General features: G+C 51.4%; 2 protein-coding genes across 21 annotated transcripts in view; one reads left to right on the forward strand and one right to left on the reverse strand.

The window, feature by feature from the left end:
* Positions 1-10433: 10433 nt before the first annotated feature.
* LOC105488364 (kelch like family member 25) lies at positions 10434-46810 on the forward strand. Of its 6 annotated transcripts, none has more exons than XM_011752344.3 (4): positions 10435-10618; positions 34930-35010; positions 36289-38093; positions 45072-46809. In XM_011752344.3, the coding sequence occupies exon 3, from the start codon at positions 36300-36302 to the stop codon at positions 38067-38069; it is 1770 nt and encodes a 589-aa protein (XP_011750646.1). In that variant the 5' UTR covers positions 10435-10618; positions 34930-35010; positions 36289-36299; the 3' UTR covers positions 38070-38093; positions 45072-46809. The 6 variants fall into 6 exon arrangements, with proteins under 6 accessions (XP_011750649.1, XP_011750646.1, XP_011750647.1 ...); XM_011752343.3 differs by lacking the exon at positions 10435-10618 and adding an exon at positions 31292-34707; XM_011752347.3 differs by lacking the exon at positions 34930-35010 and having other exon boundaries at positions 10434-10618.
* Positions 46811-62709: 15899 nt separating this feature from the next.
* The window catches only part of LOC105488365 (A-kinase anchoring protein 13), a 356595-nt gene continuing 349221 nt past the window's right edge, over positions 62710-70083 (reverse strand). For 14 of the 15 annotated variants that reach the window (XM_011752355.3, XM_071100751.1, XM_011752360.3 and 11 more), the window contains 4 exons: positions 68078-68128; positions 66885-67334; positions 64607-64940; positions 62710-63513 (listed from right to left, as the gene is read on the reverse strand). In XM_011752355.3, the coding sequence (XP_011750657.2) occupies positions 63464-63513; positions 64607-64940; positions 66885-67334; positions 68078-68128 (885 nt within the window). In that variant the 3' untranslated portion in view covers positions 62710-63463. The remainder of the gene's footprint in view (positions 63514-64606; positions 64941-66884; positions 67335-68077; positions 68129-70083) is intronic. The other variant, XM_071100744.1, reaches the window with a different exon arrangement.

Raw genomic sequence — 70083 nt, forward strand, 5'->3', positions numbered from 1 at the left:
TTTATTTGACTCTATCGCATTCTTTGTTTTCTTTTTTCTTTCTTTCTTTCTTTTTTTTTTTTTTTTTTTGCAACGTTAGGCGTTATTTGTGCTGTTTTTAAGAACAAGGACTAGGATTTATTCACCTTTGTATCCCTTCTCTCTCTAGATCTACTCAACTCCCAGCATTGTGCCTAGAACATGTTGTGTACTTGATAGACATTTTGAAATCAACACATTAATGAACTAAGCCTGTGGTCTTTAAACAACCCCTAGATAACATCCCCAATTGGGTATGCATGGACTCATTTGAACATGGAACCAAATTCCACAGGGCTCACTGTCTATTTTTCTGGAGGAGCTTTTCTGGAACCAAGCCCAGGAATTTTCCAGTCCTGTCCTAGCTACATCTCCACAGCTTTCATGGATGCCAGGGAGGGGCCCCAAGGGGTAGAGGCCATCCCCTCTGCCATCAACAACTACCAAGGATTAGAATCCTAATGCGATAAGATTTTCAGGGGTGGTAAGTGAGAGGTTCTTACTCCTCCAGCTGGGGAGTTATCAGAGATGACATTGATAATAATAGTGACATTCACAGACAATAATTACAATTAATAGAGCACTTAGGAAAAGTAATCAAGGACTCTCCTCAGCAACTTACAAACATTCAGCTGTACTCACAGCTAGGATGCTTCCTAGCTAGGGTTTATTAGCCCCCAGTCTCTGCCATAGTGCTCTACACAGAATTTTTTTTTTTTTTTTTTTTTTTTTTTTTTTGAGACAGTTTCACTCTTGTTGCCCAGGATGTAGTGCAATGGCTCACTGCAACCTCTGCCTCCTGGGTTCAATTCTCCCGCCTCCCAAGTAGCTGGGATTACAGGTGCACACCACCACGCCCAGCTAATTTTTGTATTTTTAGTAGAGATGGGGTTTCACTAGATCAGCCTGTTGGTCAGGCTGGTCTAGAACTCCTGACCTCAGGTGATCTGCCTGCCTCGGCCTCCCAAAGCGCTGGGATTACAAGCGTGAGCCACTGCGCCCGACCTTACACAGAATGATTTTTTAAATCTAACCTTTTCAGAACCTTATGAAGTAGGAATTGTTATTATTCCCCTTTTACTGATGGGAAAATCGGGGCCTTGAGAGGTCAAATCAGCTGCCCATGGCACCCACCAGGTGACAGAGCCAGGATGCAAACTCACGTTGTTCTGGCTTTCTCCAAATGCCATTTCTTTCCTCTCTCACTCTCCCTCACTGTCTTCCTTTGTTCCTTCCTTCTGAACATTATTTTTTGATTATACAGAGAAACCCCGAATACATTTTTCTAAAACTCCAGATCATATGGATAAAGTACAAGCCTCCTTTATCCTTCTTCTTCCTCTAATTCATGCATAGAAATATATCATTTTAACTGATTTTTTGAGTTTCCAACTTGGTTTTTGAAATAATAATAATAATAATTATTATTATTAATTATTATTATTATTATTATTATTATTATTGAGATGGAGTCTTGCTCTGTTGCCCAGGCTGGAGTGCAGTAGCATAATCTCAACTCACTGCAACCTCTGCCTCCTGGGTTAATTCTCCTGCCTCAGCCTCCAGAGTAGCCAGGACTACAGGCGCCTGCCACCACGCCCGGCTAATTTTTTGTATTTTTAGCAGAGATGGGTTTTCACCATGTTAGCCAAGATGGTCTCGATCTCCTGACCTCGTGATCTGCCCACCTCAGCCTCCCAAAGTGCTGGGATTACAGGTGTGAGACACTGTGCCCAGACTTTGAATTGTTTTTTGAATAAACAATGGATTCCCATGGCTCAGAAATGAAACTAACAAGGTATCCTGTGGAGTCCACCTCTGCCCCATATTGCCCCTCCCCACTTACAGGCGGCTGCTGGGTTATTTCCTGAATGTCCTCCAGGGAATCTTCACTCACATACATGCATTTCCAAGAGTATTTTCTGAATTCTCCGACTTGGGGGCCAAAAGTTAGCACACTATACAAACTGTTTTGCATCTTCAACCGTTGTTTGTTAACCATTGTTCCCTGTTGTGTTTTTCCTCCTCATTTCTGGGAAGGAAAGGAGTAGGGCAGGCTGGGCCAGTGTTTCTAAATGGCAGCATTTGTTCTGACACCACTTATCTTCCTCCCTGCAGCTCCTTCCCCCACTTTTGGTTTTATTTATTTATTTATTTATTTATTTATTTATTTATTTATTTTGAGACAGAGTCTTGCTCTGTCACCCAGGCTGGAGTGCAGTGACCAGTGATGTGCTCTCGGCTTACTGCAATCTTCGCCGCCCTGGTTCAAGCAATTCTCCTGCCTCAGCCTCCTGAGTAGCCGAGATTACAGGTTCGTGCCACCATGCCTGGCTAATTTTTGTATTTTTAGTAGAGGCGGGATTTCACCATCTTGGTCAGATTGGTCTCAAACTCCTGACCTCAGGTAATCTGCCTGCCTCAGCCTCCCAAAATGCTGGCATTACAGGCGTGAGCCACCGTGCCTCACCCTTCCTCCTTTTTGGTAGCTCCCCTGCCACTGGTATCTCTGGCCAGGCCTTGGACACCTAAAGTTCCCCTTGGAGTTTCTGCACATGCCTGCTGCCCTATAGACCAGACTGGTCATACCCTTCATTCTTCCATGCCACCGTAGCACGCTAGTGCATGAGCATGAAACCACCTTTGCAAAAATCATAACAGAAAATTATGACAGCCAGGCGTGGTGGTTCATGCCTGTAATCCCAGCACTTTGGGAGGCCAAGGCAGGCGGATCACCTGAGGTCAAGAGTTCAAGACCGGCCTGGCCAAAATGGTGAAACCACATCTCTACTAAAAATGCAAAAATTAGCCAGACATGGTGGCACATGTCTGTAATCTCAGCTACTTGGGAGGCTGAGGCAAAAGAATCGCTTGAACCCAGGAGGCAGAGGTTGCAGTGAGCCAAGATCCTGCCGTTGCGCCCCAGCCTGGACGACAGAGCGAGACTCCGTCTCCAAAAAAAAGAAAGAAAGAAAGAAAATTATGACAATGAAAGACATCAGACCTAACTGACCCCATCTTGCTTCTAACCTGTAAACTGTCCTTGTTCATTCCTGGGCATAGGCCAAACTAGCTTTGGGAAGGAATTTAGTGTATGGTTTAAATACTAGCCCTTCCCAAAAGGCTAAACTCTTCTTGTAAAACAAATGAAACGCCACCACAAAGTCAAGATGAGAGGGGCTGGAATTCTAAATATTAACAGCCATCATTCCAGAGGTCATAAGATTTGCAACTTCCTCAATTACTCTCGAAGGTGACATCTCTCTTATGAACCTAAGATTGGCTTTTTGAGATGTCTTTTCAGGCTTTTGCATTTCTAACAACTGGATACCCCCACCTGGACCTGCCAACCAGTTTTGTGGCCCCCAACCAGGAACTGACTCAGCAGAAGAGAACAGCTTCGACTCCCTATGATTTTATCCCCTATACAACCAATTGGCACTCCCAATTCACTGGCCCCCTACCCACCAAATTATCCTTAAAAACTCTAATCCCTGAGTTTTCAAGGAAATTGATTTGAGTAATAATAAAACTCCAGTCTCCCGCACAGCTGGCTCTGCATGAATTACTCTTTTTCCATTGCAATTTCCCTGTCTTGATAAATTGGCTCTGTCTAGGCAGCAAGCAAGGTGAACATACTGGGCTGTTACAAGCATGTTTTCTATGTCAGACAAAGGTCTTCATGACGGCATTGACAGGGGTGTGGGAGGAAATAATTTAGAGAAAGGGGCTTCACGAAGACTGCTGAGTGACTGCAGCTTCTTTAGATAGAAGGAGTAGGCCGGGTGCAGTGACTCATGCCTGTAATCCCAGCACTTTGGGAGGCTAAGGCGGGCAGATCACTTGAGGTTAGGAGTTCGAGACCAGCCTGGCCAATATGGTGAAACCCTGTTTTTACTAAAAATACAAAAATTAGCCAGGCGTGGTGGCATGCGCCTGTAATCCTAACTACTCGGGAGGCTGAGGCAGGAGAATTGCTTGGGAGGCTGAGGCAGGAGAACCTGGGAGGTGGAGATTGCAGTGAGCCGAGATCACGCCACTGCACTCCAGCCTGGGCAATAGAGTGAGACTCTGTCTCAAAAAAAAAAAAAAAAAAAAAATGGAAGAAGCAGTGAGAGTCAGATTGCAGCAGGACAAGCCACAGACAAAACTTCTCAGACACCGGGTCAAAGAAGGAAGGAGCTTTATTCAGCCAGGAACTTCGGCAGACTTGCGTCTCAAAAGCCGAGCTCCCAAGTGAGCAATTCCTGTCCCTTTTGAGGGCTCACAACTCTAAGGGGGTGCACGTGACAGGGTTGTGATCAATTGAGCAAGCAGAGGGTACGTGACTGGGGGCTACATGCACCGGTAATCAGAACGGAACAGAACAGGACAGGGATTTTCACAACGCTTTTCTATACAATGTCTGGAATCTATAGATAACATAACTGCTTAGGTCAGGGGTCGATCTTTAACTACCAGGCCCAGGGCACGGCACCAGGCTCTCTGCCTGTGGATTTCATTTCTGCCATTTAGTTTTCACTTCTTCTTTCTTTGGAGGCAGAAATTGGGCATGACAATATGAGGGGTGGTCTTCTCCCTTAAGATGGCTTCTATCTCAGGCAGTCCCCACACTGCCGCCAGGTGAAAACACGACAGCTTCCTGCCTCCCGCAGTTGCTGTCCCTGCCAGACCCAGCCCTCCTGCTCCTTTGTGTGCCCAGGGCCAGCAGTGACTCACCAGTGACCTTAATCCTGGCTGCTCCCCCAGGAAGGCAACCACCGACACCTGGCTCCTCCCTTGGGAACTGACGCTGACAAAGCCACTTTTTGCCACTACCTTGCCCTGAGTGGGTTCCATCTTTGGGGTGCTAGATTAAAAATTGAAGACTTTATTGAATAGATCCAACACCAAGATCAGAATTTCCTAACTTTATGGTGGTGGACACTATCTCTGAAGCTACATTGAGTTTATTCTGAATTCACTGGATAAATATGTATGGAGAGCTTCCAGATCTGGAGATGAGGCCCTGCTCTCATGGGACTTATATTTTGGAAGAGGAGACAGCCAATCAAATCTCACTTCCCCAAATATAATTTATATCTGTGTATCTTATTGTCAATGCCCTCCATCAGAAACACCTGCAGTTGAACAACTTGAGCTTATTGTTCCGAGGGAGACCACACACGATGGGGTAACCATGGGCATCTCAGTACAGGAGCGTTAAGAAGAACCTATAGTAGAATTTGGGCTTCAGTTGGGTGGCTTTGGAGAGGACCCAAGGAAGTAGGGATTTGCTCTGCATCAGCTGCCCTCAGAAAGCAGGGATAAGTCTGGGATAGGTTATCTTATCCAAAAGGACAGCTGACTAGAGTGAGGTTAAAGCTAGAATTAACCAAGAGGCAGCAGTCATTCATAGCAGCCGGGAGAGGAGGATGTTTGACACTTTGGGGCTTGGACGATGTTAGTGCTTTGTCTGTGTTCGGACATGATGATGGAGTGGGCTTGTTTGTCTTGATCACTCATGGTCACAGAGTGCTCTTTTCTTTCTTTCTTTCTTTTTTTTTTTTTTAGATAGAGTCTTTCTCTTGTCACTCAGGCTGGAGTGCAATGGCGCAGTCTAGGCTCACTGCAAACTCCGCCTCATGGGTTCAAGTGATTCTCCTGCCTCAGCCTCCTGAGTAGCTAGGATTACAGGCGCCTGCCACCACGCCTGGTTAATTTTTTTATTTTTAGTAGAGATAGGGTTTCACCATGTTGGCCAGGCTACTCTTGAACTCCTGACCTCATGATCCACCTGCCTTGGCCTCCCAAAGTGCTGGGATTACAGGCGTAAGCCACCATGCCCGGCCACAGTGCTCTTTTCTGATGCTGATGGTCCATGACATTGTTTATGTTCAACAGGAGAGCACCAAGGCCTAGCTATGCATGTAGGCCAGCTCCTCCCTGCCAGGGGTTGCCTCTCTCTCTGTCTCTCTCTCTCTCTCTGTATGTGTATATACTTTCAAGTGGAAGTAAGTGCCTTGGAGATATGGACTAGAGTGAGGGACTGCCAGGAGTGGGGAATGTGGCTGCTCAGGGTGGTCAGGAAGGCCTAGGTGGCAAGGTGACACGTGAGTAGAAACTGGAAGGAATCAGGGGAGGGAACCGAGTGGCCCTCTGAGGGAGAGCAATCCTATAGAACAACAAGGGCAAGGCCCTGAGCAGGAGTGGGCTTGGCCTGTTTGAGATCTCGAAAAGGGATCAGTAGGTCTGCAGCAGAGCATGTCAGGGTCAGGAACAGGGAGGTGGGAGTTGACGTGTGAGGGTGGCCCAGGCCAGACCAGGGCAGGCTTATGGGCCAATGGTAAGACTTTGACCTTCACTCTGAGTGAGGTGGGAGCTACTGGTGGATTTCGAGGGGAAGACAGACATAGTGAGATTATCTTACAAGAAGATTCCCTGGCTGCTGTGTTGAGAACATATTCTATGGGAGCAGGGTGAAAGAGGGAGATGGTCTGGAGGCTGCTATACTGTCACAGAGGAGAGACAATGACAGTATCTCTAGACCAGCCTAGGGGTGGCAGTGGAAGTAGTTACTACTCAGACTCAACAGGGATTTCCTGATGGATTGATGCATGGTGTAGGAGAGAATGATGCCAAGTTTTATCTTACAAAACGAAAGACTGAGTTGTCCTTTCCTGAGATGGGGAAGCCCACAGGGAGAGCAGCCATAGGAGCTCAGTGGAGACAGATTGAGGGTAAGGCGCCCTAGACATGCACATAGAGATACCCAGTAAGCAGCTGCACCCATGGGCTTGGAGTTCATGGAGAAGGCGGGGTGGGAGCACAGCGTTGGCAGTTGCCAGTGCTTATATGAACGTAAGGCATGGGCCTGGATGAAATCACTTAGCGTGTGTAGGTAGGGAAGGGAATAGGTCTTCTTATCTCCCTATGCTCCCTACACTCGCTTCCTGGGCACTCCAATATTTGCAAGTCTGAGAAGTAAGAAGGAATCATCAGAGGAGACTGAAAAGAACATCTGAGGAGGTAGAAAGAAAACCAACAGGCCAGGCGAGGTGGCTCACACCTGTAATCCCAGCACTTTCAGAGGCCAAGGTGGGCGGATCACCAGAGGTCAGGAGTTTGAGACTAGCCTGACCAATATGGAGAAACCCTGTCTCTACTAAAAATACAGAATTAGCTTGGCGTGGTGGTGCAAGCCTGTAATCCCAGCTACTTGGGAGGCTGAGGCAAGAAAATCACTTGAACCCAGGAGGTGGAGGTTGCTGTGAGCTGAGATCACACCATTGCACTCCAGCCTGGGCAACAAGAGCGAAACTCCATCTTTAAAAAAAACAAAACCAAGAATTTGATCATCTATTAACAAATATATATTGAATTCTACACATCATCCCAGAATTTCTGAGACTTCAGATTCTGGGCCACCAGGAATACTAGCTAGATGGCAATGCTGGGAGGAAGGTATTGGTAAGGACTGTTGGTGGACAACAGGCAACTATTCTTCCCTCTTCCTTGTTAACAGAATCCTGGCTTTGAGGAGGCGATGTAATAACATAAAAGTCTACATTTCCCAGCTGCTCTTGCAGGTAGGAAAACTAAATTCTGTCCATAAACAAAAGTGTTATGTGGGACTTCTGCAGTCTACATAAATGGAGCTAATCAGGCTGGAAGACACACATCTGATGTTCTTCCACCATTTTTCCTTCCTACTGTCTGGGATATAGATGTTAGAGTTGGAGTCCTAGCAGCCATCTTGGACTACAGGACAACCTTGTAAACGGGAACCAAGCATTACAGATGAAGAATAAGAATACAGTAGCCTGTGTTTCTGACAACTGTGGAGTGGCCAACAAGGAATAGCTTGACTTTAGATTTCTTTTGCATAAGCAAGAAACTTCTATCTTGTTTCAGTCACAGCTAATTTGGGGTTTTCTGTCATATGCAGTAAAAACTAATTCTAACAGATATGAGATTTATTCATAGTATTTCAAAACTGTGTAGACAACTTTGGTGCAGCCCCAAGAGTTCTGAGACGAATTCATGGCCCTGCCCTCCCAGAACTCCTTGCACAGCAGGTGGACTAGGTAAGCAGGCCATTACAACACTGGCTGGTAAGGGCTGTGTTGACGGTAATGCTCCAGGGTCTGCAACAGATGGCAAGGCAAACTTCCTCTCCTCCTCTCATCTTCTTTCAAATTGTACCTAAATTCAATTAACTCCACACGTGTTCTTGGTCTGATTTTGTCCCATTGCTTATACTGTATTTGATTTTAATATATTCTAGTACCTAATTTAAGCCTTGGAGTTGAAGAGAGGAAAAATGATAATGTGGACCAGATTTTATTTGGTTGGCACTTATAATTTTACAGCGAACCTGCATAGAATAATAAGCAACAGTTATAAACTTGCCAAGAATCAATTATGCATGTGGAGCTTCATTCAACCAACAATTCTATAAACACTCTAGTGCTAGAAAATCGGCAGGATGATAAACTACAAATGTGATCTCTGTCATTTCCTTAATGAAGCAATTACTTTGATGCTAATGTGTCACAGTTGGTTCCTTCTGGTAGGTTCGCGGTCTCACTGACTTCAGGAATGAAGCTGCAGACTTTCACAGTGAGTGTTACAGCTCTTTGAGGTGGTGAGGACCAAAAGAGTGAGCAGCAGAAAGATTTATTGTGGACAGGGAAAGAACAAAGATCCCACAGCGCAGAAGGGGACCTGAGTGAGTTGCTGCTCCTGGCTGGGTGTGGCCAGCTTTTATTCCCTTATTTGTCCCCGCCCATGTCCTGCTGATTGGTCTATTTTACAGAGTGCTGATTGGTCCATTTTACAAACCTCTAGCTAGCCACAGAGTGCTGGTTGGTGCGTTTCTACAGAGCACTGATTCGTGCATTTTACAAATCTCTAGCTAGGTACAGAGCGCTGATTGGTGCGTTTTACAATCCTCTGGTAAGACAAAAGTACTCCAAGTCCCCACTGGACCCAGAAAGTTTTGCTGGCTTCACCTTTCACTACCTTTTCTCTTCTGAAGGCACCTTAACAGTGCACTTGGCAAGCTTCTTACCTCTGGCCAATACTGTTCATAAGTATCAGAACCCTGGTGTCTGCAGATCTGCAGATCTGGGCCAAATGGAAGCACAAAAAGTAATCTATATTGAGCACTTACTACGTGCCAGGCCTATTCCATATGTTATCTTAATCTTTCCCATACCACTGCAAGAAAGGTTTTAGAATCCTCTTCACCAGTAAGAACCAGACACCAGAGAGTCTGAGCCATCTGCTTCAGTCCTACCTAACTCTTGAGGAGCAGGGCGGGGTTTCAAATCCAGAACATCAAACTGTTTCTCAAAAATATCTTCCCTGGTGGTATCTTCTCATCATCTCCCAGTCTTTTAACCCTGGAATATCTGTCCGGTCTAAGTAGCTTTCTACCCAGGGATTCTATTTCCCAGGTTCCACCAGTCACAATCCTATCCCCTCTCCCAAATCTTTGTACGCTTCCTTAAACCTTCCCTGCACCTCCCACCTCCCTCAAGGTGACCTCTGCTTTCTGGGAATTTCCCCGCCCCAGGCTTGACTCTTTCCTTCTTATCACTTTCTATGCTTTACCTTTTGTATCCTTAAGCAACCTACTTGAATTACTGATTATCATTGGGAGGGAGAAAAGAGAGGACATTTATTGTGCACTCATTTTGTCTGGGAGTTTGTCTCCTTTAATCCCCCAAATAATCCGATGAAGAGTTTTTATCTGCCGCTTTACGGATGAGATTGGACACACACAGCAAGCTGAAGGAGTAGTCAGGAGGGAAAAGGACGAGGAATCACAAACCGTTCTCCCCCTCCGAGACGAGTGCATGGTGTGGGCGTCCGGGAAACGTTCCTGGAAGAAATTATTGGATGGATGGATGGATGGATGAATGAATGAACATTTAAAGGCTGGCTTACAAAAGGAGTTTAGTGAGAAATAACACAGAGAGAAGAGCTGAAATACCCCGAAAAATACAGATTTCAAGTACTGCAGAAAGTCCCAAACATTCAAACAAGCCCAGAGTGAAAGAAAGGGTTTCATTAACACTCGGGCAAATGTGGTTCTGCAGAGTCTAAAGAGATCTACAACACTTGTGACCCGAACACAAAAGAGGCATATGCAATCTACAATGCTCCCTCCGGAAAGCTCTAGAACACCGTCGCGTTTTGTTCCCAAACTTGGGCCGCTGGGGTGGGCAGGCGCCTGTCTCTTTAAGAATCTGGTCGAAGTCCTTTTCCTCGCCCCTCCCCGCCCCCGGCCCCCCCACGCCCCCGGTCCCCCCTACCCCCTCGGGGCCGGCGCGGCGTGGGGCCCACCCCTTTCTTCTCTGAGGCTGCACTGAAGGGGTCGGCTACCCATCCGTCACAGAGGCGATGCCTCTGATTGGCTGCTGCCCTTCGGGCCGGGAGGCGGGGCGGGAAGGCCGGAGAAACTAGTTTGTTGGTGGCGCCTCGGCTATACCGCAGCGGGAGCGTTTTGGACTGTAGAGAGCCGGCCGACGGGAGCCACGGCGGGGCCTGCAGAGCTCGCGCGGTCGGCTAGGGGTGGTCTCTGAGGCGGCGGCGGCGGGGAGCGCCTCCGGCAGTGAGTACCCAGGCCGGGCGGGGGCGCCGTGCTCTGGCCGCTGCACCCGCGTCCCCGCTCCCTGCGCTGGGGACTCGCCACCCCCGGGCCGGGCCGGGACCTAGTGCTCGGAGCCCCAACGGGGCTGTGTGTCCCGGGAGGAGCCTGCACGGCTGGGGCGGGGGCCTTGGGACAATGGTGGGGAGCGGCGGCCGGCCGGCACCCCGCGGCTCCGCGAGGGAATTCACCGAGAGCTCTGCGCGAGGGAATGAATTGTTTGGCAAATGGATGTTGCGCGCGGGAGCCGCTACTCTTTCCCCAGGGAGTGGTTGATTCATTGAGTCCGCAGACTCTCTTTTTAAAAAATTACTATTGATCCTGGACAGAGAGACTGCTTGTCTTTGAGGACGCGAGCGGCGATGCCCCGCGCCTTGGACGCCCAGGCCGGATGGCTGCCTGCCCGGCGCAGAGCGAGAACCCGGGGTTCACAAGGGGAGGGTCTGCGCGGGCCTGGCCGCGGAGCCCCGGGCCGTTCACGTTCCCCCTGCCAGGGTCCCTCGTTTCGGTTTGCAGAACTGTCCAGCGGCAGAGAAAGGTCGCATTCGAAGGCACACCCACCTGTCCACCTGGGTGGCGGCCAGCCTAGCAGGTCCAGAGCAAGCCCTCCAGCCTGACTCTAATTCCCACGCTTGCCCTGGCTCCGAGACACCACCGCGCGATGTTACGCCCCCACTCCCCCTGTCTCTTTCGTAGTTGCTTTAGAAGCTTTTCTTTTGGGGGCTTGTGCCCGGGAGATACCAGATACTTTTTTGTGTTGCTGCTCTAAGCCCCCAAAGTGCATTCCCATTGTCTTTGAACAAAGAAAAATCTCTCTAGAGGCCTGACCCCGCGAACTGTGGGTGAGGGGGCGGAACCAGGCCCCTGCAGATTTAATCTGGACGCTCTTGGGTCCTGCTGGATCCCGGTGGCTTTGACCTTGGGGAGGGCGGGCTGGGCTTTGACTCTCCTCGGTAGTCAGGGCAGAGAATGCTAGGTGTCTGGACCATCTGGTTCCACTCTGTCGGCCCAATAGAGGGAGGAAGGGAAGTAAGTTAGCAGTGGCACCAGGAGAGGAGGCAGGATCCCACGGTCTGTATCCTGGAGCAGATTCCAGTGACTGTGATGGGGCCAAGCCCTTTGGGACCCTGGGCCCCAGTCTCCCCATTCATAGGAGGAACTGATGCTCAGTGTGCTGATCTGAGCTGTGAGGATTCCTGGCATGTTGGTGAAGGCTTGCCTGGGGGTCTGGGGAAGAGTAGGACACAGTCTACCCCATCTCTGGGTCCATTTGGTGTCCCAAGACCGGAGGCCCTTGGGTCCCCAAGCTGTGCCTGTGAAGGTTGACGGAGTCAGTCTTTTTCTGGCCCGGCAGCTATTTCAGTTTTGAGTCATTTGTCAGGCAGTGGCTCCAGGGAGGTTGATAAAAGGGAAGCAGAAATGGAAGACACCTTCATCCTGGGGTCTTGGGCTGCAGTTGGATTTATGTGTGTGGTGCGGAGAGAAGAGCTGAAGACAAGCTGTATGCTCCACATCGGAAGCAGGTTCTGCAGCCCGATGCCCCTTAATAGCGTTTTAAATCTGCGGGCACCCCGTGTGGGCAGAAGAGAGCAGGAAGAAAAGAGAACAATTACCCAGTGAAAAGCAAGCTTGATTCGTCCGTCTATCACTTGGGCGGGGGCAGCGGGGAAGGGTAGTATGAGTGAGAATGTTACTTAGTGGGTGGTTTGTGACTGATTGATTAATTCATTCATTCATTGTTTGAACAGACCTGAGTGGGCACCTGCTGTGTGCCAGGCCCTGGGTTAGGTGCTGGAGACTCTTCCTTTAGTGAGCACCTACATAAGGGAGTGCCGGCACATGGATTAGGAACCATGACACATCGTAGTGATAGAGGTAGCAAGAGGAGCGGAGGAGACACAGGTGGGCAAGGCTTCTTGGGGAGAGGATGCCTTGACTAAGATGGGAAAGGCATGTCACAGCCCAGATTCCAGGTGTAGGGCAGCCACCTTTTTCCTGTCTCTCACCCACACTTCTCCCAGAGGCCAATTCATTGCCAGCCTCAAGATGGGCACAGGTTGAGGCCATGGAGAATGCAAGTGGGATGTGGTGGAAGGTTTGCTCTCGTCCCTCGTGTCTGGCCGCACAGTCAGCAGTCCAGCGCATTTGCAGGAAGCTGGATGGCTTCTGGATGCAGCCTCTCTTCTCCGGGGATCCTGAAAGAACCTACGTCCCTGGTCCCAAAGACCAGCCCATTGTCTGAGCCTCTAGTCCCTCTGTACCAGCAGGCAGTGTAGGCGTAGCCTGGCCAGTGTGGGCAGAGCTGGCACAAGAAAACACAGTGGCCAGACACAAATGAATTGGTTGATTGAAATGCTGGTTTTCATCTAATGTGGTAAATTTCATAATTTAATTGCCTCAGCCAGCCAAGGCTGTTGAAGCATTTTCCCCACCAGGAAACACTTAGTTGGAACAAGCTGTGGGTAGAGGGGAGGTGCAGAGGAGCAGGGAGGAGGGAGAACTTAAGCATCCACAGCTTTCAGTCACAGCATCCTAGCAGGACTTATCAATCAGCAGCTATCCCCAGCTGATGGAAGTCAGCCCAGCCCCTACAGCAGGTTCCAACCCCTTTCCTGGACCACCTCATTGCCGTACCAGCCTAAAGGTGTCAAAAGCTGATACCTGTCATCTTCAGGGCCTCATCATCCCATACTGCCTCCAGGTCCTTCTGGGGCTGTTAGGAGCTGGGGAAGGGGTGCTGTGGGATTAGGTGGGGAAGCGAAGGGGTTTAGGGATAGGAAGGGCTCCCTGTTAAGTCCTCTTAACCCAGGAGCAGTGGAAAGAGCATGGGCTCTGGCACCAGACTGGTGTTCAAATGCTGTGGGTCTGTGATCAAGTTCCTTAACCTCATTGAGCTTTGTTAGCTTTTCTCAGGGATATGGTGAAGGTTAACCACCATATTATGCAGAATCCCCTAGAATGGGGTCTGGCACCAAATGGGTGTCAGTCATGCCAGGCTCCCCTTTCCCTTTTTGGTTTTGGTCTCTGGGTGTAGAATTGAGCTTGGGTGCTTTTGCTCTGCAGCTGATTTGCAGCCCTCCCCTGAGCCCCCAGTCACCTCCCCCTACCCCGGCCCCGTCCCTCTCTTGACACTCTTTCTTATTGCTAAACCTTTCCTTCCAAGCCCTGCCCCAGCACCTTGTTGGATGATAAAGGATACGTGTGTATGTATTGACCTTTTTTTCTTTTTAAGAAGGAGTCTCGCTCTGTCGCCCAGGCTGGAGTGCAATGGTGCCATCTTGGCTCACTGCAACTTCCACCTCCCGGATTCAAGCAATTCTCCTGCTTCAGCCTCCTGAGTAGCTGGGATTACAGGCACACACCACCATGCCTGGCTAATTTTTGTATTTTTGTAGAGATGGGATTTCTCCATGTTGTCCAGGCTGGTCTTGAACTCCTGACCTCAGGTGATCTGCCTGCCTCAGCCTCCCAAAGTGCTGGGATTACAGGCATGAGCCACTGTGCCTGGGCTTTTTTTTTTTTTTTTTGAGACAGAGTCTTACTCTGTTGCCCAAGCTGGAGTGCAGTGGTGCAATCTCAGCTCACTGCAACCTCCACCTCCTGAGTTCAAGCAGTTTTCTGCCTCAGCTTCCCCAGTAGCTGGGATTACAGATGCCCGCCACCACACTCGGCTAATTTTTGTATTTTTAGTAGAGATGGGGTTTCACCATGTTGACCAGGCTGGTCTTGAACTCCTGACCTCGTGATCTACCTGCCTTGGCCTCCCAAAGTGCTGGGATTATAGGTGTGAGCCACTGCGCCTGGCCTTTTTTTTCTTTCTTTCTTTAATGGCAGCTCTGTGGTCTCAGAAATCAATTTCATTGAGAAATTGCACCAAATTTTCTGCAAATACATACAAATCTTCCCAGCCATACTTTTCTCCCACAGTGGTCTCCCGTGCCCTGACTTGGGTACAGAGTATGAGGCTCACCTGGGCCACGTCTTGTTTCAGTGTGACCAAGGTCTGAGGCCAACTCCGTGTCTTCACCATCCGGTAGCTAGAACCTTCAGATCTGGAACCTGTTGGCAGAAAGAGCACTTGAGTTGGAGTAGGGGAGTCCTGCTTGGCCCCTGCTTGGCTGTGTGACGCCATGCAGGTTCCCTTACCTCTGTGAGCCTCAATTTGCTTTCCTGTATAATACTTCTATTAAATGTTTTGCTATAGAATTTCAAAAGTTCTTGCAAGCTCTGGTATTCAGCCGTTTTATAAGGCTTGAGTTACTTGCTTAGCCCTTCTGGTCAGGAAAAGCTTGAGCAGCCAGTAGAATACAGAGGGGCCAATTTAGAAGTCAGGAATGGACTGGGCACGGTGACTCACGCCTGTAATCCCAGCACTTTGGGAGGCTGAGGTGGGCGGATCACCTGAGGTCAGGAGTTTGAGACCAGCCTGACCAACATGGAGAAACCCCATCTCTACTGAAAATACAAAATTAGCTGGGCGTGGTGGCTCATGCCTGTAATCCTAGCTACTTGGGAGGCTGAGGCAGGAGAATCGCTTAAACCCAGGAGGTGGAGGTTGCTGTGAGCCGAGATCGCATCATTGCACTCCAGCCTGGGCGACAGGTGCAAAATTCTGTCTCAAAAAAAAAAAAAAAAAGAAGTCAGGAATGGGGTTCTAGTTCCAGCTCTGCCTCGGATGTGTGCCGTGGGAATTGGGCAAGTTACTTTCTCTAGTTTTTTCACCTGTAGAATGAGAGGGGTGACGTAAGCAAGCTCCTAGTTTCCTGGAGACTCGATTGAGATTTTCCCAGTAACTCCAAAGGGACGGGGCTATTCTTGAGCCTCCGTCAGTTCCCTGTCCTTGCCCACTGCCTCAGAGTTTCGGGCCTCCTGCGAAGGGGTGGTGGAGACAGAAGACTGCATCAGGGAGCACCAGGCTGGGCTTAGGGGAGCAGGCGAGGGCTCAAAGGAAGGTGGTGTATGGGTTACTCATTTCCCAAGGCTGCCGCTCTGGTTGTGGGCAGGGAGCTGGGCAGCAGTTCATGGGAGCACCAGGATGACCCCCTCTGGAATGGCTAGGGTGAGACCTCCCTAGTGGGATGTCCCTTGGGCACAGAGCCAGGGCCACCTCCCAGCAGAGAGTTGGACAACGAGCTCTGAGGAGCAAGGGGGATCTTGAGCAAATTAGCCGGACGTGGTGGCAGGTGCCTATAATTCTAGCTACTTGGGAGGCTGAGGCAGGAGAATCACTTGAACCCTGGAGGCAGAGGTTGCAGTAAGCCGAGATTGCACCATGGCACTGCAGTCTGGGCAACAGAGTAAGATTCTGTCGCAAAAAAAAAAGGGGGATCTTGAGGGAGCCCAGTGGGGCAGGAGGAGGCGGCTGAACACCAGCCTGCAAGACCAGTTGGATGACTCCTCCCACAGGGAAGCAGAGCTGAGCAGGCCGTGGGAGCGCTGTGCCTGCTGCCACCAGCCCAAGGGCCACATTCACCTTAGGTGTCACTCCCCACCCACCTCTGCCAGGAGGAGCCTTCCACCATCAGCCATGTGGTGAGGAGTAGGATGCAAGGAAAGAATGGAGACAAAAAAGCCTTGCTTACATTTTTGCCTGTTCCCATTGGGCCCCCAAGGAGAGGCTGACCACAGATCCATCTAGGCTGAGCATAATTAATTTCCTAATTGAGATAAGGAGAAGCTTTGCTCATTCAAACCGCAGGACAAGCTGCCAGCCATGTTTGCTGTTGGCCAGGCCAATTTGTGAGAGGAGTGAGGGCCAAGAGATGGAGCAGTTCTCTTTCTAGAAAACTATGGTGATTCCATCCATTGCCCAGAGTTCATATTCTGCACTCTAGCTGAGCTTGTGAGACCTTGGCAGCAAGTCCCTTAACCTGTGAATGCCTCTGTTGTTCACAGGCTTGGAAATCTGAGGGAGAAAGGTATCCAGCTCCATTCATGCCACAAACATTTATTTAGTTTTCTGAATGGCTCGCCCTGGAGTAGAAGCTGAGGAAAGAAAGTCAGGTTCAAAGAGCACCTGCTTGGGAGCTCAGTGTCTGACATGGGAGGCAGACAGGTGGTATGGCACAGTGCTAGAGTCTCAATAGTGGGCATGTTGAGAGTCTGCCTCAGTTTCCTCATTGATGAGGTGAGGAAGTGGACTGTTGGTTTCCTCATTTCAAATGTGTCCAGGGAATTTTTTTTCCCCATCTGTTCTCTGCCAGGCTCTGGGATTCAGTGGAGAACAAGGCAAGGTTCTCCCCGGCCCCCTCCTGATCCCACATTCAGCTGAGGGAGGCAGACAACAGACTGACAAAAATATGAAGCTGCAGAGGAAGTAGACAGGGAGGTGTGGGAAGATGGTCAAGTGAGGATGCCCTCCAAAGAGGAGTCAAGGAAGGCCTCTCTGGGGTGGTGACATTTGAGCCAGCCGCGGGAGGATCAGAGAAAGGCCTGCCAGGTGGGGAGCACAGCTCGTGCAAAGACTGGGCCTGTGTGGGCTGCGGACGAAGACACCATGAGGCACAGAGAGGCGCCACACCCTGACTATCTGCAGTCCTCTGGTACAGGGGGAGACTAAGGATAACATTGTTCTCTTTCATTTTATTGTTTTTCTCTGATTTAAATAATATATCAATGGATTTCCTTTTTTTTTTTTTTTTTCCTTGAGAACTAGTTTCTCTCTCATTGCCCAGGCTGGAGTGCGGTGGCGCGATCTCAGCTCACTGCAACCTCCACTTCCTGGGTTCAAGCGATTTCCTGCCTCAGCCTCCCAAGTAGCTGGGATTATAGGTGCAAGCCAGCACGCCCAGCTAGGATTTCCTTTATAAATGAAAAGTATAGGAAAAGATGGAGCACAGTGTGAGGGTCCATCCTCTCCTTTGTATCTGTCCACAGATGGGTGCATACCCTTCTAGTCCTCCGTTGTATGTGTAGATTTTGCATTTATGTAATTTGAATCATACTCAATACTCTACAACTTATACCACTTAGTGTGTGGTGGAGCTCTTTTTTACAGTGTCGTCATATTCCACACTGCAGCCAAACCATCATTTCCTCTCATTGTGTCCTAAGGAGAGACTTTAGGTCATGCCTCATTTTCCCTGTACGATCAATGAAATCTTGTGTGTCCTTGATCATGCATCTTTATGAGCAAGTGTGATTATGTTAAATTTTCATTGTCAAAGCCAAATGCCTTTTGCAAAGACTTATTCAGTTTACTGTCCCACTAATAATAGTGCCTGAGTGCCCATTTCTCTACAGACTCACCAATTTTTTTTTTTTTTTTGAGATGGAGTTTCGCTTTTGTCACCCAGGCTGGAGTGCAATGGCGTGATCTCGGCTCACAGCAACCTCCGCCTCCTGGGTTTAAGCGATTCTCCTGCCTCAGCCTCCCAAGTAGCTGGGATTGCACGCATGCACCACCAAGCCCAGCTAATTTTGTATTTTTGGTAGAGATGGGGCTTCTCCATGTTGGTCAGGCTGGTCTCAAACTCCTGACCTCAGGTGATCCGCCTGCCTTGGCCTCCCAAAGTGCTGGGATTACAGGCATGAACCACTGCTCCCAGCCCCCAAATTTTTGGTATTATCCGCATTTTTAGTTTTAGTTAATGTGATGGGGCAGCGGGGGCGGAGGGGGAGTTCCATTAAAACTCCCATTGTTCCATTAAAAAAAAAAAAAGTTTATTCAGGCTTTGTCCTTTGATTCTAGTCCACGTTTGTCTTTCCAGAAGATCAAAATTTATTGAGTGATGGTTCTGCCTCTCATTGGTCTCTTGACCTCAGCTGGGGACTCATCTGTGAAATGAGGCCGTTAATCCCTGCCCGCCCCTGCCCACCACTAGGCTGCTGTATTTTTTACATGGGAAAATGTTCCTAAAAGTTCATTTTATGCTGAGAAGCTCAGCAAACATGAAGAGGCATGGTTTTTTACTAGGGAAATGGAAGTATCTGGAACATTTGAATGAATTCGGGTGTTTCTAAACAGCCAGCATATACAGGGGAGGAGCTGGGGTGACTTTGCCCATGTGCAGTGGAGCTGGCCGTAGGTGGGAGGTGTCTGCCTATTGTCCCAGAGATGCACGGGACCTTACCTGGCTGAGAGAGCCATCTGGCTGGGCTTGAGAGCTCTTCACAGAGGGCTGACCCAGTCAGTGATCTGTCACCTGTCTGCAGGAATAAAGAAATGAGCCAGGAGGACAGAGAGAGTTCCCTAGCTGATCTAGAAAAAGACCCAGAAAGGGGCAGTGGCCACCACAGACTCAACCCTGTTTACTTGCCTGTGTGGTCCCAGGAGGCATCAGGCCCCGTGATAGAGGAGCCAGGGAACTGCTGACCATGGCCTGGGCCCCAGAGGAATTCATTACTGCTGGGGTTAGGTACCTGGGGACGTTTTGGCCAGGCTCTCCTCACCCTTCAGGAAGCAACATCCAGGTTTGGCCATGATTCCCCTGCTGCCCTGGAGATGACTCAGAACCAAGCTCCAGAGGAGGCTCCTGTGATCCCAGCCAGCCTGACCTACTTGGAACAGTCTCAGGGACGGATGTAGGTAGGGGAAGGGAGAGGGTAACCAAGGGGACAATGGGACCCTCAAAGGGCTTGGTAGGGAGGCCTCCTGCCTTTATACCTCTGCAGCTAGTGAGCAGAAGGGAGAGGGGAGGGGCCTCGCTGAAAACAGTTTTTGCATTTATTAGACACCTGCTGATTCTGAGAGTTGGGTGTTTCATTAAGAGAGTAAGGGAAGCATCTCACTCTAGAGCTCGTTTTGCATGGGTTCTCCTGGGGCAGGGGGGTGAGTCGGCTGCCTTTGCTGGGATCCTGTCCCACTGCCATTCTGAGCACAGCTTGAAGGCATTTCGCTGAGTTGGAGTGAGGTCGGATCACCAGGTTTCTTTTCATGCATCAACTGGTATATCTGTGTTGCAGGAAGTTGCAGTTGCTATTTTTACCACTCCAACCAGGACTTTTTACTGGGAGGTACAATTACAAGCAAAATGCCAGGGTTTGGCTGGTTAGCTAAGCCCTGGGAGGCTGCTGTGGGCTGAGGCAGGGCCACTGCACATGGTCCTGTGTTGTACAAAGTAAGACACGTTTGCATGTGGACACACACCTACCCTGGTTGCTGGGCGGCTTTGTCTGAACCACTTCCTGTGCCTGGAGTTTCCTCTAGGTGGGGGAAAAAAAGGACTTTGCTGGGTTTTGCCCGGATAATTGTACCTGGCTGCCGGGCAGCTCCAAAACTGTAAGCCATGTTGTTCTGACTGCCCAGAAAGTTGAAGCTTTGTTAAACGAGATTGAGAACCTACTCTGTGCTACCCACTGTGCTAAGGACCAGGATACATCAGTCTCTGATGTAGAAATACATCAGTCTCTGCTCTCTAGCATCACATGTTCAGGAATTGAAAATGCAGAAAGCGTGAGTAGTCTCTGCACCTTTTGGATGATTACCTGGTGTGTTTTTAATGTCTATACATTATGACTAGAGGCCAGATGGAGCTTATATTGGTTTCTATTGCAGCATAACACATCACCACAAGCTTAGTGGCTTACTCAGTACCTCTTGGTTAGTGCACAGTTCTGTAGGCTGGAAGTCGGGGCTGGCCTGACTGCGTTCTCTACTTAGGGTCTCACAAGTCCAAAATCAAGGTGCAGCTGGACTGGATTCTTGAGGCTCTGGTGAAGAATCTGCTTCCAGGCTCAGGTTTTTGGCAGAATCGAGTTCCTTATGGTTGTAGGACTGAAGTCTGTCCCCATTTCCTTGCTAGCCGCAGCTGGGTGCCAGTCTCAATGCCCTCCATCTTCAAGCCTGCAGAGATGTGTCACATCCTTTCTTGCTTCAAATCTCTGACTTTTACTTTAGGGACCAGCTGGAGAAAACGCTGCAATTTTTTTTTTTTTTTTTTTTTTTGAGACGGAGTTTCACTCTTGTTGCCTGGGCTGAGTGCAATGGCACAATCTCGGCTCACTGCAATCTCTGCCTCCCAGGTTCAAGCAATTCTCCTGCCCCAGCCTCCTGAGTAACTGGGATTACAGGTGTGCACCACTACACCTGGCTAATTTTTTGTATTTTTAGTAGATACAGGGGTTTCATCATGTTGGCCAGGCTGGTCTCGAACTCCTGACCTCAGGTGATCCGCCTGCCTCGGCCTCCCAAAGAGTAGGGATTACAGGCATGAGCCACCGTCCCAGCCAACTCTGCTTTTAAGGGGCTTATTGACTAGATCAGGCTCACCCAGATAATCTCCCTTCTTTAAGATCGACGCCTGGCCTAAAATGTTTAAATATGGCCGGGCACAGTGGCTCACGCCTGTAATCCCAGCACTTTGGGAGGCCAAGGCGGGTGGATCGCCTGAGGTCAGGAATTTGAGAGCAGCCTGGCCAACACGGCAAAACCTCATCTCTACCAAACAAACAAACAAACAAACAAAAATACAAAAATTAGCCAGTCGTGGTAATCTCAGCTACTTGGGAGGCTGAAGCAGGAGAATAGCTTGAACCCAGGAGGCAGAGGATGGCAGTGAGCTGAGGTCGCATTGCTGCACTCCAGCTTGGGTGATAGAGCAAGACTATGTCTCAAAATAAATAAATAATAAATAAAATGTTTAAATATGGTATATGTTGATTATCCTGCAAATAATACGGCAGGTACCAGGCAGGCACCAGGGAACTCTCACGTGGGTCTAACAGATCTCTGGCTCATTTTGATTCTTTCTCCCGTGGGTATTGTGGCTAATCCCCGTTTCATTTAGCAGTGTTTATTAAGCATCTAATCGATTCTAGGTAGCAAAGATGACACAGAACACTGTCCTTGAGCTGCCAGTACAGAGAAGGGCACAATACACAGTGACCTGAGGAGTGGACAGTGCAGTCCAGCAGGAGAAGAAAGGCTGCCGTGCTGCAGCAGAGACACAGAGGGCAGAAGAACGCTCATTCTAGGAGACACGACAAAATGATGTTCTTTACTGCATGCCATATGCCCTGTGCGCTGCATGGGGTGCCACATTGTAGGTGCTCAGATTTCAGTGTATTTACTGCATTCATTTTCTGAGCATGTACTATGGACAAGGCCATCTACATGACCGACAAATATAAAATCCAGAGTGGGGTGCAGCTGTGAAGGGAGAGATTATGGAGGGGAGGGTATGGGGCTGAGCAGGGAGAATGAGAGGAAGGGAGGGGGAGAGCTAAAGCTGAGAGAGGGAGGAAGAGGGGCTGGGGGTGGGACAAAGCTGGAAAGGGAACCGATTGAACATAGCTTGGATGTGAAAGCATCATTGAAGGCTTTTGAGCAGGAGCTCTCACAATTTGGCACTGGGTTGTTAGGTGTGGGAAGAGAGGGTTCAGGGGCCTGGCCATAACCTGGCCTGCAGTGGTGGTGGCAAGACTGGGAAGGAAAACCCCAATGCAAGGTCCCAGGAAGGAGGATGCAGTGGAACTTGGTGGCTAAACAATATGCTAAAAATGTGTACATGAATGACTGGCTATTTATGGGCACCCATGTTTTTGCTATAAATACACATACATATGTAATTTCAAGAGACCAAGAATTATCAACTGCAAAGCCCAAGTGTAGCAGTCTACTCATGGCCCCTGTACTTTGCTACTGGAGGGCCTGCCCTCTGCAAACCCCTGAGGTCTGTTTTTTTTTTGGAGAAGGATGAGGTGGTCCTGTGGGGGAGAGAAGGCTTTTGATAATGAAGGGAGGAGCAGGCAGGGCCAGCTCATTAGAGGGAGACAGCCAGCAGTGGGTGAGAGGGTACTGGGTCCAGCTGCCTCTAGTGACAGCAGGCTCTAGTGCCTGCATTGTAGAACAAACAGGATGGAGACCCCCTGCATAGGCCCCCATGCTTCCTACAGAAGTTTCTTTTTGTGAGTTCTTGAAAAAAACTGTGGTTAGTGTGGAGGATAAGAAAAATCTTCTGGCCAGGCGTGGTGGCTCACACCTGTAATCCCAGCACTTTGGGAGGCCAGGGCGGGTGGATTATTGGAGGTTAGGAGTTCAAGACCAGCCTGGCCAACATGGTGAAACTCTGTCTCTACTAAAAATACAAAAAATTAGCCGGCATGGTGGCGTGCACCTGTAACCCCAGCTACTCAGGAGGCTGAGGCAGGAGAATTCCTTGAACCCGGGAGGTGGAGGTTGCAGTGAGCCAAAACCACGCCATTGCACTCCAGCCTGGGCAAAAAGAATGGAACTCCATCTCAAAAAAAAAAAAAAAGAAAAGAAAAATCTGCTACCCCAGTGTTCTCAAAGTGTGGTCTGGGTGTCCCTGAGATTCTCTTGGTGGAGAGTCCACAAGGTCAAAACTATTTTCATGGTAATACTAAAACATTATTTGTCTTTTTCACTCATTCTCTCCAGAGTGCATAACTCAGTGAACCGATGTTTTCCAAATGGCTGGTGCCTGATGTTACAAAATCACGCATGGGTAAACAATCCATTCAAAGTGCAGGACAGGCTGTCAGATGGGAATGCCACTGAGTACAAAAGTTCATTGATATGGGCTCAGATTTCACATTGCAGCTAACCTTTAAGGCACTATACTTGTCAAGTTTTAGTGTAGTATCAAAGGAGAGTATCCACAATGATCTGAAAATACAATCTCCCTTTTCCAACTATGTGTGTAAGGTTGGATTTTCTTTATATTGTATAGTCAAAACAATGCATTTCAACAGATTGAATGCAGAAGCAGATATGAGAATCCAGCCACTATCTGGTCAAAAAGTAATTTAGAAAAATGACATGTAACAGTTGCACATATTTTGGGGACACCTGTGATATTTTGATACACAGCATACAGTGTGTAATGATCAAATCAGGTAACTGGGATACCCATCACCTGAAACATTTATCTTTTCTTGGGAAATTGATTTATGAAAAACACCTGTTACTGCTGAGCACAGTGGCTCACGCCTGTAATCCCAGCACTTTGGGAGACCGAAGCAGGTGGATCATTTGAGGTCAGGAATTTGAAACCAGCTTGGCCAATATGGTGAAACCCCGTCTCTACTAAAAATACAGAAAACTTAGCTGGATGTGGTGGCACATGCCTGTAATCCCAGCTACTTGGGAGGCTGAGGCAGGAGAATTGCTTGAACCTGGGAGGCGGAGGTTGTGGTGAGCTGAGATCATGCCATTGCACTCCAGCCTAGGCGGCAGAAAAACATTTGTTATTTATGTTAACATGTGAAGGTTTTGTTATTTTAAATTAACATAGTTTTTTGCTCAGTTTTAATTTCAACTCTGGTAAATACCAATAGGCGAAACCACATAAGCAGAAGCCCCTTAGGGTCCTGAGTTATTTTTCAGTTGTAAAGATCCTGGGACCAAGCAGTTGTTGAGAAAAGCTGTACCATCTAAAGCCCCTGAAAACCGGGAGCTGAGTGTCGGACCCTGTGCCTGGCTCTGCAAACCACCTTCCCTTTTCAGTCCCTCACCAGTCCTTTGGGGTTGGTATAATTCTTTTAGTATCTGTTTCACAAATGAGGAAACTGAGGCACTGAGCATGAATCCCAGGCACAGGTCTCACAGCGCAGAGGTGGGAGCGCCGGCACGGGGGGTTGTCCCAGGCAGAGAGGAAGGCAGATGTCGGGGGGTGGGACAGGGGGAGCCTGCTCTGTATGCTCTAGTCCTCCGCCTAGTATGCAGTGCTGAGCCTGGCAGGGAGGTGTATCTCCATGTGCTGTCCTCTTTCCTGATGCCTGGGAAGACAGGCATAGATTTGCTGTGGCAGCGGGAGGCTTGGGAAATCAAGAGTTTGTAATAGCATGCCTCTGTTCAGGCACACGCAGTGTTGGTGTGCTTCATCTTCATAAATATCCTACATTTTGCTGTTTTGGAGTGAAACAGCTTTGAGTACTGGCTCCAGCCAAACTAAGGATGTGTGCACGTTGCTTATCTTCTCAGAGCCTCAGTTTGCATATCTGTACAACCAGGACAGGGAGACCTTGTGAAGATGTTGAAAGGATTGAATGAAAGAATATAGATAGGGCTCCTGCACAAAGGCTCACATACAGCAAGGTGCTTGAAGATAATACCACTTTGGACACAGAGTTCAATAGGTCAAAAGGGTGTGCAGTGAAAACAGTCTCCCCTGCTCTCCTCTCCGCCATAGCTAGCAGTAACCAATTTCTTACATAGCCTGCCGGAGAGAGTTTGTGCATGTGCCAGTAGGTGTGTCTATATTATATATTTGTGTGTGTATGAATAGTCTGGTTTTTCACACATATCAAAGGTAACATCTGAGCCGGGCGCGGTGGTTCACACCTGTAATCCCAGCACTTTGGAGGACTGAGGTGGGCAAATCACCTGAGGTTGGGAGTTGAAGACCAGCCTGACCAACATGGAGAAACTCTGTCTCTCCTAAAAGTACAAAATTAGCTGGGCGTAGTGGCACATGCTTGTAATCCCAGCTACTTGGGAGGCTGAGGCAGGAGAATTGCTTGAACCGGGGAGGCAGAGATTGCGGTGAGCCGAGATTGCACCATTGCGCTCCAGCCTGGGCAACAAGAGTGAAACTCCATCTCAAAAAAGAAAAAAGTAACATCTGATACACAGCTCTTTGATTTTAGTGGAGAAAGCCAGTTGTTTTGTTTTTGTTTTTAAGACGAAGTCTTGCTTTTGTCGCCCAGGCTGGAGTGCAATACTTCGATTTTGGCACTGCAACCTCCACCTCCTGGGTTCAAGCGATTCTCCTGCCTCAGCCTCCTGAGTAGCTGGGATTACAGGTGACTGCCACCACCATGTTGGCCAGGCTGGCAGGTGATCCACCCACCTCAGCCTCCCAAAGTACTGGGATTACAAGCATGAGCCACTGCCCGGCCCCTTTGGTGTTTTTAGACAGCTGTGTGGTACTCCACTCTGTGCAGGTGCCCAAGTTTATCTCACCAGGCCTCTTATTTGTGAACATTGTGGTTGTTTGCAGCCCTTCCTTTTGTAACCATGCTGCGGCATGTAACCATTTTGTAACCACGTGCAGGCATGATGGAAAGGAAATTTTTAGGAGTGGAAATGCTGGGGCAGAGGGCACATGCATTTGTCATTTTGTAAGATGTTGCCCAATTGTTGTCTGAGGAGATTGTGCCAGCTATGCTCCCCCTGCTCTCATCTCTCTCGGCGGGTAAAGGAAGAGTTGTATCTTGGGCTTTGGGAATTGAGAGGCATTCTCATTCTGATTCAGTATCAGCATTGACAGCCTGGAGAAGAACAGAGCTTCTGGAGAACAGGGAGAAAGAAATTCACTACCAGTAAGTGGCCAGTGCTTGGCTTTTGTTCATTTTTTGTTCTGTTCTGCATGTTCGTGTTCTTCCAAGACTGTCGCTCCTGGTGGTTCATTGAAAGTGATATCTAGGCCACAGTGCTTTTAATGGCTCCATCTGTGGGACCAGACAGGAGCAGAGACAGCCTCCCTCCAGGTCCTCAGGCTGCATCTGTTTACAAAGGCCAGTCGTGCTGTAGCGGCGGAATCCTCCTCAGGGGGCCATGTTGGCTTTGGAGGGAGCCAGTCTTGCTGCCCTTCTTTGTTTCTCTCTCTGGCTTGCTCTGGATAAGTGGAAGTAAACAAGTTACTTCACCAGGTGGGTGAACCTGAGTGCCGAGTTCTTTGTCCCCTCTGTGGTGAGAGCAGTGGAGTCCATTGTATGGACATTACTCCCGTCTGGAGCAGCAGCTGGGCTTGCAGATGACTCCCAGCTCTGGGGTCCAGAGAAAGCCTGAGCAGCGCCTCCAGGCTGAGGGGGTTGGGATGCGGCAGGTAGAAGCCAGGCGGCGCCTTCCATCTGCCTTGGCAGATTTAGAGGGGCCACCACCCCTCCCTGAGCTGAGAGAAGCCTCTTCGTTGCAGGGTGGTTTAAGTGTGGCTTGCGGGTGGCCTACCTGATAAATAGAACTTTTAGGACAGTGTGACATAAAAAAATTTTTCTCGAAAGGATTTATCTCAAGAGAATACAGTGAACCAACAGAAGCAAAAGGCATTATTTTTTCCTTGGATAAAAATTCAGAAAATTATGGGTGAATGGATTAGTAAGCCATAGTGATGTTTCCATGGACATTACAGTTTACAGTTGACAACCACAAAGACACTAGACTGAGGTTCGTGAGGGCTCCAGAAGGCTGGGTCCCCAGTGTCTGCACTTGGCAGACCCTTAATCAGTCTTTGTTCAGTAGTGAGGGAAGGGTAGGAAAATGGCAACTGTGAAAAGTTGAGGTAAAACCAGTGTAAAATAGTATTCCGTAACTGCAGTAATTTCAAAGTGTTTATTTTGGGATAAAAGCTGAACATAATAAGCCAAAGTGAAAATAGTCATTGTGTTTGCAGTGTTTCTCAATCTTGCTGGCACCCCCCACCCCTAAGCCTTTTTAGACATGTTTTTCCTAATTACACCCACCCTCCTCATTGCATTTTAATACCGCGTATATATCTATGCCTTATACATACGATGAAGAAGAGTTTTTCATTCCCCAAGAACTAAGCTGTGTGTCCCCATCCACTGCCTCCTCCCTGCTCACCCTGGTCAGGCGGTGTGGTTCTAGGGCATTAGTGTCTTTTCTGTCTTGCTCCTCACTGTTATGTCAGTAAAAGACAACACAGTGGAGCTCCTGGGTGAGGCTCTTGGCCTCTCTCCCTTGGTCTGCCGAGCTCCCACTCAAGAAGACAGGATGCTGGGCAGAAAGGCGGGTGCTGCCCATCCATGGCTGCTTCTATCTGTACCTGCCCCGGGCTGGATGTGTGGCCTGGACAGTTCCTCCCATGTGAGGGCTCGGCTGGCTTCTCCTCTTAGCAAGATGGCTTCTCTTTTAAAACAAACAAACAAACAAAAAAATTGTTGGTGAGGAGCTGGCCAAATCCATACGTTGCCTTCGAGTAGCTGGGCAAGTCCTGGATAGGTCCTTTCTCTAGGGTGAACTTTCTCAATCCTGATTCCCCATGTGATCACAGAGGCTGCTGCCTACTAGGACCAGTGACCCACAGGAGAGAAGTTGATATCATGGGGCCTGGGAGCTTAATCCTCTTCAGGATCCCACTGTCCTGGTTGCACAGAAGCTGGTGGAGAAGGACTGCTTAAGGGGTAGACGGAGAGGACAGTGTCCTGGTGCTGGGACCTGCTGGTGGACACAGGGCTGAGGCCCCACAGACCTCTCTTCTGTCCCCTTTGGTGCTCAGCAAAGAGAGGGATGGCCTGGATTTGAACACCACCCCTTCCCCAGTCTTGGGCCAGTGAGCTCACATAGTGTAGTTGTGGGAACAGACTCAACAAGACAGAGCCCTGGGCTCTGCCCCCACTCCTTGCGTAGCTTTGGGCAAATTGCCTAACATCCCCCTGCCCAGTTTCCTAAGCTGTGAAATGCAGACCATGATTATACCTAAGGCTGAGTAGGGATGAGGTGAGTTCACACACAAAGCGCTGAGATGGTGCCCAGCATATCGTACTCTAAGCAACTGTGATTAGCACTGTTGTTGCCATTATCATTAACCTGCGAGCTTCTATTTTCTTATCGGTAGATTTTTTACAGAAATAGTGTGGCATATGGCAGGATTGGATTTTCTGGCTCTCTGGTGGGTGAGTGAAGGCGTGTAGCTGGTTTTGGCCAGTGAGATGTGAATAGAAGTGCTGTGTGTTTTTCCAGGCCAAGCATTTAATTGTCAGTGCTATGCTTTCCAGAGCTCTCTCTCCGCCCTGTGGCATAGTGACTGGTGACATGGTGGCAGCTCTGTCATCTGGGTTCCTAGGAGTGGGATTGATGAGCACACTCATCACTGCCTGAACCATGATGCATGTATTAATAGTATGAGCAAGAAATAAAATCTTTCTCCTGTACAGCTGCTGAGATTTGGGGGTTGTTCCTTGCTGCGATAGAACCTTGTCTGTCCTGATTAAGACAGAAAGTCATAACCATGTTGAGCTTGGTTGTGAGGATTAAATTTTGTATGTAAAATGCCTAGCACAGTATCAGGTTCATGATAGTCGTGCATTTGATTTGGCTCCCTTCCTGGACAGAATCCCCTATTCATTTTTAGCAGCAAGTGTTGCTTCATCTTTCAGCAGTTTCACAGGCCTTGACCCCTTACCTCCTGTTCTGTGCCTTCTTTGTGAAGAAGAGCTTCACCAAGCTGTTTAGGACCCAGCATGGTGCACTGCCCGACCCATTCCTCTGGAGTGGAGAAGGCATCCATCTCAACTTGTAATCACAGCTCCCACTCCCTGGTGACCAGAGGCTGCAGTCACCCTGGGACTCGGAGGTTGATCCTGGAAGTTAAAGTGGCTGCCCTTCAAGTGTGCTTAATGTTTGGGTGCGTTAAGAAAAAAAGCTGGAGCATGTGGAGAAGGCACTGAAACATTGGCCGGCCCTCTGGGTCTGTCGGGACCTCCCTTCACTTTCCAGGCTTTGGCTGCAGGCTGACGGGTAGCCATGTAGAGAGTAGTCCTCTGATTCATTGTCCACAAGGGAGACTGTGTCTGTGTCTGGGTGGGGAAGGAGACACAAGTTTGAGAGCATTGGTTGTTGGCAGTGTTGATCTTGACCTCAGAACAGCAGGTGAAGCCAGGTGGTCTCACTGCGTGCACTGTCAGAGGCTGCAGCAGGGCTGTGGTTCTGTGCTATTGGGGTGGGCATTGGCTGGGAGCTGTTTGATGCAGGGACCTCATGGGATTGCCTGAAGGGGAAGCCCATTTATTACCAAGCATTGTCTGAAGCAAACATCCTCAGGCCTTCCCTGATCCTTGCTCCATTCTAGAACTGCCCCATGGGCAGCCCATTCCTGTGCGGGAGGCATGGGGGCCAAAGTGAGGCAAGGAAGCGGGGGTGAGGCTGCGGGCTAGGAGATCTGAATACTGCCTAGCAAACTGTCCACCTGAGACCAGAAGGTGCCATTTCACAATTCTTGTGACTTCACTGCAGGTTTCAGATCTTTTTTTTTTTTGAGACAGAGTCTCGCTTTGTCGCCCAGGCTGGAGTGCAATGGTGCCATCTCGGCTCACTGCAACCTCCGCCTTCTGGGTTCAGGCCATTCTCCTGCCTCAGCCTCCCGAGTACCTGGGACTATAGGCGCCGCCACTACGCCTGGCTAATTTTTTGTATTTTAAGTAGAGACGGGGTTTCACTGTGTTAGCCAGGATGGTCTCCATCTCCTGACCTCATGATCCTCCCGCCTCAGCCTCCCAAAGTGCTGGAATTACAGGCATGAGTCACCACGCCCGGTCTCAGATCTTTTCACAATAAAAAGATGAAATAAAATCAAACTAAATAAATATGCACACTGAAAAATATAAATAATTTGGATCAGTTACATTTTAAATAACAAGATACATACAATATTGAATAAATATGCATAAAGGGGTTTTTTTGCTATTTATTTATTTATTGAGATAGAGTCTCTCTTTCACCCAGGCTGGAGTACAGTGGCATGATCTTGGCTCACTGCAACGTCTGCCTCCCGGGTTCAAGCAATTCTGCCTCAGCCTCCCAAGTAACTGGGACTACAGACGCATGCCACCTCGTCCACCTAATTTTTATACTTTTAGTAGAAACAGGGTTTCACCATGTTGGCCAGGCTGGTCTGGAACTCCTGACCTCAGGTAATAGGCCCGCCTCAGCCTCCCAAAGTGCTGGGATTACAGGCGTGAGCCACCATGCCCAGCCACTTTTTTTTTTTTTTTTTTTTTAAACGGGCCATTGAAAGGCAGCAACCTGGCTGGGTGCCCTCATGCATGGTTGCTGCCCCCACAGCCTCCGAAACCCAGGCAGGGGACATCAGGCCGGGTGGCTGGTGCATCCTACCTAGCTTGCGCTGCCAACCCTCAGGAGGGGACAGGAGAGCGAGGAGTTCATCTTTCCATCTCCTTTCCTCCCACTGCTTACTGAACGAGTCCGCCTTCCTGAGGAATTAAGAGCTCAGAGTCTGTAGTCAGGCCCAAGTTCCGAGAATGTGGCCTTGAGTCTGTTTCCTTATCAATAAAATGGGAATGATGGAAGTCGTGGCAATGGGACATGTTGAGGTCCTTGCAGCCCTGTGTTTTCATGAAGTCATTGTTGGTGGAATCCTGACTCCGATGCACCCAGTGCATACTTGGTGCCAGGAAGGGCCATGTCTTGGGTTGCTGTCAGCGTCAGCTCCTGCAGGGTGGCCGTGAACCACTGTGCAGGTTGTTCACTACATAAGGGTACCCAGCCTCATGCAGGCTGAATTTCAGCTGCATTTTCCTCTCTAAGTCTTGTGCTTGGGCCCAGAGCCACATCTGTCAAAAAGCCCAAAAACCAGGTTTGGCTTTTCTGAGTTTACAAAGGTGCTTTCCTGCTAACCCAGAGACTGGTACACTGCAGGTACACAGGCAAACCGAAAATAATTACACTGGCCGGGCGTGGTGGCTCATGCCTGTAATCCCAGCACTTTGGGAGGCTAAGGCAGGTGGATCACCTGAGGTCAGGAGTTTGAGACCAGCCTGGCCAACATGGCGAAACCCCGTCTCTAGTAAAAATACAAAAATTAGCTGGGCATGTTGGTGGGCGCCTGTAATCCCAGCTACTCGGGAGGCTGAGGCAGGATAATTACTTGAACCCGGGAGGCGGAGGTTGCAGTGAGCCAAGATCCCGCCATTGCACTCCAGCCTGGGTGACAGAGCTAGACTCCATCTCAAAAAAAAAAAAAAAAAAAAAAAAAAAGGAATCGCACTGTGGGAGTGGGGAGGGGTTTTCAGTTTGTACAGGGGGCCATACGGATTGGCCGTGGCCCTGAGCTCCGGAGATGATTTGAGCTGTTCATGGCTGGGGACTATGCAGGCTGAGCCCTGTGCCTCTCTTGTTTCCCCATCGTCTAGTGAAGAATGATGGAGCTGACACCCTCATTTTGAGCCTTGCTAACTCTTGGTTAGTGGAGGCAGGTGGGAAGGGGTTAGTGCTGCAGCCACACTAAGTCAGGCCTTCCTGAGAGTGGCACGGAAAAAGCAGTTTGATGGCATCCTGGTTCCTATGTCTCTCAGGATAGGCCTTTCGCTTTCAGTCACTGGAATCTTCTGTGAATGTGGCAAGTTTTCTTCAGAAAGTCTCACCCCTTGGCTACTTTGTTTCCTCGTGCATTTAACTTTCCAAAGATGTTCCGGAGAAGGGAGCTGGGCACATTGTTACCGGGTACATTTTAGCCGAGTCTGTAGATAAGGATTGCCTGGGGAGCAGTGCTGTCCAAGGTGGATCCACACCTCGTAGCAGGGTGAAGGGTTGCTGGTTTGTGGCATTGCAGCATTGTGCAGTTACACTATATGCTTTACATCCATCAAAGCTCAGGACCGTGCTTAGGTCATCGGAACAATTCTGTGATCTGTGCAGAGTGCAGTGTGAACTGTCTGATTGATTATGGCCCCAAAGACGTGGGCCGTGGGCACAGGGAGGCTTCCTGGGGCCTGCTTTTGGGCCCTCTCACATGCTCCCCACCCCCTGCCACGGGGAGCCTCTGGCTTAGGCTGCTTTTGCATCGCCAAGCCCTGCTGTGAGGCTGGGTACGCCACTGATACTGAACACATACATCTTGAGCAACTGAAAATAATCACACACAACCATTCCTCCTGGGTGCTGGATGGAAGGGGTGGAGGGACACACACAGCTGAGACCCCCTACTGAGACAGGCAGCCCCTGATCACCAATTCAGGGCACTGATGACCCTGTGAGTCCTTATGTGACAGGCCTCAGCAAAAGGGGGCAGACTGGGGGACCACAGGGCTCCACTCGGCCCTCTGCGCAGGCTTCCGTCTTGGGTAGGTGGCAACACAGCCGTCACTCCTTCCCACTCCCGACCCTGGTCCAGTCCGGTCCACAGTCCTGGGGAAAGGGCCTGCTTCATTCCCCAAAGTTCCAGGGAACGTCTTCGTAGAGAATCCCACTGGTCTGTCCCGGGTGTAGGCCCCATCGCAGTGTTTGGGAGGTGACACTAGCCGACAGGCCTGGTTCGCATGCACACCCCACCTGATCCCCGGGGCCCAGTGCCCATCCTGGGATCCCACCCGCCGGGCTGCCTGGAGGCAGGTGGTTCCCAGAGAGCAGTCAGGGTGTGAGTGCGAGGAGGAGGCGGCGGCATTGTGCTGGCACGAGTGAAATGCCATGTGTCTACCACATGTCAGGTGTCGCAGCCACCTGGGCAGCATTCGCCACCGTCTCGGCCTTCCTCTCCTGAGTCTTGCAAGTGGCTGGGCTGGCAGTCATGGTGGAGGTGATGTGAATGAGTTTCGTGTGCTGTGCCTCAGGGCTTCATCATGGACATAGGAAGAGATGGACAGGTCCATGCCATCAAATCAAGTGACTTCTGTGCTGGGATCTGTCCTGGGTGTTGAGGTCACATCAGTGAACACCACACATGGTCCCTGCCTTTCTGGGCCTCCTGTGCAGTTGGGGAGACAGTACACAAATAACATGCCCAGAACCTGTGTGGGCCTCAGCATCCTTGCCTGTAAAGTGAGGCTCCAGTGCCTCACTTGGGATCAGGCTGAGTCGGTGAGTGAGTGGCTGCCATCAGTGGAAGATTGGCTCAGGGGCAAGCCCTGCCCAGAAGGAGATGGGACAAACCGGGGAAACAACTGGCAGGTGCTTCTGTCCTTGACACAGAGGTGTCCCAGGCTGGCGGCTCTCTAAGGGGGTGGGAACCTGCCTGGGTATGTACATGAGTTGCCAGTGTCTGCGTCAGCAGGCAGGCATTCTTGGCACTGACTTTGGCAGGATATCTGTCAGCTCTGGGACCCTGGGCTGCCGCTCAGTGTTGGCTTGGAGAGGTTGCTGCTCTGTCTCCTTCTCTGGACCTTTGTGGCTGCTCTGTTTCAATTTGCCCTGCTTTTTGGCCCTCTCGGTCTTTGGAGTCTTACTTTGTCCTGCCCATAACCCCCTCCAAAGGGAGTCTCTGCCTGGGTGCCCTCGCAGGCAGCCCAGTTAACACAGTGGCCCAGAGTGGAGTTAGTTCTAGGTGTGTTGGTTCCAGGGCCGTAGTTACTAAGGTGAGAAGCTGGGATTCGAGCTGGGGCTGTCTGTAAGAAGAATCCCAGAGGGGCTTGGCCCCACACTTGGAGTGTCCAAGCCCAGGCATTCACGGTGCCATTCAGCCCAAGCTCAGAACCAGCCTCCCTCCCGGCAGGGCCAGGTGCAGGTGTGATGAGGTGCCTAGGGACCTAGAGCAGGGAGGCCCTGGGAAGCACAGGTGTGTTGATAATGGAACTGAGGCCGAACCTCAGCATCAGGGTCCTTGAACGTGACCTCAGTGGAGAGGGCTTGGGCTTAGGAGTCCCAGGGCTTGAACTAGAGTTCTTCCTGGTCCTTGGCTCTCGATGTTTCCCCCAGCACAGTCTGCAGACCAGAGGCAACAAATGCCTCTTAAAATGTCTTGACACTGTGGGGTGGGGCAGGAGGGGACAGAGCCACATTTGGGAAATTGTTTGATCACCAAGGGGGTGATCTGGAGTTTGGAAACTGGAGTGAGGGTTTAGCAATCACAGCAGGATTTGGGGAAATATCGAAGAGTCTGGAATTCAGATTGGGCAATTCCGATCAGTCACGAACTAAGCTGTTGGCAAAGCTTCCCTTAGACCAGGTCAGCGCAGCCTCTCAGGCTCTGTGCCACTGCATCTGAGGGCCCAGCTTTGAGGATGCGTTCAGGAAATAGTTGCCAACAAGTGAGTTGTGGAGGTCTGCATAGGATAGAGATCCCACTTTACAAGAAAATAATAGTGAGGTGCAGGATGGAGGTGGAGTCAGGATACAGCCTGGACCTGCATCCAGTGCTCTCGCCTCAACCCCCAGAAGGGCTAACCTCATAGCATCGGAGCCCTGTGGCCTGTGGGCTGCAGGTTTGGACAGCAGTGCCTTAGGCAGGTCCTCAGTCTGCAGTCTGCCTGGAGCTTGGGGGCCCAAGCAGCAAGGCCAGTACGGCTGCTGTGCCCTCTCTGCCTAAGCCCAAAAGCAGGGACCTTGCCTAGCTCTAATCTTGTCAGTTTGTGGCTTCTCTGCCTCGTTGCCAGAGGAGGAGTGAGCAAGAGAGAGCCATGTAGTCGGACACTCATTTGCAATTTCACTGAAGCATGAAGTCGTTTCCTACCTTTACCAGGTAAGTAGAAAATTGACTTGGAGTGGGAGGCGGCAGGGGAGTTACATACTTTTGAAAATGAAAAATGAAAAACTTTGTTGTTGAGGGTTTTTTGTTTTTCTTGGCCCCATTACCAGCGGGAAGACGGCAGCACAGGCTTTCTTAGGGGGTCAGAATGCTGGAATGCAGTTTGCGTTTTGGCCATGTTTTCTTTTCTTTTCTTTTCTTTTTCTTTTTTTCCAGGCTTAATTCACTTTATTTTTCTTGTGTAAAAACCCTGTTGTCGCCACAGCTGGAGCCTGGGTCCGCAGCACGGAGACTCTGGTGAGGGTCTTGACAAGGTGGTCAGAGAATTCCTGATCGGGAGACTTGTTGAATACAGTCTCCTTCCACAGGTCGGGGGGCAGGTAGCTGTGGTCTTAGGGATGGCATCAAAGGTGTTGGCCATCATTTCTCTAGGCATGAGTTTTGTCCGACCCTTGAGTTCTCAGTACTGAACTGGGGCCTTGGGTCATGCTGTTCACTGGACGTTAATGACAGTGCTTTGGAATTCCCCTAGATTGAGCAGGCAGCGAACCTGTTTGTTGGCACAGACCATCGCTCCATCACTCTGAGCACCCGGTCCCCAGGCCTGGGGGAGAAGGGCAGACAAGGGAGGCAGGGGAGGCGTCGCATTGACTCAGGGTCCTGGAGTCAATCGGGGACCCGGGAAGCTCTGGCTGCATGTTTCTCTGCTTTGGCTGAGGCAAATCTGGATCACTTCAGTTAGTGTTCAGCATGTCCTGCTGTCATCTTGGGCCTCTGCCTTGGTCTTGAGGGTGAGTCACTTGTGGCCCCACCTCCAGGCCATCACTTGCCCCAGCTAAGTGAAGAGCCCTGTGGGGACACCTGGATTCAGAGAACATGTCTCCACTGAGCACTTGGGCCTTGATGGCAGCTCTTGTTCCAAGGCTAGGGGGATGTCTAGCCAGTACCAGCCCAGGGCAGAGCCTGCTGGGAGCAGGGAAGCGGGTACATGAGGCTCTACTTGGGTGTCCACAGCAAACCCTGCAGGGATCAGTCACCTTGAACAGAGATCAGGCTCCAGAGCCGGACAGCCCGTATGAGAATCCTGGCTGTGGCGGTTTGGGTAGTTTCTTTGCCTCTCTGAGCTGTGGCTTCCCTAGCTTTAAAATGGGACTCACAGGAGAAGCTTCTGCAGAGGACTGTCATGAGAGTGGAATGTGGTCAAAAGCACCAGTTACTTAGCACTGCCCGGACACCTGCCTGAGTCAGGAACACCGTTTGCATGTTCTCTTAACCATGGGAGGCAGCCTCAACTCTAGCTCACCTAGGGGGTGGCTCATCTGCAGGCCAAAGATGTTTGTCCCAGAGCTGGCCCATACCCTGAGAACAAAACCAGTTTCTGCAGGGCAGGGTCAGACCCAGCCACTCTTGCCTATGTTGTCCTTGGCAACGAGGTTGCCGGAGAGGGACTTGGTTTAGCAGAGGTGAGCAGGGAGTGGGTGGGAGGGGGCAAGGGGGCTCATGCTGAAGAGAGAGTCCTGAGAGGGCAGATGGACAGGAGGGGCTCCGCTGACCTGTGGGCTTGTTCCCCCACAGGCTGGTGCACCATGTCGGTCAGCGTCCATGAGACCCGCAAGTCGCGGAGCAGCACGGGGTCCATGAACGTCACCCTCTTCCACAAGGCCTCCCACCCGGACTGCGTGCTGGCCCACCTCAACACGCTTCGCAAGCACTGCATGTTCACTGACGTCACGCTCTGGGCGGGCGATCGTGCCTTCCCCTGTCACCGTGCCGTGCTGGCCGCCTCTAGCCGCTACTTTGAGGCCATGTTCAGCCACGGCCTGCGGGAGAGCCGGGACGACACTGTCAACTTCCAGGACAACCTGCACCCGGAGGTGCTGGAGCTGCTGCTGGACTTTGCCTACTCCTCACGCATCGCCATTAACGAGGAGAACGCTGAGTCGCTGCTGGAGGCGGGCGACATGCTGCAGTTCCACGACGTGCGGGACGCCGCCGCCGAGTTCCTGGAGAAGAACCTTTTCCCCTCCAACTGCCTGGGCATGATGCTGCTCTCGGACGCCCACCAGTGCCGCCGGCTGTACGAGTTCTCCTGGCGCATGTGCCTGGTGCACTTTGAGACGGTGCGGCAGAGCGAGGACTTCAACAGCCTGTCCAAGGACACGCTGCTGGACCTCATCTCGAGTGATGAGCTGGAGACCGAGGACGAGCGGGTGGTCTTCGAGGCCATCCTCCAGTGGGTGAAGCACGACCTGGAGCCGCGGAAGGCCCACCTGCCCGAGCTCCTCCGCAGCGTGCGCCTGGCCTTGCTGCCGTCTGACTGCCTGCAGGAGGCCGTCTCCAGCGAGGCACTTCTCATGGCGGACGAGCGCACCAAGCTTATCATAGACGAGGCCCTGCGCTGCAAGACCAGGATCCTGCAGAATGACGGCGTGGTCACCAGCCCCTGTGCCCGGCCACGCAAAGCAGGCCACACGCTGCTCATCCTGGGGGGCCAGACCTTCATGTGTGACAAGATCTACCAGGTGGACCACAAGGCCAAGGAGATCATCCCCAAGGCCGACCTGCCCAGCCCCCGGAAGGAGTTCAGCGCCTCAGCGATCGGCTGCAAGGTCTATGTGACAGGGGGCAGGGGCTCCGAGAACGGGGTCTCCAAGGACGTCTGGGTGTATGACACCGTACATGAGGAATGGTCCAAGGCGGCGCCCATGCTGATTGCCCGCTTTGGCCATGGCTCAGCGGAGCTGGAGAACTGCCTGTATGTGGTGGGGGGACATACTTCTCTGGCAGGCGTCTTCCCAGCCTCCCCTTCTGTCTCCCTGAAACAAGTGGAGAAATACGACCCTGGGGCCAACAAGTGGATGATGGTGGCCCCCTTGAGGGATGGCGTCAGCAATGCCGCAGTAGTGAGTGCCAAGCTGAAGCTCTTTGTGTTTGGAGGAACCAGCATCCACCGGGACATGGTGTCCAAGGTCCAGTGCTATGACCCCGCGGAGAACAGGTGGACGATCAAGGCTGAGTGCCCCCAGCCGTGGCGGTACACAGCCGCTGCCGTCCTGGGCAGCCAGATCTTCATCATGGGAGGTGACACGGAATTCACGGCTGCCTCGGCCTACCGCTTTGACTGTGAGACCAACCAGTGGACACGGATTGGGGACATGACCGCCAAGCGCATGTCCTGCCATGCCCTGGCGTCCGGCAACAAGCTCTATGTGGTTGGGGGCTACTTTGGGACCCAGAGGTGTAAGACTCTGGACTGCTATGACCCCACTTCAGATACATGGAACTGCATCACCACAGTGCCCTACTCACTTATCCCCACGGCCTTTGTCAGCACCTGGAAGCACCTGCCCGCGTGAGGAGCACCTGCCGAGCCCAGCCAGGTGAGCCCCTGGCGGCCCACGGCTACTCTGGATCTGGAAAGGTCATGGGGGAATGCAGTCCCACCTCTTCTCAGTCTGGGTGAAGGTCACCGTGTCTTCCAGGGAGGTCTGGGTGGGCAGCAGGTGGCTGGTGTGCTCTGGAGTCAACTCCTGGCTCTGCCTTCTATTTGCAGTTAACCTGGAGCAAATTATTCAACCAGTCTGCAGAATAGGGACAGTAACCGTAGTTAGACCAACATGGTAGTTCCCAAACATGGCTACACTTCAGAATCACCCAGGGACATTTTGACGTGCCGTGTGGAGCATAGGTCAACCTGCAGAGTCGGAGGGTGCAGTCTCCACACAAGCCTGCTCTTACTTTTGACACCAGGTGCAACAAAGAGGGCCTCCCAAACCACGCTTGGTCAATTTTGCCAGAAGGACTTAGAGAAGTCGCCGAAGGCTGCTACGCTCACAGTTCCAGTTTATTACAGGGAAAGATACAGATTAAGATGAGCCAAGGGAAGAGACATGTACTAAGGCAGAGTTCAGGAGAATGGCCCCCTCCCCATGGAATCAGGACAGTGTTACTCTCCTGGCACTGATGAGTAATGATATGTATGAAGATTGCCAACCAGGCCTGGGCACGGTGGCTCATGCCTATAATCCCAGCACTTTAGGAAGGCTGAGGTGGGCAGATGACTTGAGCCTAGTGCAAGACCAGCCTGGGCAATGTTCAAAGTCAGTCCTGGCTGGGCGCGGTGGCTCATGCCTGTAATCCCAGCACTTTGGGAGGCCGAGGCAAGTGGATCACAAGGTCAGGAGATCGAGACCATCCTGGCTAACACAGTGAAACCCCGCCTCTACTAAAAATACAAAAAATGAGCCAGGCATGGTGGTGCACACCTTTAATCCCAGCTACTCTAGGAGGATCACTTGAACTTGGGAGGTGGAGCTGCAGTGAGCCAAGATCATGCCACTGCACTCCAGCCTGGGCAGCAGAGTGAGACTCCGCCTCAAAAAAAAAAAAAAGATTGCCAAACGGGCATGACATCCATGTCTAAATGGTGGAGTCCCCCCAAGAACTGTAAACACCAAAGCCTGCAGAACAGCCAGCCTTGGTTTGAGTGCTGTTTCTTTTGGGGGCAGCTGTATGCTCACCAGCGTGCAAGGGATGGGGAGAAGTCCTTCCTCAAAACCAGCAGGCGTCTAGCTTTTAAGCGAGGTCATCCTCGGGGGCCTTGGAGCAGGGCTTCCTGCAGAGCAAGTGTCCGTGGGTTGCTGCCACACTGTCACTGTGTGGAATCGCTATGAAAACAGATGACACACAAGGCACTCTGGGAGGTGATGGTGGGACAGAGACACTGGGAGCAACTCGAGCCAGGCCCTGCAGACCCTGCGGTGAGGGGAAGGAACGGGCGGGAGGAACGTCTCATCTGGTGCTGGTTTAATCTCTTGAGAAGCTGAGCTGGGGGCAGGGTCTTCCCGCAGCAAATAGGGGCAGGATCAGCGTGAGGTCCTGCCATGAGAGAGGGCATCCCGGCCAGCCTGGTAGGGTACTGGGGTAGATGCCAGAGAAGGGTTTTGTGCCCAACATGCTCTCTGTGGTTAGGGCCTGGGAAAGGCCAGGGTGTGTGCCACTAACCCTTGGCCATTCTCCCGGCTCATGCTTTCCTGGGCCCCTCACCCCTGGGATAGGGGCAGAAGATCCCTGGGTGCACTCTACCTCCAGCACAAGAAGAGACTGTGGAAGATGAGCTTTCTTGCCGGAGGGAGCCGAGCCGCTTCCCACGATCCTGCGGCACTGGGTGGTGGCACTGATCCCTGTGTGTGGGCTCAGCTTGAGGTCATAGGAACCCTGTCAGGAGCTGGCCCAAGCTGAAACATTAATTTCCTCAGTGAGCCAGCGGCTGCTGATACAAATGCTGAAAGCTGTACCCAGCGAAGGCGGCCACTCTTAGCTGGGATTGCTTCTCAATGGAAGCTGCTGGCTCAGCCGCTAACTCAGACCCAGCCAAGCCTTCGAGTCCATAAGGGGACACGGTGGCAGGCAAGGAGAGCCCAAGAACAAGCATCAAGCTGGTGAACACAGGGTGTTTGGGCTCACAGAGGCCAGCCTGAATAGGAACACCGTTTTTCTTTTTTTTCTTTTTTTTTTTTTTTGAGACAGTCTCGCTCTGTCACCCAGGCTGGAGTGCAATGGTGCGATCTCGGCTCACTGCAACCTCCGCCTCTCAGGTTCAAGCAATTCTCGTTCCTCAGCCTCTTGAGTAGCTGGGATTACAGGCGCGTGCCACCACATCTGGCTTGCTTTTCTCTTTTACAGCTTTTCTGTTTTCTTTTTTTTGAGACGGAACCTTGCTCTTCTCCCCCAGGCTGGAGTGCAATGGCACGATCTCGGCTCCCTGCAACCTCCGCCTCCTGGGTTCAAACGATTCTCTTGCTTCAGCCTCCTGAGTAGCTGGGATTACAGGCACCTGCCACCACGCCCAGCTAATTTTTGTATTTGTAGTAGAGACGGGGTTTCACCATGATGGCCAGGCTGGTCTCAAGCTCCTGACCTCAGGTGATCCACCCGCCTCAGCCTCCCAAAGTGCTGGGATTACAGGTGTGAGCCACTGCACCCAGCATTCTGGTTTTTTTTTGTTTGTTTGTTTTTGTTTTTTTAAATCTGCTCTCTTTGGAGAAAAATCAGACCTGCCAAATTTCTTGATTCCCTGAGGAGATTCCAAGAGGATACTGGCATTTCCTAATTCCCTGTTGCTGTCCTCTAGGTCATTTAGGAACCTGGGGAATGTTGCCTGTGGGAAATGGAGGTGCCTCCCACCCCAGGCCAGCCGGGATGGGCAGGATGAAGGGGCCCATGCTGCTGGCCTCAGGCAGCTAAGACCATCTCTCGTCTGGAGGCTCAGACTGCCCCCTGCCTACCCTCCAGGTTGGAGGCTCCCTCTCCCCGGGCCCTGCCCTGTCGGCTGGACCTGGTGAACTCTCCCAGGGATTACTCTGATCCCAGGGGCCCCGGAAGGGGAGCATGCCTGGTGTCTTGGTTGTGACCTTCCGGCTGCTTCACCCTGGACTGGCTCAGCTTCCCCATCTGGACAACGAGTGGAAATCGTATTACTCATAGCACTTGAATAGAGATCAAATGATTGCCAGTTTCAGAAGCAGCTTTAAAAGGGGTAGCGATGGAGGACAGGGAGATGCTGATGATGATGGTTTTGGGGTGCTGTGGGCTGCATGGGCCTCTAGATGTCCCTCCTTAGCCCCTCCCTCTGAAAGGCCTGTCCACCCATGACTGCTGTTCCTCGGCGGGCACTTGCCCTGTGCCCACTGGAGTCGTCCTCAGTCTGTAATGGACTTGCTGTCATCAGCTCCATTTAGGGATGAGGAAGCAGACACACAGGACTGAGCCAGTCCCAGACCTGATGGGGGAGCTACTTCCAGACCCTGTCATCCCAGAGCCATGTCCCCAAGGCATTCTGGGCTGTGTGCTTCCTCGGCTGCCGCGCTGAGTCCAGGTTGCTCTTAAGTTTCTGCCATTGCCCTGCGTTCCAGCTGCTGCTTTCTCATGGGCTTGACAGCGACCCAGAGACACTCCGGCAGCCCGTCCTCGCCTGAGGCCGCCCCAGTCCCGTGGCTTCTGTCCCCTCACTATGACCCTGGGTTGTTCCCATGCTCTGCAAAGCTCCTCCTGTCCAGCTTCTGCCTGGACAGCTCAGAGTCCGAGTTCTCTTCAAAGGCAGAGAGTGAGCTGGGCTCTCCATAGAAGGGCCTGCAGCACAGAAGCCGACGCCCGGGCATGCCTGGCCTTTCCCAGGTCCCCAGGAAGTGGAACCACAGTGGCTGCAGGCCACTCTTGCTGCTCAGGCAGCCATTGCAGAGCTGTCAGGGCTGAGCCGGAGGAGAGCCCCCAACTCAGGCAGCTGCAGACGGGGCCTGTGATGTGGCTCTGAGTGGGAGGGGCTGAGCCCTGGAACCAGACAAGGCTCACGGGGAGCTGAGTGGAGCGCCCTCGACAAGGACGGGGCCAGGGAGGGTGGAAACAAAGCACGCCTGCCGCCTCCCCCACGCGGTGGGCCCTCCTGGTGACCGTGGCGCTGCTCACTGGGCCTCACTGCCTGCAGCCCCAACCAGCGCATCGGCCACCTAGAGTGTCCTCTGGCAGTGCCTGGGCCCAAGATGGCTTCTGTGGCCACCCCACTCCCCACGTTCCCCTCCCTGACTCTGCTCTCCCAGGCAGCAGTGGGGATCAGGGTGCTGGTGAGAAGTCCAGCTCTCGCTCGTCCCCACAAGCATGGCTGAGTCTCCTGCCTCCATGCTGGGCCCAACTGCCCCTGTCCTTGGAGGCCCCTTTCCATCCATCCTGCAAGACTCTGAGATAAGCTTCAGAAGCCACCAGGAGGTCCCCTGCACACTGTGGCCTCTGCACCCCAGATGATGGCCCCTGTTTGTCCACAAGCATTTGTTTTCCCTGTCCTGGCCGCTTGTTGGAACTCGTCGTAGGTGTGAGCATCTGCATCGAGTCCCCTGTCATTCCCACAGCTGTTTGTCATAGGTCCTGCTGTTATAGGGCACCCGCTGGGACTCTGAGAGGGGAGACAGTTGGCATCATATGAACAGCGAGTCAGGGCTGGAGCAGGACTTGAGCCCTGAATGTGCCGGGAAGCTGGCCACGGGCATCTTCACATCTGCGCCCCTGGCACAGAGCACAGGCTTGGCCAGCAGCTGCCCAGAAGCGGCGGGGAATTGCTGAGCTGGAACCTGAGTGACCTCCAGGGCAGCCCTTGCTCCAGTGTTGCGGTTGGATCCACAGCCTCGGGGACAGTAGCCAGCGGCCACAGGAGGCCCCGTTACCCACTAAGGGTGGTCTTGCTGTGAACATTCTCTCCTTTTCCTTCTCTCCCACTGGGTACCCCCTACTCCAGGCCCTTTAAGGCGCAGCCCCCCGACCCTTCTCTCCCACCTGCCTCCAGCATGGGGGGCTGCCGAATGCAAGGCAGGCGTCCAGCTGCCGACAGCATGTCTTCTCTTCACAGGTGTTTTTGGGGCCTGGCCACTGGGGTGCAGGGCAGGGCTCATTAATCCACTGTGGGCTCTGTCACTGCTGCAGGAGGGACAGTGCGGCACATTCCCTCCTGTCTTAGAAGAAGTTGCTACAGTTGCTCTGGGAAATCCCAGAGCACAGGCCTGAGGGTTTCTGCCAGCCTCGAGGGTTGGGCCTGGCTAAGCGAGTGCCCAGGATGGAGTCCGTCCGTCCAGGCGTCAGCAGTCATTCGTTCCTGTGCCAGCCTGGGGGATAGCACCATCCCACCCTCGATGGGGCAGGCTGCGTCCAGCGGGGCAGGCCCTACACCAACAACCCACAGGGTACACGTCGGCCAGGGCCTGCCGCACACAGGAAGTGCAGGGCGGCCGCTGACCCCTGTCCCCTCTGCAGGCTGGAGGGTTAGCCCGTTTCACAGATGAGGAGGCCAGGCCCAGGGAGCACCTGCCAAAAATTAAAGGGCCCAGCCTGAGAGGGAACACAGGAGCCTGGCCCCGAGGCTCCCCAACCCCTGTGCTTCTGGCTGTCATCTGTATTCCTCTCAGCAACTCAGGGTGCCCTGGGGGACACCCCCAGGTAGGTGGGGTGGCTGTTCCAGGTAACAGGCCTTGCCCTGTAGGGACCACATGTCAGCATGTGGCGTGCTGGGACAGGGCCAAGACCGGAAGGCCCCAAAGGTTCGGGTTTGCTGTGTTAGAGCACCTCAGGATGGTTAGGGCCCCTGTGACCCCAGCTTCACACTTGTGAGGAGCTTGAAGGGATTTAGGGGCCTTCTCAGTCACCCAACCCAGCCTCTGTATCTGGAAACAACTTGACCACCTGGGGAGGGCAGCATTCCTGCAGAGTAGCCTTCAGAGAGCAGAGGGCCCAGCACTGTGAGGGATGGAGAGGTGTACCCCGCTTAAAGGGGACAGTCCCATGGAGCCTCAGTGCTGGCTTCAGTGTTTTAATTGAAATGTTACTAAGGTTACTTAGATACACACAAGCATGCAACTAGTAAAGCCCCTTATGTTCTTGTTCTTACACAACTGTAAAACGAACACGTACAGGTTAAATACAGCCAAAGCCAAAAACCCCGGACAGCGTCACCATTAATCACTGCTTTGCTGAGGCCCCTTGCCTCGTGGAGTGGATGAACACGCAGCGTTGCTAGAGCGCTCTGCCTGCCTGCGCCCCCCTGTGTAAGAAGACTCACCTTTTCCCGTTTCAGGGCCTCGGATGGTATGTGAGAGGGAACTTCTATGAGGGGAATTGGCTCACTTGGTGATGGAGGCTGAGAAGCCCCATGATAGGCTGCAAGCTGCAGAACCAGGAGAGCCGGGGGCAGTCCTCAGCCCAGCTACGGAGAACCAAGAGCCTGGGGTGGGGATGGGGTGGTGGGCAGCAAGTCTCAGAGGCCAGAGGACCTGGAGCTCTGATGCCCGATGGCAGAGAAAGAGCAACCTAGCTCCAGAAGAAAGAAACCTGAATTCCCTTTTCCTTAGCTTTTTTTTCTACCAGGGCCCCAGCCCATCCTGTGGTGCTCACCTGCACTAAGGGCAGATCTTCCCCACCCGGGCCATGGCTCTGACGCTGGTTGCCTCTGGAAGCACCCACACAGACTCTCCGGGGCAGCCCAGCCATTCGAATCAAGTGCCAGGCCGCCTGGGTTTCCCTTCTAGGAGAAGAGGGCCAGGCTCCATGCCTGCTGCAGCACTGAGAATACGTAATGCATCCCCGGGGTCTGGGTATCCCCGAATCCAATCAAGTTGACACCTGAGTCATCCGAGTGTGGCGGATGAAAGCAGGCCTGGGGTGCCTGAATCACCGGACTGCGCTGCTGGTGAATGGTGGATCCAGCGTTCTCATGCCCAAGCCTCATGGGCAGCTGCCTCATTGTCATTTTGTTTCAGATCAGGTCAGAACAAAACAATGTGGCCACTGATTGATTTTCTCTTTCTCTCCTCCTTCCACAGCCCGCGGCCCTCAGTGTCACAGCGTGGCCTTGGCTTATGTGCCACAGCAGGAGCTAAGCGGGTCCTGGACCAGCTCTCCGAGAGGTGGAAGGGGCCCCGCCAGCTCTGGGGAGCAGCAGCCTTGGGCGGTTCGGAGCTTTAGGCACAAGAAGAGAAGCATCTCTTGCATCTGTGCCCCTGGGGGCCTCTTCAGCTTTGCAGTGGTTTATAGGAAGACATACCTCCCAGAGGGGCATGGACTGTCACCAGGACTGACCCCGGCGTCGGGAGGACACCTGCAGAGCCTTGAGATCACCTGTTTGGCAGGTCCTGGACTGGGGCCGGGCAGGCAGGGACAGGGAGGAGCCCCGGGTGGCTTTCGGGGCTGCAGCACTGCCACACATCCTTTTCCTCCCAGCCCACCCTGCTGGGGCACTACTGCCGTCTATAGATGGTGTCCCAGGCCTGGGAAACCAGGTTCCCAGGGGTTGAGACCAGAAGGTTGATGAGCAGAGAACCCAGGACAGATTTTATAAGGTGCAGAAACTACAGGGGGGCCTCAGTGACATCCACGAGGCAATAAGGCTAATTGCCTTATTTGCTAATAAGAGCAAAGGACACCCAGACCTCCAAGGTTTGTGGGCCCCTGCCACAAAGCTGTAAGTCCCAGCCCACCCACTGAGGGCCTTGCCCAGTGCTGTGGCCTGGTGGGGACACAGATGCTCTGGCCACTCAGTGGAGCTGGGCCTGCAGCAGACTCAGGACTCCGAGTGCCCTGGGGGTCACCCCTCACATCCCCTCCTCAGAGCCCACCCTGAGAGGCAGCAGTGATGCCCGTGGCACACACGTGCCAACAGCACTGGGGGCTTCTCCCCGGGAGACCACGCTGCCCTCCAAGACAAGGGGCAGCTGTGAGCTGGAGATAGCAGAGGGACCCCAGGGAGTCCCCTGCAGACCCCACCAGGGCCGCATCTGTCTCAGTTTGGGGGACAGTGATGGGGCCCTCACCATCCTCTTGAATCTTGGCCCCCATTTGCGCCCTGAGCTCCAAGATAAGAATGGCCGTGAGAGAACTGCTGAACATTTGTTCATTGCTGTCACCTCCTGAATCACTGGGGTCCCTCAGCAGAACCTCCCTGACACCTGGGCTGTGGAGAGGTTGGTGCCTGTCAGTGACCATCCTAATGCCTCACTCACTCCTAACCCCCTGTTTGAGGGGGAGGGTGTTGGTGCCTTGACGGGGCTGGGTACGGTGTCCAAACTTGTGGCTTCCCAGGCACCTGCAGTGTGAACACTGCTTGACTGGCTCAGGGTTAGGGCTGCAGAGGGGGCTGTGCCACAAACCAGTTACTTAAGCAGCCCTGAGCGTCCCCATGCCTTGGTGCGGGTCCTGGAGGCCTCTTGGGGGTGGGACCTTTGGGCAGGGTTTGCCCACTGATGCGCCCCCCACCATGGGGCCCTGGCTACATGGGGCTCCTTGGACCCTATAGACCCCGCAGACCCCACCTGTGTCAGGCCGGTTGCCCGAAGACACTTGGCTGTGGTCCCCGGGGATGGCTTTGCTGGCACACTCAAGAGCCCGGCCGCGGGGGCTGCAGGGAGTGCACCTGGACCCGTGGCGTTGCTTCATTGAGATAAAGAACACTTATCACATAGCACAAAGGACGGGCCATGGTGCTTTCCCCAAAAGTTGTGTTGAGTTTTTATCAGTTTCCTAACTTAATAAAAAGAGTTGAGAAAATTCTTTGCCTGCCTTGTGTGCTGGTGTTAGTCTTGGAGACACTCCTGTTGGCTGACTTCAGTCCTGTCCCACCAGCCAAGGCTCAGGCCTGCCTGCTGGCGTCTGCCCTTCTCATGAGCTGGGAAGGGGGACCCACCCGGATGAGAGGTCTCCCCATTCCTGTCTCCTCCTGAAGTTACTTCAGAAGCCGTGAAGTTGATTCCGTGGAGAGCCCTGATCCTGTCTGCCCCTCCTCTGGAGGGCGATTCTCTCTTGGAAACTAGTAAATAGAAGCTGGGAACGTCATTCCATCCACTTGAAAAGGCAGAACCTCCAGTTGATGCTCCTTTGTCTGAAAATAACCCAAGCGCCTTTCAGAGGGGCAAAATGGCTCCAGGAGGCAGCTCTGCGGTCTGAGCGCCAGCTCATGGCACCATTGTGCCCACTGGTTGCACTGTGGGTCCTGGTCTACCTGCCCTCCTTGTGTGTTTTCATAGTTACCGTGAACCTCATGAGCTCAAGCATCTGCCCGCGGAGTAAACATCGTGTTCTATGTTTTGTGGTCTCACCTTCAGGCGCCCCTCAGACAGCGGGCAGCCCAAGAAGGTCATGCTGTGGCGCAGCCTGCGCGCGGGGTGGCTGTGCTGTGAACGGGAACCCGGAGGTGCCCCAGCACGGTGGCTCTCAGCGGTGGCTTCCATGGTGCTCAGTGGTGTGCTGGCCCACAAAATCCAAATGGCGCCTTCACAGTGTAAGAAGTGCTCTGATGCTGGCGTAGGGGCGTGACGTCACATTCCTTAGAAAATGGAATGATCTTGAGTGGGTTTGTCTCAGAGGTGAGTATAGTGCGTGTACAAGGGCCAAGAGCAGAGGGCCTCGTCCCTCCCCCTGCCCAGAGGTGCAGCCCTGGGAGGGGCGTCCTAGGACTCGTCTCGCACTGTCGGCTCCTGCAGCAGTGGTGGGGACCACAGGTGAACGCCACCACTTCCATACAGGCCTGAGCGCTTCACTCTGGCCAGCGCTTCACATCCAAAGCCAGAAGTTGGCTCCAGCTAGAGTCCTGTGAGTACAGCTCAGACAGCAGCAGAGGTGAAGTTCCCTGTCACACAGTCACAGGGTGAGTGTGAGCCGGCCGTGGCCCACGGGGCCCCAGCGTTGCACCCCACCCCCTCTCTCCCTGCTCTGCCGTCTTCCATGCAATGCAGCGGTTTCCTGGTCCACCCTGGCCATCCCAGCCCCGGCTGTCCCATCTGCATTCCAGCCAGTGGGAAGGGGAGGAGAGAAAGTGATGGGCAAGCCTGTTTTAAGGGCATGGCCCAGAAGTTGCACCATAACTTCTGCATTCTCCCGGCAGCTAGAACTCAGTCACATCCATGCCTGATTGCGAGCGGGACTGGAAAGTGCCCTGAGGAAACTCCAGGGCTCCAACACAACTAAAGGGAACCTAGATATTAGACAGGTAGCAGCCTCTTCCTCTACATGCTGGGTCAGGGTTGGAAGGAACCTGGGCACACCGCCCTGCCTCCCGCTTCTCTGGGAGCATGCAGAGCCACCGTCTGCCAAGATCCTGGCTCTTGTCAAACCCCTCTTGTCAAGCAATTGTCAAGCCCCGATTGTGTGCTGCTCACTGGCCAGTGCTTTGCATAATTACCTCCTTCAACCTTCGCAGTGACCCCGAGAGGTAGACATTCTTGTCGTCGTCTTGCTGATGAAGAAATGGGCCCAGAGGTCACAGTAACTTGCCCAAGGTCTCATTCTAGTAGGAGGAGGAGGAGGCAATACAGTGGCAACTGACAGAATGTGGACTCTGGAGCTAGGCCCACCTGGGTTTGGGTTCAGGCTCTCATGTATGGCTCTCATGTATGTACAAGCTTGGTTAAACCACTTGATTATCTGACACAGGCTTAATGATAGCAGGGTTAAGAGTTGAGGTCGAGTTCCATAAAGCACTAAACACCATGACCAACGCCCAGATAGCCCGTTATCAGGGGAGAATGGCCGCCACGTTGCAGCAGTGGAACTGGGATTTGAAACCAAGCCATATGCTACATTGTGGGGGCTGGGAGTGGTGTTGCTTCCAGTCATTACCCAGCAGGCCTAGCTCCATGTTCCTTGGCCTCCCAGGGGTCAGACTGAGTCTGGGACAGGGCTTGGGGAGGGGAGAAGCCACCCTCCCCATCAGTGATGGGGCAAGGCCTCTCTGGAAACTTTGGGCCCAAGATGGCCAGTGGAGCTTTCCTTGGTTGCGCCTGATGCGGGAAAGAAAACAGGCCATCTTGGAGGCTTTGGCATCCTGAGAGCCTGCCTGGGGGGACTGTCAAGTTGCCAAGGGCAAGGAGAGGGTAGCCAACTGCCTCCTCCACCTGGCTGTTCAGCCAGGTCTCCCTGCCTTCAAAGGACACTTCTTTGGCCAGGAACTGACAAGAATGAGCCCAGAGTCATTCACCCCAAAGGTGTGTGGCAGCCGCCCCTTACTCAACACCCAAGGCTGTAAATCCTAGTGGGGAAAGAGGCAGCCTCTTCAGAAGCAATTGTCTAATGAGCGCAGCTTGCAAAGAACCTCGGTTCTTCTGGATCATCACTGGGGGGATATTTTGCAGAGTAAGAAACTTGCATGCCCCGTCCATCATGTCCCAGCCCCGGCCCCAATCCCAGCCCCGATGGATCTGCCCGGCCTCTCCTTCAGGAGGTGGAAATTATGGCTGAATTATGGAAGAGGTGGTCTCTTCCAACTTGAAGAGACCATGAAGGTGATCGGCCCCCAGCTCCTCTTCTGCCCTCAGGCCCAGCCCTACCTGCCATGCAGCTTGTCCCGCCCATGGTATCTGCAGAGGTTCAGGCCCTGCCCAGGGAGCCAGGGTGATTCGGGTGAATTTCTCAGAGTGGGCACAGTATTGTCCTGCATTTTCCCTTGCCTTGTTGGGCTTTGGGATGTGGCTTTGCCTCACTGAGGGTTAAGGAAAAGCCTAGAACAGGCCGCAGGCTTCTTAACTTGGGATTTGGGATCAAATTCAGGGGATCCATGCACTTGGGTGGGAGAAAAATGACATATTTATTTTCACTAACCTCTGACTGAGGTTACTGATCAAGTGACCCACCCGCCTCAGCCTCCCAAAGTGCTGGGATTAGAGAGCCACCTCGCCTAGCCCAAGGTCGCTGTTGAGGTCACCATTTTAAAGCTGAGGAAACACGCTGAGCATGGCAGCAGATGCTCTGGTGGTTTCTGTGTGTCTGGCCCCAGCTGCCCAGGCCCCCTGAACCCGAGGGGCCTTGCTCTGGCCCTGGGATTGGCCTGGGTTTGGAACCTGGCACTCGGGACCCTGAGGGTTTGCAGCAGTAGGGGAGCAGTGGCTTTTTTGAGTTGAATTGAGTAGGGCTGGACTCCTTTTCTGTCCTTTCTGCAGGTAAAGGAGATGAGCAGTGTTGCTCTGGTACCCAGAGAAGCTTCCAGGCACTCCTGGGTTGCACGATAGATTATGTAATTCTATTGATGGGCACCACCTCCATGCCAGGCCCCAGGGCTCCAAAGCCATTTCCAGGTAGACTCATCACAGCTTCCCCACTCAGCCTGCAGGGCTGGTGGGGAACCAGGGAACTTGGGAGCAAGAGAGACACATCCCGCCAAGCCCACCCTGTGGTGGCTCTACCAGCGTCGGGACTGCAGAGCGAACAGGACGGCAGTCTTATCCTGACCACGTGCATTCAGGAGAAATGCAGGCTCCAAGAGCAAGTGCCATGAATGGCTTCACCACGGCTGCTCTTTCTTCACATTGGCTCCTGTGAGCTTTCGCAAAGCTTCCAAAGCTGGCCCCGCTTCTCTCCCCTCTGCAGAGGGAACATTGAGGCGCTCTGTGTGTCTCATCTGTACAACCCTAACTAGGGCCTCATCAAAGACTAGCGAGGAGCAGGTCCTGTCTCTTCCTTTCTCCGCCTCTCCACTTCCCATGGAGAATAGTGAGATTTTTAAAGTGAGAGTTGAAGCCATACCGAAAAGCCCGGTGCTGTTAAATGCAGCTGTGACATTTGCCTGAGAGAAGTGGCCAGTCGGCGGGGGTTGGGGGTTCAGCTCCCAGTCTGCCCTCCAAGCTGGTGTTGCCAGCTGTGGCTGCCTCTTCGCTGTAGGCCTGCGAGGTCCCTGCCATGCCTGTCTCCTCCTCCCAGCAGGAGAGTGAGCTCTGCTCTGGGGTCAAGGCCAGACCTTGGCAGCCCATGTGCTTGGCTCCCCCAGCTTAGCCTCAGGATGTGGGTCCTCAGTTTGCACTGTGCAGCGTCGGGGGCCACACTGCAGTCAAGCCAGCTGGGTGCAAACAGCAGCTCTTCCTCTACTTGGTGGCCCTCCTGGGGAAGGTCCCTCTGCCCCTGTAACTTCATTTCCTCATTCGTAACAAAGAAACATGGAACAGATCATATTGCTTGTTGTAAGGATTGAACTAAATCAGGTAAAGGGGCTACTAGATTTCTGTCAACAATGTCCATTTCCTTTGCCCCATATATGTTTTCAACTTGAGTAAAGTGTGTGTGTGTGTGTGTGTGTGTGTGTAAAAATTGAAAGAAGAAAGCATTCCAGCTTTTCTGGGGAGTTGAAGGCAATTTCAATAAAAATACATGTTTCTGGCCAGGTACGGTGGCTCATACCTGTAATCCCAGCACTTCGGGAAGCTGAGGCAAGTGGATCACTGGAGGTCAGGAGCTTGAGACCAGCCTGGCCGACATGGTGAAACTCCCGTCGTGGCAGGCGCTTGTAGTCCCAGCTACTCAGGTGGCTGAGGCAGGAGAATCGCTTGAACCTAGGAGGCAGAGGTTGTAGTGAGCCGAGATTGCACCACTGCCCTCCAGCCAGGGTGACAGAGTGTGACTCTGTCTCAAAACAAAAAACAACAACAACAAAACATTTCCGTTTTAGCTGTGGCTGCCAGGAAGCCCAGAGCCCACCAGGAGGTTCCTCACAGAGGCGTGTCGTCCCTCCTGTTGGCAGGAGTGCTTTGTCCTCCTTCCGTGGCTTGAAATTGTATGAGCCACCCCAGAGAAACGGTTACTGCCATCACAGGGTTCAAAGGACCTCAGCTTCTGCTTGGAAAGCATGCAGAGTCTTACAGAACTTTCTGTCCCTTCCTGATTTTCAGGCTTTTCGGGAGGCTGACCGCCTCCAGGAAGACTGATTTGCTGTGTTGCTGGTGGGGACAGTCACCCCCAGGTCCAAGCCTCAGTGTGATGACTGAAAGAAGACTGCACGGGTTGGGCGCTTTGCTCAGTGCATGCTGAGCCCCAAGGGTTAGGCCGTGGCTTGGCAGATCTTCCCCAGGCGACCTAGAATGTCACTGGGCATGAGCTGGGTTTGTCCAGGCTTGTCTAGCTGGAGTCAGGGCTAGCGGGTGAGGAGGTGTTTCTCTCTCTTGCCAGGTAAAAGCCAGGGCTTCAAATGCTTGTGGTGATGGAGAAAGAGCAGGAAGACACCAGGGCCCCAGCTTCCTTGAGGGGAAGTGGCCTGGCACACAGGGCTCCCACCGCAGAGAGGAGCTTTGTGATGGGCCCCAGGCTGGGCGAGGCCTGAGGAACTCCTCTGGGATCTAGGGATGCGCTTTCCCAGAACCGTGCCTCTGCCCGTGCCTGTTCCTCCTTTCCCACCTTTCTTCCTCAATCACCCTTCTTTCATTTCACAAAAGGAAGTTATCTCTTGTCCCTCCTGAAACTCATTATGGTGCATTGCTCAGGGTGTAAAAACATCTGGGGCACCAAATGGATGTGTTAAGGTTGAGCAGCATGAAGGAAAAGTGGATTGCAAAGCATATGGTTGTTAAACAGGGCAGTGCCTTTTGGAATTCAATTGACAAGCACATGGCAAGGTTCCATATCTTCGTGTGTCCATCTGCTCACCTGCCTGTCCATGCCATGCATCCACCCATCTACCCACCCATGCATTCACCCATCCACCTGCCCACGCACCCACTCACCAGCCTACCCACCATTCATTCATTCATCCACCCATCCACCCATCCATCCACCCATCCACCCGTCCATCCATCCATCCATCCATCCATCTACTCATTCATCCTACCTCCTTCCCTCCCTATTATTAACTTAAGTCATAATTCAGAAGTGAGATAGTTGTCACTAAATAACATTTTTAGTTGTCAACTAAATAACATTTTAATTTTAATTTAAAAGCAATCAAACTTTTAATGGAAATTGAATTCTGAATTGGCCAATCAATTTGCCAAGAAGTACTGGCTTTGTGAATGAGGTCACATGGTGGGCATTTTCTATAAGTTGAACAACTTAAGCCTTTAGCCCTAAATATATTTGAAGCATGAAAATGATGTCCCAAATTATGTACTTGGTAACAGTTACACTTGTGATACCATTTGAGAGCTAGACATAAAACCATGTGAAAGGTACATGGTGGTTCACATTTGTTTTAGGAGGACACATGAACCAAAAGTGCGGATCAGTGACCGTGTCTTCCCTTCAGAAGCCAGCACAGAGCTGGGCGTGGGACTTAGCTGGACTTCCTCTCTGCCTTTTGGGATGAGGTATGGCTGATGCCTTGATGTGGAGGAGGAAGCAGCGGCATCGAGCCCATGCCCATAGTTGGCCTGAGGCCCACTCAGCACCTAGTGCCAAGCCAGGGCAGTAAGAGGAGGCAGGAATTCCAGGAATGAGCCGGCTGGCCCTGGGCTGGTTCCGACAGGCTCCCTGCCCTGGCAGAGGCTCCAAATCTGAGGTTCCTTCCAGAGGACGCCAGGCCAGGTGCAGCGATGGGGTGGGGAGTTTAAGGTAGGGACAGGAAGGGGGTGACCCTGTAACCCGAAACACTTCAGTTGTCTCATTTCAAATACCCGTGCATGGAAATAAGCTAATGACATTATTGCACAGAAAATGCTATGTGACCATCCACCATAGAGAGTTAGTGACTTGGAAAGATGCTTACGACATAAAGTGGAAAAAGGCAGGACGACCCATTATATAAAATAAACTATGTGTGTTTATAGAAAAGAGACCGGGAGGGTGGACCACCATGTGAATTGTGCTTATGTCTAGATGTTCACTGTAGGTGATTTTTAGAAACAGCCTTACTGAATTATAATTGATGTACAAATAAACTACACATAAACTATACAGTTTTGTAGATTGTGACATATGTCTATACCCATGAAACTTTCATCACAATCATCGTAGTGACATCTATCACCCATGAAAGCTTCCTTATGCCCCTTGTTAATATGAATAACAGTTTTATCAAGACATAATTCACATACCATACAATCCACGCATTGAAAGGGTACAGTCGGCCAGGCGCTCATGTCTGTAATCCCAGCACTTTGGGAGACCGAGGTGGGCACATCGCTTGAGGTCAGGAGTTTGAGACCAGCCTGACCAACATGGCAAAACCCCATCTCTACTAGAAATACAAAATTAGCCATGCGTGATGCATGTGCCTGTAATCCCAGCTACTCAGGAGACTGAGGCTGGATAAGCGCTTGAACCCGGGAGGCAGAGGTTGCAGTGAACTGAGATTGAGCCATTGCATTCCAGCCTGGGCAACAGAGCAAGACTCCATCTCAAAAAAAAAAAAAAAAAAAAAAAAGAATGCAAATTCTTTGGCTTCAGCTTTGGATAGTCTGATTCATTACATCTGGGGTTGGGCCCAGGGATATGTATTTTAACCAGCAGTCCAGATCATTCTAAAGCAGGAGACCCAGGCCCTTTGGAAAACACTGGTCTAAGGGGGAAATCCCAGGTCTGCTGTCAGAGATGTGGGTTTGTGCCTGGCTCTGGCTGGGCCAATTGCTGAGCTCCATGAGCCCTGTGATCACCCGCCAATGGGGAGACTCGATCCGATCCCCCTTCAGGACGTCACGTACCCCGAGATCATGGGTAGGAGACTCCTGTGGCTTTCCCAGTGAGTGCCCCCCTCTATCGAGCTCTGAGGCCCGAGAGAACTAATTCCAAGAAGTCAAAATATTGAAAAACTTTCTTAGACGCAGATGAGTCTGAAACCACGTGGAATCCTCCAAATCACAGGAAGTGCTCACACCTGGCAGGCCTGCTCTTGGGAACTGTGAGGACATTAATCAAGTTCAGCCTCCATGTTTGTCATTCCCTTCCTGCCAAGCAGGACGAAAGGGTGTATATTTTTCTTACAATAAGTGTATGGGGTAGGTGTCATCCCATTTTATAAATAAACTGTAGTGCAGAGAGGTTAAGCCTGTTGCCTCAGGACACACAGGCGTGGGGGCCCAGCGTGTGAACTTCATCCGTTTCCAGACCTAGCAGGTTGACTCTTCAGCCTGCCTTCCCTGAGCGACTCTCATCCCAGTGGGAGAGGGTGAGAGCCCCTGGGCTCCCTGGTCCTAGACAGGGTCCCAGCAGCCTGGCCCACTTTCAGCTAAAAGCCCCTGGTTGGGGTGGGGCTCAGCTGCCTTTGGCTGGGACTGAGCCGTCCTGCAAGCCTCTGGGCAGTCCAGCTGGAAGCCCCCAGCAGGGGCAAGCATTCTGAGACCACTGGAACAATATCCACCCTCCAGACTCGGCCCTGCTGGCGGCACAGTGGTGTCCCCCCAGGCTCCTGGGATAGCCCTGGCCATCCCTGACTCCCAGGACCCAGCTCTGGAATGAAGGTGTGGGTGAGGAGGCCTTCAGCCCACTTTCAGGGGAGCAGACGGGAAGGTGGGGAGAGGTTGGACCTGGCTGTCAGGGAGGGCTTCCTAGAGGAAGTGACAGTTCACCTGAGCTAAGCTAAGGGAGGTGGAGGTGGCTGCTCTGAGGCAGATTGCATCTGTGGGTGTGTGGCTGTGCGCTGCCCAGGAAGATGGAGAAGACTGAGTCTGCCCACCGGAGAGTTCTCTTCAGACTCTTCATGAATCCGGGGCCACTGTCATGGCAGCTGTCCCACGACTCCCCTGACATGCTTCCAGATGAGTGTGCTGGGCCCCAGACCAAGCACTTCGCTCATCTCTTCAGCATCATGATGAATGTGCCCGCCACCTGCAGACTCTGCAGTCCCTTCTGAAAGAGGAAATGGAGACAGAGGTTTAACAGCTTGGCCACTCAGCTACGAGCGGCAGGCCTGGAGTCTGTGTCCATCCTGGTGCCTCTGAGTGGCCCCCTCAGCCCCTGTCCACAGCCCTCCCCGACAGAGGGGACCCCAGCATGGCCCTCTCCCAGGCTCCTCAGGGCAGGCAGCTCTGCTTCACTTGCCCAGCAGCCCTCTCCTTTGGACCACAGAGAAGAACCGAGGTTGTCCAGGCAACCGCCACCTCAAACTCCGAAGCTGGGGGTGGGGTGAGAAGTCCAGGGACAGCTTAAAGGGAAGCGGTGACCCAGGAGGAAGGGAGAGAAAAGCAGGCTGGCTTCCAGCTGGTCCATTCCAAGGAGCCACGTTATGACCCCCTCCCCACAACTCTCCCACTGAGGCCTCCGGGGTCCTTATCCCCGGCGGGGTCCGGATTCTGTTCCCCAGGAAGAAGGAAAGTTTCCCAAAGGCATGGGGGGAGAGGGGTAGCCTACACATCTGTGGGGCTAGGGCTGTGTAGAGCAGGCCATTACCATATGAAAGGAGGAGGCTTGAGCGGTGGTGGGAGGGGCCAAAGCTGTCACTTGGATACCAAAGGCAGCTGGGGATGGTGGAGGGAGCAGGGGCGGGGAGGCAGCGACGGAGGGCCCCAAACTGGGGGGGAGGGAGTAGGCTGCTGGGCCACATCCTCCCCATTTAGGGCACACACCACTTCCTCCCACTTGCGACTCCTCTCTGGCCCGGGGAGACACTCACAGAGGTGGCAGGACGGTGCTGGAACTGGACTGCTCCAGGACCCTCTGGGTGACCTGCCACTGTGCCCCTGAAGAAATAGAGTCAAATTTTAAGGACAAAGGAGTCGCCTAAGACTCCAAAGAACAGGAACTGTGGCGGGAACGGGGAGGTGGGGGGCTTGGGGAGGCACTTCTTTCTGTGTAGAGGCTGGATGAGGGGGCTGTCACTCCCAGGCAGGGAGTTCAGGGAGTTCCAGGTCTGAGGTGTAACAATCTGCAGCTCAGCTCGCCTGCCCTCTGCTTCTGTGGCTGCTTCCAAGGAAATCGCAAGGCTTGCACGCTGCATGCCTCCTCTCCTCCCAAGCTCCTCCCTGGCCTTTGCTTTTTGGGGCCTCCTAATGTCCTCCCCACACTTCCGGTTTAGATCTCTGTCTTGCAGCATCAGCAACTCCCACTTCTTTTCCGGCAGGCCGTGGCTGCCTCCAGCATCTCCTGCTAGTTCACAGGCGGCCAGCCCTAGGCCTCGGGCTTTCCCTGGGGACGAGGGACCTTCGAACGGAAAATAGCCACTTTGGTAGGAGCCACTTGGCGGCCAGGTCTGTGCTGCGGCAGAGGCTTCCGTCCCTATTGAGTGGCTGTCTAGTGTTCTTGGGGCCCTCTGCGCTTTGTGTCTCTGCTGTTCTGGAAGAGAAGAATGGAACCTTCTCGCTCTTCTTGCCTCCCAGACAGCCTGTCCCTGGCTCAGAACCAATTGTGGTGGAAAGCAGAGGGAGGCAGGCCATGGGAACCACTCCTCTTGCCCTGCTGAGGGTGTCTGGGTGGATGAGGGCCACCACGGACCCAGGCCGGTATGGCGCTGTGGGGGAGGAGACCGCCGGGGCAGCAGTGACAGCCAAGAGTAGCGAGTGAGAGAGAAAAGACCAGTGTTTACTGGCTTGCGGGGAGGCAGCTATCACCAGGGCTACAAGACTCTGTGAAGAAACACGTGCACTTCCAAGTTTGTGGTAAAATGAAAGACACTTGGCAGCTGGGCAGGACTTTTGTGTGTTTTTTTTTTTGAGGAGTCTCACTCTGTCGCCAGGCTGGGGTGCAGTGGCGCCATCTTGGCTCACTGCAACCTCCACCTCCCGGGTTCAAGCGATTCTCCTGCCTCAGCCTCCCAAGTAGCTGGGACTACAGGCGCATGCCACCCTGCCCAGCTAATTTTTTTTTTTTTGAGACAGAGTCTCACTCTGTTGGCCAGGCTGGAGTGCAATGGCACGATCTCGGCTCACTGCAAACTCTGCCTTCCAGGCTCAAGCAATTCTGCCTCAGCCTCCCGAGTAGCTGAGATTACAGGTATGTGCCACCACGCCTGGCTAATTTTTGTATTTTTAGTAGAGATGGGGTTTCACCATGTTGACCAGGCTGGTCTTGAACCCCTGAGCTCAAGTGATCTATCCGCCTTGGCCTCCCAAAGTGTTGGGATTAACAGGCGCGAGCCACCGTGCCTGGCCAGGACTTTCTTTCTGGTGACTGGGTCAGGAAGGGCCAGGGAGCTGGGAAGTGGCAAAGCGGGGACTCCGGGCAGCTTTGCCCAGGTTCTCTGCATTACTGTGAGTGGCACAGTTCTCCAAGGCCCAGCTGGATTTAAGGGCCTTCCTATAGGTCTAGAAAGCGCAGACTCGAGCGCAGACTCGAAGACTAGGAAGCCAGTAATCTAAAAAAGGCAGGCACAGGCTGTGCTGGTGGAGCCAGTGACAGCTAGAGCCCTGTGTGTCTCCAGGGCAGACCCGGCATTCCGGGGTCAGACCCGGTGATTTCACCCCGGAGCTACAAGTAGAGACGATCTTTCTTCTTGAATTAGTTTCTGGCAGTTGCTCTAGTTTGGGGGTGGGATGGGGTGGAGAATGTTAGTGAAGTAAGAGAAACGAACATTAAGGGAAGTCGCAGGCTCTATAGCAAAGTTCCTGTTCACTGTACTGATTTATCTGGAAATACAAAGTTTGGGCTCTTGGCATAAACTCTGACTTTAGGGCTGATCCGTCGCTCTCTGGGTTTGGGTTCTGCTCCGAGAAAGAGAAAGAGAGAGAGAGAGAGAGAGAGAGAGAGACAACGCCGTCCCCAGCAGCAGCTGCTCGGTGCAGAATCTGGCTCCTGAAACTATGGAAATTAACCTTCGCATTGGGAGAAGCCTCTCCTCAAGAGCTTTGGGGGTGGATGGGGAGTATCCCTTCTACAGGAACCAGGAACAGGAATAAATCACAGCACCAACCAAGACTTCACAGGCAATTTATTATTTTTTTTTTTGAAAGGGCTGAGGGGCACTTTACAAGGGTCTGAAGCTGGTAACTAGAATGAAAGCTAAATAAAATACAAAGCCAGTATGTTATGGCAAAATTCCAGAAAACACACTGAAAAAAATCTTTACAGTTTAAAACTGCTTCACTTTATACATAATTACAAATTAATATACAGCATCTGGGTTTTAACCCGCCTGTTTTATTTAATATGATTTAGCACAGAAATGTCCATAGAACATTTGGAAACGAGCAATGAGAGCAGAGGTATCCGGTGTATCCCAACCACCCTCCTGCGGATCCCTGCGCCTCCCCTGCGCACCTCACGCAGGCAGCAGCACACAGGTGACCACAGGCTAAGCCTGAACCGCAGGCAAACTCACCAGGCACGCCCCATGGCCAGGGCTCGGGGACTGCCCATGCCCTCAGGTGGTGAAGAAAGGCAGGGAAAAGCTCAGGCCAGGGAAGGTGGGGGTGAGTGCTTCCTGCAGAAGCCCCCTGGAGCGCAGCACAGGTGGTCCCACCTGCTTGTAGGGCAGGTCACCTACTTCGGTGGCAGGGGACAGTCAGTGGGGGGTCGCCCGCCTTTAACCCTTAGTGAGATAGAGAATTCATGGCCTATCAATCTTTTGACAATTAAATTAAATGAGTACTTGGAAAGATGCCTTTATTTTCCCTTCCTCCCCACCACCCCCCTTTTATGGCAGCATTGAAACACTTTTCATTTTAAAGCCTGGCCAGCAGGTAGTAGATTCCAAGGCTCTGGTTAACTAGGAATGCTTTGCTACATTGAAAGGCAAGTTCAAAACCAAGCCCAAACTCCCTGCCCTCTTCTTTGTCTCTGAGGATGGACGAGAGCGACGGGGCTGGCTGGGACATATCCGTAGGTGGCTGCACACCTAGTTGGTCCTGTTGAAGGAAGGCAAGGCACACAGATCTCCAGCAGCCGCCGCCCCCATTTCATCCACAGGGTTATTTCTAGGCTCCCACATTCCAAGGACATCCAAACGCAGAGGGTGCACATCGTTCTGAAGTGTCTGGGGTCACCTCACAGCCACCCTCTTTGTGACCACTGAAGCCCAGTCACCAGGACTGTCTTTCTAAACCCCCTCCCAGGGCCTGGCTGTCCTCTGGGCACCGTTGGGCCACCCATCATTAGAGTAAACCTCAACTCCAATGCAAATACCAAAATCCCTGGGAAGAAAGACCTGGCTACAGAAAAAGAGCCCTAGAGACAAAAATGATGAACTAGAAAGCACTTCTGTGGACAGCAACTTCTGGATCAAGTTCTGGCCTCTAAGGTTATGGTCCCACCCTCTACTAAGGCAGGGTCTATCTAGTTCAACCCTTGCACACACTAACACCTCCCTTCCCACATCAAGAAACAACGCCAAGGGTCTCCAAACTTTGTGCTCATGACTAATACTGAGGCCTCAGGAAGGTAACAAATATGGGAGAAAATGAGCAAAGGGGCGACTCTGAATAGAGTATTACCCTGAGACACAGAAGGGGAAAAAAGGTAAGATTCGTACCTTTCCAAAAAAACCTTGGTAAGGATTCTTTCCCCCAGATAGCTCTCACGGGGGTAGAGGGAGTACTGGCAAAGGCTGAAAGTGGCAGTTTGCACGTTTTTAACCCTCTCCATTTTCTAAAAAGAAAACAGTCAATACATTTGATTGTCTTGAAAATGAAGCCAACCGTGACAGCATTTAAAGTGCACATGTCACCCAACTGGAATGACGACTGAGATGACTGGAATTGAGAGAAGATGCAGTCTCCTTCCAGAAAGCTCACTCGATTCTGAAAATCTGGGGGCTCTGGATAGGAACTCCATCTTTCCCCCAAAACTTAAGCACAATTTCAGGCACCTGATTTCTTCAGCTTGATGGAGAACATGGCATCCTGGTGTGGAAACAGTATGGGGAATTCAGTCTGAGTCACCCCAGAAAACAACCCCTTCTCATGTGAGAGAAACCAAGACAGGCCATTAGATCCAGCAACTAGAACACTGTCAAGGCCATGTGCAAAAGCACAGGCAGCCACCATCCCAGGTAAACCCCCAGGACAGGAACAAATCCCCTTGAGGACAACTCCAAGGGGGAAGAGAGATGACGAAGGTATGTAAACACAGGTCTTGGTAAGTGGTTCCCTTTCGGCACTGCAGACTGTATTCCTGGATGAAGTTGGGTGGCTTGGGGGAATTCTGGGCACTACCTTCTGATTTTAAACTTGTCCAACCAGAACCTGCCGAAATCGTTTTGAGTGAGGGAGGTCTGGGCAGATGTGAAATCTCCATTTTTAAAAAAGACCACCAAAACAACCAAAGCAGGTGAAACATCACAGCTAGGGGGGCAAGAGACACTCTAACATTGATGTCAACCTCTGTGGCAACATGCTCTAACTTCAGCATCCATGGTGTTTTTGTGAAGAGCATGTACGTGAGTAAATCCAATCAGCACCAACCCCTTATCGTTCCAAACCCAGACAACAGGGGCACCCAGCCTACATTTACAAAGAGAAGAATGCAGGTTCAGTACTGCCCTCCTGCGAATCCCAGTAGGGGAACTCGGAGCTAGTGACCAGAACAGAGAGCCAAGCCCCGGGGTAGATCTCAGGAAAGTCATGATGATTCAGCTGTAACTTGGAGTTGTATGGACTGGTGGAAGAAAGCAACTTAACTTTTTGTTTAGGGTCTTTGCAAGGGGACATGATATTTTCAATAGAAAAATCAGCAGGTTTTGGCCTTAAAGTCTGTTTCTGAAGGCTGGGTATTCTCCATGACAGAAAAAAGCAAAGGTAGCTCAGAGGTGGTGAGTTTCTTCATTCTCAAACAAGGGAGAAGATATCCTTTGATTAAAGAATGAGGCGGGGTGGGGGACGGAAGGACATGGACCCCTCCCTTTAAAATTTCATCTGGGCCTTCAAGGCACTTCAAAAGACACAGAGTGAGCGGTGCTGGCTGCCACTTCACTCAATATTGACTGGATAGTTTAGACTGTTGGGCTAGTCCTGGCTCACCCTTAAAAAAGAAAAACACAAACACACACACACACAAAATAAATAAAACAAATCTAGGCTACAAATTTTAAACCAGACCTCTTTCAAATAAACTGAAAGATAAATATCTCCATCTGCAAGGCCAGCTTGCAATTCATCAATAAGCACCAAGTTACAGATTTTTCTTTTTTTAAGTGTGCTCAAAGCCCCTTGCTTCTGAGGGGCAAAAAAGCAAGAACTGAAGGCCACGTCGGAAGCACAAAATTTTCCAGGGCCTCCCTTCTGGTGTACGGGGCCTCAGAGGGCAACATTACCATGAACTGTCCTGCACACACCAGCTGGGGAAAGCCTCAAGTGAACACAGATCAAAACACGGCGGGAAAAGCAAAAGCAAAGCCGAGCAGCAGGCAGCATCTGTACCCTCTTTCAGGGGCAGAGCACAATTCAACAACAGACCTTCAGATACATTTTTGAAGAAATCCAATTTTGCCAAGGCCTCCTAACACAAGAAGGGCGTTTTCACAACCACGCCCTCTGGGCCAGCTCCTCTCCAGACCCGCACTGGCAGGAACCGCCACACACGGCTTCACCCTTCGCCTGAACCCACCTCTCAGCCAGCTCTCCTAGCTTCAGAACACAGCTTCTGCCTGGCCCCTGGTGGTGGTGTGCCCATAGGGCGTGTCCTCACCCGCAAGGGCCAGGCAGCTGCTGTCTGGGAGAGGCACGACAGGGGCTCAGGAACACAGCCAGGAGGCCGTAGCCACTTCTGAGTGGTCAGTAACAACCAAAAGTGTCACCCTGCAGGGATAATGGTGAGTGGCCTCTTCACTTTATCCGTGCCCAAAACATGTGGGTAAACATCCCGGAAAACCAGGGTATTCCTTCTGGATTTGATGACAAAATGAGATACTACGGGTTGTTTTGTTGCTTTAGTGCCTGAAACACCAAGATCGAGGTGGTGCAGATCACGTCTTTTATACACATCAAGCCTTCTCTCACTGGTTTCACAAATGTTTGTCATCCCTAAAATGAAATGAGAAATACATGCAAAACATGGGTGATACGTGCACGGGATGGGTTTAGAGGGAAACCAGTCTCTGAGGATTACTGGGTGAAGTGCTGATATGCAGGAGCTCTGGGTCCATCCAGGCACTGCCCCTGTGCTGAGCTAAGGTGACCAGACATCTGGTACAGACTGGGCCTTCTTCTAGCATTCCCCATGTATATATGCAGACAGGTCCCCATGTATGGACACAGATCAAGTCCAAAACATCTTCTGTTTGGTTTCGTGTTCCTCCAAATAAAAGGCAGTCAGAGGTTCAGACCTTACTTGGATACACTCTTTCAGCCTTTAGGAATTCCTGACATGTCCAAAACCATCACCTGTACTTACGAGGCCACTACTTTCAGTGTAATCCTGAGTAGGGCCAGCCCAACCTGAGAGTCCTGGGCAGTCACAAATCATGGCCGAAGCAGAGTCTGGGCCTCCTTCCCCACCCTGATACTCAAGATCATCTGTTCCTTCTTGTCCAGGACCTGGGGCCGCCCAGGAGGACTGGACGCTGAGGAGCAGTGGGTGTCCAGTGTAAGAGACTTGTGCACGTGGGGACAGCAGGAGAGGTGAGCTGGCCAGGATCAGGAGGCAGCTGCCTCAGCAGAGAGGAAGAGGGTCAGCAGAAGATCTCTTCACCCTCTGCTGATACTTCTGATGTGGGACCATCTGGAAATGTGAAAACCAAGAATGAAAAAAATTCAGAAAAACTGTTCCTTTCATTGAACTTCCTCCCCAAACCAAAGTCTTCTGTAATGCAAATAGGTGACGGGGGCTTATGGGCAATTGACTCTCTGCACACTGGGGTTTCTGAACAAATTTGGTTAATAAGGTTCTTACTTCACTGTCTAATGCTCCCTTTAACTTTTTTTTTTTTTTTTTTTGAGACGGAGTCTCACGCTGTTGCCCAGGCTGGAGTGCAGTGGCGCGATCTCGGCTCACTGCAAGCTCCGCCTCCCGGGTTCCCGCCATTCTCCTGCCTCAGCCTCCTGAGTAGCTGGGACTACAGGCGCCCGCCACCGCGCCCGGCTAATTTTTTGTATTTTTAGTAGAGATGGGGTTTCACTGTGGTCTCGATCTCCTGACCTTGTGATCCGCCCGCCTCGGCCTCCCAAAGTGCTGGGATTACAGGCTTGAGCCACCGCGCCCGGCCTGCTCCCTTTAACTTTTAATAAGCACTAGAATTTATGAAGAGGCCTGGAAAATGTACATTTTTCTTTAACCTGCCCCACAGAAAGGAGAGATCAATCCTAAAGAGAAGGATTCAGGGGGAAAAGTGGCACATGAACGGGGAGGCATTTAGTAGAATTCAACCGCGGGCTCTGTGGCCGCTGGCACATTAGTTAGCCTCCGTGAGCTTCAGTTTCCTCACTTCCTTTGGGGTTAGCAGTGCCAACTTCATACAGCCATTTGAGAGTTAAATCACCAAATGCTAGCTGTTAGCAATGACTTCTCTAGGCCCAGAAAGGCAAGGAGGACTTGAATTACTTCACTGAGAGGTGAGCTGCAGTTCCTCAACTGGATAATGCCTTGAAAATGAAACCTATGCTTTCTGCTTTTGCACATGTGCCACACAGAGTGGGTTCTTAATGTTTGTTGCATGAGCGCTCTTAGTAAGCGGAGCTGGTGAGAAGGATAGCGGTTTGGCTTCTGAGCATCTGAACTGTACCCTTTTCAACCCTGCCCCATGCCACTAAAATCTACCCTCTCTCAGAATGCACAGACACCATGGCCACAGGGAGAGCAGGTGTGCGTGACTCACCACCAGGCTGAGAGCGGCTGGTTTTGTTCTTCTTTTTTTTCTCCTTCTTTTCCTTTGGCTTAGCTAACCCAAACAGGCGGGTAGAGGCAGAGGTGGACACAGGGGCCTGGCTCTGCCCTTCTGGTCCTTTGTTTGTCTGGCTGGTTGAACTCAGTATGTGAAAAGGCCCCTTATCTTTGTGTGTCCGAGAGATGCTGTTCCTTTTTGGGGACACTGAAAGGTCTGAGTCCAATGACCCTGATTTGGCTATCAAAGGTGCAGATGGCGAGGGGGGCTCCTCAGGACTGGGGAAGAACGATGGGATCCTCATCAGCTTGCTGTGTGGATGGGAAACCTGTACATATTCAAGAGAAGGGTTTCACTTGGAGGCTGTCAGCATCCCTGATGCCTACTCAATAAATCCTGGCTGAATTCAACTGGGTGTGCTGGCTGGGTACTTACCCACCTCTGTAAACTCTACAGAGCTCACTTCTATGGATTGCATAGAGCTCAAAGGTTTCATTAGCTGCCCTCCCCCAAGTAGTATCTATAAACATGTTAAAAATACCGCCTTCAATACTGTTAATACTTTTACTACATACGCAAACACTGGCATCATAAAAAACCGATAGTACCTTTGATGGGGTGATTTAGAAAATAATTCCCATTTCCTGAAGAAAGAAGGAGAGCTGCTTAAGACTGCTCTGCACAGGGATGCAGGGAAGTATTTTAGGGCAAAGAGATTACAGACACCTGTTCAGGTTAGAGGGTAAGTGGAAAAGCCGAGCTTACAACCAAGAATCCTACTCAAAGGTTAAACCAGAGATAAAGAGGATCATCTAATCTGGGTTCTCTTAGCTGCCTGGGAACCCTCCTTTGTCAAAGCACTGATGATTGTATTGGGATGGGGTGGAATCCCTCCTTATGTCATAAAAAGCAACACACAGCATTTGCTGCTCCCCCCTGCCCAATATATTTGGCAACATCTGCCGAAAGCTACAACTGCCCCCTACTCTGGAAGATGTCAGTATAATTTTCTTTCATGGTCCAAGGTCAATCAGTCAAACAAACAGCAACATGATATGCATTTCAAAACACAGGCAGATCTGTGTACACCCAGGCTCTCCATCTGCCACAAGCATCCATATTTTGGAATAACCAAGCAATATCACTGAAATAAGCTCAGGAGTGAGTGTGCTGAATTACCAAAAGCTTTCCAATATAAGCAGCAGCTATAGAGAAAGAAAAGTTTCATCAGCAGTAGAGAGGCAAATCAGGAACTATGCAGAGTGCAGCTGTCTCAACATCCCCAAGCAAGAATATCATCTGTTCACAAGAGGAGTGGCCGCCTCCCCTAGTTGCTGGGATGGGCGTTTCCCTCTGTAACTGCCTCCCACCCATCCTGCCACATGGGTTCTTCCAGCAACTCTGGCTTGACAGCCATTTCCTGCTGCCTCAGGACCACAGGCACCACATGTTCTGGGGGAGCTTTTATTCTTGCTGTGCTTCCCCATTAAGCTACAAGTTCCTTCAGGTCAGGGCCATGCCTGACTTCTAATGTGACACAGAGCAGTGGGGTTGCTCCTAAAATCCTGGATGGCTGATGGCCATTTTCTCAGATACATGGAGGCTCCTCTAGCTGTTGCCAACTCTAAGTATCCATTACTGCCTGGCCAAAATGCCCCAGCACTTCCATTCTCTTCTTCAGTCTCCTAGAGATGCAAAAAGCAGAAAAAGACTTTCTCCCTCTGCCTCTCTTTCAGGGTAAAACAAAGATTCTTTTTGTTTTTTTGAGACAGAGTTGCTCAGGCTGGAGTGCAGTGGCGAGATCTCGGCTCACTGCAATCCCCACCTCCCAGGTTCAAGCCGATTCTCATGCCTCAGACTCCCAAGTAGCTGCGATTATAGGTGTCTGCCACCACACCCGGCTAATTTTTGTATTTTTAGTAGAGATGCGGTTTTGCCATGTTGACCAGGCTGGTCTCAAACTCCTGACCTCAACAGATCCGCCTGCCTTGGCCTCCCAAGGTGCTGGGATTACAGGCGTGAGCCACTGTGTCCAGCTACAAAGATTCTTAAAAACTTTTTTTTTTTTTAGTAGAGACAGTCTCCCTCTGTTGCTCAGGCTGGTCAAGCTACCCTCTCACCTCAGCCTCCTAAAGTGCTGGGATCACAGGCATGAGCCACTGCATCTTGCCAAAAACAGGCTCTATATTTCTGCTCACTTTCTTACTATGCTTAGTACACAGGGGTTCTTAATTAATATCGTTAGGTTGCTCTCGGCAGGGAGTGCCATTACCTGACACAGGTCCCGTTCTGTCTGCCTCTGGCTGAGCCGCTCTGCCTCCCGGCGCAGCTGCTCCTGTTCCCTCTCGAGCTGTTTCTGGGCAGCACGCAGTCGCTCCAGGTCATACTGGTATGTGCCCTTCTTCTGCTGGAGCTCCTCCCGCTCCTTTTCCAGGTCCTGCTGCCCCTGCTGCACCTTCTCCTCGCGCTGGGCCAGAAGGGCCTCCCGTTCCCGCAGCTCCCTCTCACGAGCTTCCCACTCGCGCTCACGCCTGCGCTTCTCCTCGAGGTACTGGGCCTGCTGCTTCTGCAGGTTGGCCAGGTCCTGGCGCTGCTTCTCCAGGCTGCGTTGCTTCTCCTGCTCAATGAGGGAGCTCGGACGGGACAAGGTGCGAGTGAGCGCCCTCTCGCTCAGCACCAGTTTCTGGTCCTCAATGTAGCTGTCCTGCTGCAGCACCACACCCTGAGGAGGCACACGGAGGAGAGCCCTGCAACTCTGGCCAGGATGACAGCCAACTTCTGGATCCCTCCTGACCCCACAGCAGGGGGCACCAGGCACTATGATGGACTAGAACTCTCCCCTCATTTTTCAAGCCCATCTAATAAAAATGCTCCAGGATAATTGCAGGCATTTATCACACAAGAACCTCAAAGGTGCACGAACTCACAGGTTTTTGTCATATCTGGTCACATGCTGTTTGCGGTCACTGGTATTACCTGGGGTACTGTGTGTGTGTGTGTGTTGGAAGTGGGAGAAAGGAATGAGATAGGGCAGATCTTCAAGAAAGGAAGTGAGCAGAATTTGAGGATGTTCCTGGGAAGTCCGAAACGGAAGCTGTATTAGGAAGTCCACTCTATTCAAATGTACAGAGATATGGGATATAGAAACTTTTATAATCATACTTAAGGCTTTCTAAAGTGAAATAATCTCCCAAGTGCATGTTAGCATGCTATGTGATTTGTAGCATGGTTATCAAGCCATGCCTACAGCACACCAGCTCTTCACTAATTCTAGTCCTGGAAGGTCGATGATACTCTACCCACAGCATTCTGTAACTTTCTCACCACGAGAGCCAGTCTTCCCTAGACTGAGGGCCCCATTTACCCATAAACAGCCTACAAACCTCAAAGATCCAAGTCAACAACAGCCCCAAGCTGCTGTTCTTTAGACAAATAAACGCAGGGACGGAAGATGAAGGCACGCACCTGCAGAGTGCTGAGGAGCTCGTGGAGATGAACAATGCTCTGGACAACCTGCTGCCAAAGGAACAAAATGGAAACATTTGTTTCAGGGCTTTATGAATCTCAGAATCCATCACACTAATGTTTACCTGATAAGATGGCTTCTTTAAGATACAACTAAATGCTTGTATCTTTATGAAATATTTTCAAATTGAAAGCACCACAGAAAGTAAGTGAGCACCAGCAGCCAAGAAAAACAAAAGAAGACCAAAGTGACCTGTGTGTAGGAGGAGTATCAGCACAAGTTAAAATGTATTAGAAAGCTTCCAATACTTAAAATGACTAGAATAAAAACAGCATACATCAGTGCAACAGAACAGAAATTTCAGAAACTTCTCATAACAATTTAGCATGTAAGTAGCATTTCAAATCAATGGAAAGAAAAGAATATTCAATTAATTGTTCTGAGAAAATGGCTATATTTCTGAAAAAAATTGAGTTGAGACCTTAGCTAACATTAAAAAAAAAAGGTTCAAATATCTGAAAATGTCAAAGGTGAAAAATAAACCATATTTATGTACAGCCAGGGCAAGACAGCGAGATCCTATTTCAAAAAGAAAAAAAAAAAAGAGCTGGAAGGAACTAGAAGGTTTTCTAATCTTAAAACAGGGAAGGCTTTGCAAACACAGAAGTAATGGAAGAAACCACATGATTTTTTCAAAAATTTCTATGTAAAAATGTAAAATTAAAATTAAAAGGCAAAGGACTAACAGAAATTCAAATGGAAAAATCTTTGATTTAAAAAAGGCTCTCATAGAACATTATGACAAAAAAATACCCTAGTAGAAAAATAGGCCAGGAACACAAACCAGCTAATTTGCAGAAGAAATATAAATGGCCAATAGCATTTATATGTCATATTAAAAATGACTCAATCTTATTTGAAATCAAATAAATGCAAAATAAAATAAATGACCCAAACTTATCAAACGAACAAAAACTTAGTAAGAATAATACTCAATGTTGGTAAAGATGAAAATGGGCACTTGTATGTCTAATGGGTAGTGCCAAGCACTGCAAAACCTTCGTTCAATAGCATTTTGGCATATCTGGGAAATAATCAGAGAGCTGTGAAACAATGTATGTACAAAGATGTTCTTAGCTCACTGCTTTAAAAGCAAAACGTAGAAAAACAGTTAACTATCAGAAGGATTAAGAAAATTATGGTACACAATAATATGAAGCTGTTCAACAGCATGCTTTGTAAAAATATGCCTTGGGGAAATGCTTTTAATGCATATTAAGAGGGAAAAAAAGCAAGATATGAAGCTCTAGGAAGTATTGATACAAATTATGTAAAACTTTTTATACTATTCATACATATACAACTCGGATATGTTATGTAGAAGGCTGGAAATATAAACACCAAACATTTAACAGTAGCTACTTTCCAGTGGTGGGATGTTTATTATTAAGTAACTTATGTTACTTATCTACCATGAACATGTATTCCTCTTACAATACTTAAGTCATTTAAAAACAAAACACAAAAATCTTAATTACCAGGCTTAGCTCTTCTGAGAAAATTTTTTACCCCTTATTTTCTTTATTTTTATTTTTTGAGACGGAGACGGAGTTTCACTCTCGTCCAGGCAGGAGTGCAGTGGTGCAATCTTGGCCCACTGCAATCTCCGCCTCCCAGGTTCAAGTGATTCTCCTGCCTCAGCCTCCTGAGTAGCTGGGATTACAGGCGCCCATCACCACGCCTGGCTAATTTTTTGTATTTTTAGTAGAGACAGGGTTTCACCATGTTAGCCAGGCTAGTCTTGAACTCCTGACTTCAAGGGATCCACCCGCCTCGGTCTCCCAAAGTGTTAGGACTACAGGAGTGAGCCACCAAGACTGGCCCCCCTTATTTTATCCTTAATAAGCAGAGAGAAGTAACTGAAGAACCTGCCGACTCTAGCTAAGCATTTATAGTGTCTAATCCATACTGGAATGTCTGAAAAACAAATGGGTCTTCTACTATT

The sequence above is a fragment of the Macaca nemestrina genome, chromosome 7 (assembly GCF_043159975.1).
Source record: "Macaca nemestrina isolate mMacNem1 chromosome 7, mMacNem.hap1, whole genome shotgun sequence".
Taxonomy (NCBI): Eukaryota; Metazoa; Chordata; class Mammalia; order Primates; family Cercopithecidae; genus Macaca; species Macaca nemestrina.

Bases quoted from the DNA above. Each gene is read 5' to 3' on its own strand.
- LOC105488364 (XM_011752347.3), top strand. From the start codon at position 36,300: ATGTCGGTCAGCGTCCATGAGACCCGCAAGTCGCGGAGCAGCACGGGG.